The 51,649-nt window shown below is 39.6% G+C and overlaps 1 protein-coding gene across 1 annotated transcript; it reads right to left on the reverse strand.

Moving 5' to 3' along the window:
* Positions 1-7,448: 7,448 nt before the first annotated feature.
* RAB12 (RAB12, member RAS oncogene family) lies at positions 7,449-33,559 on the reverse strand. The gene is made up of 6 exons (XM_074878512.1): positions 33,301-33,559; positions 19,839-19,899; positions 11,911-12,049; positions 11,271-11,360; positions 10,189-10,293; positions 7,449-9,674 (listed from the first exon to the last, which is right to left on the reverse strand). Exons 1-6 carry the CDS (start codon positions 33,542-33,544, stop codon positions 9,561-9,563), a joined length of 753 nt encoding a protein of 250 aa, XP_074734613.1. The 5' UTR covers positions 33,545-33,559; the 3' UTR covers positions 7,449-9,560.
* Between the last annotated feature and the right edge of the window lie 18,090 nt (positions 33,560-51,649).

Consider the following 51,649-nt stretch of genomic DNA (forward strand, 5'->3'; position numbering starts at 1 on the left):
TTTATTGCATTTTAGTTAAGTCTACTAAAATTTCAGTTAGACCAACAATAAATTCTTGGCTTTGCCTATAAGATATGTCTCCATTTTTGCCTATAACAAGATTTTGAGAATAACAAACTGGTTTCACTTAAGATTTATTTTGTGGCCATTGTGAGTAATCCTTGTCTGGATGCACAGCGTTCACAAGAACCCACAAAAGCGAGTTATTTTGGTACAGATTTGTATCCAGAATACCAGTGGTGCAAGCTAAACATAACCAAGTTTAAACTTTGAAATGTGTCAACATGGAGATTTTCACTGTTTTTAAACTGTTTTCAATTTGCTCTTAAGCTGACAGAAATAGTGCAACTTGCCTGTGCTTTCCTTTTGCACGTCTAGTGCAAAAACCACCCATCTTGTCAGTTCTCCCACATTCCACTGAAGAGAGTTCTCTAAGGGACATCAGACTGACATCGATATGGGGTAGTTGGTAGATACTGTAATCAGAGAAGAGAAGACATGTAGAAAAATGATATTGGGGATCTAAGGATATCTGTGATATCCAGCCCATCATAGACTGCATGAAAAGGGAGATCCACTGGATTTATAAAAGCCATTCAACGACATCCCTCATTGAAAGCTCTTAGAGATACTAAGATGCCATGGGATAAAAGAAAAAGTCATCTTCTGGATAAATTACTGATTAAATGATAAAAAACTATTGTGAAAACCTACACTGAAACCACATTTTTGAATGCATTACTGGCCTTCTTGAAAAAAGATGGTAACAGAAAAAATGTACAGAGGAGGGCTGTAAGGATATTTAAAGGTATGAAATGACTTCAGTAACAGGAACAATTGAAGATATTAGGACTTGTCAAGGCTGCAAAGGATAGGACTGATAGAAACATTTGATAAAGGATCTTAAAATTATGGGAAGCCCAGAAAAGGTAAAAAGGAAACAATTGTTCAACTGTTTCTTCTGTAAGACAATGCTGGAGTATGAAATGAATTAGCAGACAACAGGTTCAAAATAAAGGGAAGCACTCTTTCCCATAGTGTATTGTTATGCTGTAGAATTTACTACCACCGTATACTGAAGATATCAATAATCCACATGGCTCTAAAAAAATGTAAGCAATCAGACCAATTCTTGGAACAAAAATCCACTGTGCTATTAAGATTCATCAGCTCAGGGACAGCAGAAGTTTACCATCAAGATTTCCTACCCAGCAGGGGAAAAACTCTATTTTCTTTTAATCCTTGTCTATTGTAGGATAGCAGTGGGGAAAAAGCCTCTATTTTATGTTTGCCTATAATCATGGGGGATTAAGTTAACGAGGCCTGAGCAGCCCCTTCCACTTCTCTGTTCTTGAAAATCAAAACTGCATGGGAGCAAAGCAAGCCATGCCCTTATGCAGAGGTCATCACTGGCTGCATATGGATGTTTCGGTCTCCTCTTTCTCTCAGTGGTTATCAGAGCTCTTTGGATTTTGTCTTCCTCCTGACATGCCACTAGAAACCCCAAGGGCAGCTGCAGTATCCTCCAAGGAGAAGTGACTATAATCAGAAGCCTGTAGAATAAGTAAGCAATTCCATAATTTGTCATTTTGGTTGCCCTGCTGCCTTCCCTCCCGCTTTTCACGCAAGCTTGGACAATTCCATACAGCCTGTGTTTACACAGCTCCTGTGAATGGGCATCACTGTCCCTAAGAAAGAAAACTGACTGCTTTATTCACTACTAACCAGCTTTTAGAGACCACGATTTTATGCCAGCTAGGGAAGGTGGCTGTAGGATTGTGTATACTAACACACTGAGGTACACATGGTAGATTTTATAACCCTTAAATGCAACATGAGAGGGCTTTAGAGAACATGATAAGGAACTCTGGGTTAGAGGAAAACAACAATTTTAATCTAAAAAAGCATCTTAATTCCCTCAACAAAAATCATAGCCAACACCAAACAGGATTCTTTCTTTCTAAGAGACCAACATCATCTTCAGGAAATAAAAATTTAAAATTATAAATAAAATAAAACCTAAATGTTTCATAACTATCTGTTAGGATCTACAGAAAGGATTCTTTTGCAAGGGCTGGCACTTATCCAGACTGACAAAAATCCTGTTTTAATAGCACTGACCCTGTAATACTCTGTGATAGAACAGCATTGAATAATAATGTATAGAATTGGACCTCTGAAGTACTTAGAATTAAAATGAAAATCTGACCTTTACAATTTTAATGAAGAATACCCTTAATCAGAGACAGTTTATGTATATTTTGGCCAGAGTTAGAAGGAAAAATAATTACACTCAAGACCACCTAAATCAAATAATGGTACAAAAAACAGATTATAGGGGCAATTCTAAGAATAAAAAAAGATATTATGAGTCCTCACAACAACACAAGTAATAAATCACGCTGAGGTTTTTTTACATTTTGGTTAATTTATTAGGAAATTAAGAAGGCCCATCTGGATACTTAATGATTTTTGAATAAGTCATCGAAGGGGGTCCTCAAGAAGTACAACTAAACAAATTGCATCTATCATACAAACAACTGGAAGTTAGCTAAAAATACCCCTTCTGTCAGAAAAGATACTTAAGCAAACACAACTTTGCATACAGAAAGATAAATGTCTATTTTTAATCTCTCAATACTTCCTTCCTTGCATCAACACACTTGTGCATTTCTTTGACTATATTTTCAGTGCCCACAGCTATACACCGCTATTATACTTTAAGCTGCTGCTTTGAAAAAGCAGGAGTTTTGACAAAAGAGACGCTTACTCAGTAGGCAGCAGAGAGAAGCAATCGCTAATCCAACAGGGCAGGTCACGGACTCCTTCAGTGGCGGAGCTTCAGGGACCCCTAATGGACATCTCCCACCAGTGCGCCTGCCCTTGCAGGAAATCCAAGCCATGCCATAAAAACTTGTCATACTCAAACCTACTCGTTTCAAGCTTAATATGAACTCTGGCACTTCGGCTTTTCATTATTAAGTTGGAACATATTTATAGCTCGCAGTCAAGGCGACTGTACCTACTAGGATGCCACCTTCGTATTTTGACCATTTGAAATGTTCTAAGGCAGAAGGAAGAGAAACGTGAACAGACCCTGTTTAATGCAGCCATTCTGACAACTAGTTAGGGCAAAGCTAATTCAACTTTTTAAAAACTAGAGACAACTATTTGTACGTCTTTCAACAAGAAAAAAATTATGTTAAGGACTAACATCTCAAACTGACCCAGTTAAATTATTTTAAAAGGAAGATTTGTCATCAGCACAATCAAGAGCTTGTACAAACAACAGTAGTAATTCAAAGACACAGTCCAAATATTTCTGCCTTTTCTTCCCAAAGTGAGACTATACCTGCCATTAGTACAGCAATGAGCTGTTTTCATTACAGGGAAAGGATTCTTTGGTTCAGCAAAACTACTACCCTTTCCACTGAATGAAAAACTGCCAGCACAAGAAGGGAGAATGAATTCATGCTGGTTGGTGCAGTTTCTTTTTGTCTTTCATAAACTGCAGAGATGAACTCATGTGAATGAACTCCCAATACGGGAAAGTGACCAAGCTGGAAACAGGCTGCATTCCCCATTCCCCCTCTAGAAAAGGTTTTTGTTCATGTTTTTTCTTTACTAGATTGGCTGCTCTGTTCCCCTTTTCCTACGTACCTTGCTTTTCTTCCCACCTCAGAAATTTACCTGCTATAAATTTTCCTATCTCAGTGAGATTTTGACACACAAAAAGGTAAAGGCATGGAACGCAAGGATCAGAGAGCTGATGCTAGCACTGACAGCTAGCAGAAAAGCCCCATTTAGACAAACGATAGCACTAGTCTGTATTGGCTTCTGAGGCTAACTGGATTAACTAGAAATCCTTGCCCATGTCAGAAAGACCTACCAAATTCCTAATCCTGCTTAAATCTAGCATTCTAAGTAATAATCACTTTATAATATCACTTTCACAAATAATAATGATAAAAAGGCAAACCAGTTAAGGCAAATCCTTCGCTGCCAGAAGTTCCTGCCCCTTCAGTGTGGTGACATAAATAACAGATTAAATTAAATTAATATCTGGTTGACAGAATCCCTTGGAAGGCAGTCCTGAAGGGTAAAGGAGTCCAGGAAGCCTGGACATTCATCAAGGAGTAAATCTAAAAGGCACAGGAGCAGGCTGTCCGCATGTGCCAAAACATGAGCTGGGTGGGAAGAAGACCAGCCTGGCTGAACAGAGAGCTTTGGCTGAAACTCAAGAAAAACAGGAGTTTATCACCTTTGGAAGAAGGGGCAGACAACTCAGGAGGACTACAAGGATGTTGTGAGGTTATACAGGGAGAAAATTAGAAGAGCCAAAGCCCAACTAGATCTTAGCTTGGCTACTGCTGTAAAAGACAATAAAAAACATTTCTATAAATACATAAGCAACAAAAGGAGGGCTAAGGAGAACCTCCAACCTTTATTGAATGGAGTGGGGGAAACATACTGACAAAGAATGAGGAAAAGTCTGAGATACTTAATGTCTTTGCCTCAGTCTTTAATAGTATGAGCGGATGTTCTCAGGGTACCCAGCCCCTTGAGCTGGAAGACGAGGATGGGGAGCAGAATGTAGCCCCCATATTCCAAGGGGAAATGGTTAGTGACCTGGTACACCACTTAGACATACACAAGTCCATGAGGCCGGATGGGATTCACTCAAGGGTACTGAGGGAGCTGGCAGAAGTGCTCACCAAGACACTTCCCATCATTTATCAGCAGTCCTGCCTAAACGGGGAGGTCCCAGTCGACTGGAGCAAACCAGACATCCATCTACAAGAAGGGCTGGAAGGAGGATCCAGGGAACTACAGGCCTGTGAGCCTGACCTTGGTGCTGGGCAAGGTTATGGAGCAGATCATCTTGAGAGCCATCATGCAGTACCTACAGCACAACCAGGTGATCAGGCCCAGTCAGCATGAATTTATGAAAGGCAGGTCCTGCTTGACAAACCTGATCTCCTTCTATGACAAGGTAACCCACTTAATGGATGAGGGAAAGGCTGTGGGTATTGTCTACCTAGGCTTTAGTAAAGTCTTTGACACTCTTTCCCACAGCATTCCCCTGGAGAAACTGCCTGCTCATGGCTTGTACAGGTGCACTCTTCACTGGGTAAAAAAGTGTCTGGATGGCCAGGCCCAGAGAGCTGTGAATGGAGCTAAATCCAGCTGGCAGCTGGTCACAAGTGGTGTTCCCCAGGGCTCAGTGTTGGGGCCAGTTCTGTTTAATCTTTCTCAATGATCTGGACAAGGGGATCGAGTGCACCCTCAGTAAATTTGCAGACAACACCAAGTTAGGCAGGAGTGTTGACCTGCTTGAGGGTAGGAAGGCTCTACAGAGGGATCTGGACAGGCTGGATCAATGGGCCGAGGCCAGTTGTGTGAGGTTCAGTAATGCTGAGTGCCGGGTCCTACCCTTGGGTCGCAACAACCCCGTGCGTGCAACGCTTGGGGAAGAACAGCTGGAAAGCTGCCCAGTGGAAGGACCTGGGGGTGTTGGTCGACAGCCGGATGAATATGATCCAGCAGTGCGCCCAGGTGGCCAAGAAGGTCAAAAGCATCCTGGCTTATATCAGAAATAGCGTGGCCAGCAGGACTGGGGGAGTGATCGTCCCCTGTACTTGGCACTGGTGAGGCTGCACCTTGAAGACTGTGTTCAGTTTTGGGCCCCTCACTACAAAAAAGACATTGAGGTGCTGGAGTGTGTCCAGAGAAGGGCAATGAAGCTGGTGAAGGGTCTAGAGCACAAGTCCTATGAGGAGCAGCTGAGGGAACTGGGGTTGTTTAGCCTGGAGGAAAGGAGGCTGAGGGGAGACCTTATCACTCTCTACAACCGCCTGAAAGGGGGTTGTGTCAAGGTGGGTGTTGGGTCTCTTTACCCAAGTAACCAGGGATAGGACAAGAGAGAATGGGCTCAAGTTGTTCCAGAGGAGGTTTAGATTAGGTATTAGGAAAAATTTCTTCACCAAAAGGGTTGTCAAGCACTGGGACAGGCTGCCCAGGGGTGCAGTTGAGCCATCATTTTGTGAGGTGTTTGAAAGACATGCAGATGTGGTGCTTAGGGACATGGTTTAGTGGTGGACTTGCCAGCATTAGGTTAATGGTTGAACTCAATGATCTTGAAGGTCTTTTCCAACCTAAACAATTCTATGATTCTATAAATGAAGAAATGCTGAAGTCTCCAGCAAGGGCACAAACACACAGCCCTCAATCTGCTTTAGCAAGTCACCATATCCTGGCTTTTAACTTCCAGTCCTTTTTTCCACCTTCTTCTCATCCTCCTTCATCAGAAGTACCAAACATTGACATTCATAGCATATCTCTGCTCTGAAGGAGCAGAACATCTGGTCAAAAAAAGATGTGACTATCACTATTCCTTTAGCGCACACAGCACAACAATGCATAATTCAAGATGTCCTGGTAAACCAGTGGTTTCCAGCTTTTTCCATATCATGACTCACTATTACAGAAGAGAAGTTTCCATTCTTCCTACTGCCCTTCTGTTCACATATGAAGAAATGATCTGTTAACTCAACCCACTGGTTGAATGTCCCTTATAGGCAGATCTAAAACTTTATGGATACAATCAGATATTGTATCAGTCTTTTAAGAGATACTAACTTTGGTTTTGGTACAAGACGCAGTGCTAACTGGACATACCACTGAAATTGTGTGATTTCAGGAATTTACTGGATTAAATCCTAATGACACTGAAATCAGTGGCAAATCACCATTCAGTGGCCACAATCTATTTACCATTATTTCATGAAAGTCAGGAAACCACCACTACTTTGGAGCAGATGTTACTATCCTATTTCTGACACTCCTGTGATTTCTGCTTGCCATGTTTACTTATCAAAAGGCACTCCTGTGTATTTTCTTCAGCATGAAGAAACTGCCAGGGACTAGAGGACCTCAGCAGCATCTGATGAGTTTAGTGGTAAAGCATGTTGGGCTTTGAAGGAAACAATCCTCACACCCCTCCTGAAGAGTGGGAATGGGCTACCCTTAACCAGGGCTCCTGAAGAAAAAACAAACACAAGTTAGAACAGACTTAAAGCAGCAGCTGGTGCTCATCTGCCCTTTTTTTCATCCTTTGATCTCTCAGTGGTTGTGCAGACCATTCACGCAGTCCATGGTTAGATGTCAACAAGGGTTGGGCTGACTGCTGAACTTCCATATGAGGCAACGGACCAGTAAGAAAAATTTTTCCCCACCCATCTTTCTGTGCTTTTCTGCAAATGCCTGCTACATAGAACAAGGATATAAATGAACTTTTTTGACTCTCATAAAAGTTGCAGAGGTAAAATCAGAAGACAAAACCCTCTTCAGTCTCACAGTATAATGGATACAAAGCAAACAGGTTTCCTGAACTTTTTATGATTTCCAATGAATAATCAAATACATTCAAGCACTCTTACATAAATATGTCTTTTTCAAACGCAGTAATTTTTAATTTTTGGTACAAGAGATTGGGATCCCAATCTACCTATATACAAACAGCACAGAATTACAAAAAGAAAGTTCATCTAAGTCAAATTTCTTAATTTTTATTAAATTCAAAAACTGCAGGAAAAAAATCACAAGTTTCTAAGTACAAATAAAAACAAATCAGCTAAAATAAAATGGTTGTCAAGTTAAAACTCATTTTCCATAATTTTCCCTTCCTTGCTATTGCCCACAGTACCATCAGAAATCCTACAAGTGCTTTAGAAATTGATTTTGTCTTACCAATGATAGTAAACTGTAAGTTTACTACTTAAAAAAACAAACCGTTTAGGCACAAGGTGGCAGAAGACATAAGCACAAATATCAACCATGCTTCCTTAATTTGTCAGTTGAAATTCAGGTGTGCTAAAGACCTGCATGGTATTATATTCAGAATGTCAGAGCTTACTCAGTGAAATAAGGGCTGTTCCTTTTTTTTTTTTTTTTTAATGTTAACAGTTTTTGGTGTCTTTTTTCATTCCAGAAAACAGAGACAAGCTGTTTAAGTCAGTGGTATACCTTACTGGCCAGCGCCAGTGTTCTGGCTAGAAGAGTGGCAAAAGTGACAAAATGGGTTTCAGCACCAGAGAATGAGAAGCAGAGAAGCTGTATTGGGAAAAAGACTGGTTCATACTTGTGTTGCCAGTATAATTAATAGTTTGGCGACCACCTGCTAAGACAGCATGACAAGCAGTCACATGCTACTCGAGATATCAGCCGGGCTAGGTCATCAGCTGCTCTCCCAACAGAGCAGTGATCAAGGTGAACAACTAACATCTGCTGCTCTTCTAACTACACCTAAAGCAACTGTCAAACTGAAAATTACATCATAAGAAAATTAAAACAAGTAGTGTTCCATATTCCAGATTCTACCTTTGACCCATCATTTGATACTTGCCATTCTAATAACAGGTGCAGTTCCACTGTCATTCATAAATACAAAATTTTATTTGCACTTCATTAGTTTAGAAAGACCACAATGTTTTTCAATACCACAACATTCAGGACACACCAAGTTATTCAAATATGTAACTACCGATTTACCACAGCTAAACTAAACAGTGCATTTTAATAAAAGATATACCAAAGATATAATTCACAAATTCATTATCAGACAAAAACCTAACACAGTATTTGCTTGATGGGAGTAACTTCCACCATTAGGAAAGAAAATAATTTTACTTTAGGTTCCCTTCCCCCCAACCCTACAGATGTCCAGACAAATACACATATATATTCCTTAACATAGGAAAATGTATCATCTTAATTTTTTTTTTTTTTAAAGAATTTGTCTAGGACAGCAGCGTTGCTTTTTATAGTTTTTTTTAGAGCTTGAATATATCTCCATTCTTTTATTGAAACTTAAATGATTCTTGCAACCAAGTTTATGCTTACGCAGAAAATTATATATGCTATTTCAGAGTGCAATCTTAGATCTGCACCAGATGTGATGTCTTGGTACACAAAGAAAGGGTGCAGCATTAAACAAAATAAATAAAAGACTGCCAAAAATTAAACTTAGCTTTTCAATAAATCCAGTCAGCAGAGGATGCTACAGCCAAAAATGTTTTCACTACATTTAAAGGAAACATAATGCTGATTATGGAAGCTTTGTACATAAAGTCCTCTGTTTTTAAAAAATTTGTCTTTAAAATAGTTAGCAAAGCACCATATACTTATCTTCATACCAGAAGAGCTTCTGCCTGCCTGTTTATAATAACAAAGAACTATTACAACATTTATGCCAAGAATAGGTATAGATTTAATTTCTCCTCCTCCTCGACTGGAAGGGTGGTAAACCCCCACCAACTGTACAGTATTTATAACACTGGGGCAATGAATGAAACATCATTGTGAGGGAGAGGGATAATAATTAAATGTTATAGCTGAATCCTACACAGGATTGCATATTTGCATATTTACAAGTTAGTGTGTAGCTCTGACTTGAATAGCAAAGTGCAACAAGAAATTGCCAAATGATTGTAGTGCAGAGTAGTACAGATACTTTTTTTTACCCTCCCGCTCCTATTTTTCACTCTGTATGGAGTAACAAGTCAACAGCAACGGACATGTGGCCTTGGAGGAGGCAGTTCTGGTGGGATTTCTGGCTCTGGTTGCAGGGACAGGATACTGTTGGACAACTCATTTCTTATAACATCCAGTGGCATCTTAAAGAAAAGAAAAATCACCTGTAAACAGTCATCTGCATAGAACTCAGCACAAAGAGCTTGTTTCAAGAGTTCACTGTCAGCCAAAGCCTCAATTTAAGGACCTCTGGTTCTTATTAGCAAATTACATTCAAGTAAGTTGTGCTAAGAATTTCCTTCAGAAAAAAGTTACAAGACATTGTTGAAATAAAGCCACTTCCTAAACCAATTACAACAAATCACAACAGAACTGCCCACAAATGAAAGCAGGCAAATGTACAGTCAGCTGCTGATATACAGTGAAGTTATAGGAAAAAGTGTAGCAAAATGAGATGTTTACCAAACTCAACAGCACTATTTATTAACTGAAGTGTTCAGCAGAGTCCGTGAACTACATCATGCCCACTATATATTAACCAAAATTTCACCTGACTCTGTGCACTCGCCCTCTAAGTCCTCTCAACAAGTTCCTGCAGTCATTACTTAAACATTGACCATTTATGTGGTCAGAGGAACTACGACCTGAATATTTTACCTTTTTCAGAATGTCATCAACAAGTTTTAGAAATATTTCATCCACATTGAAATTATCCTTGGCACTTGCTTCACAGAACCGCATCCCAGTTATTTGCTGTGCAAACTGATGGAAGAGAAAATAACTACATGAAGATATGTACAAACAGCCAGCAAATATACACTCCTTATAAAACCTTTAAAAAAACCCCCACAACTTTCCCTAAATCTGTGATTGAAATCTCATCCAATTAGTAATCCTGTATGTCCAAGGTACAGCAAATATTGCCACATATAGCTAATTTTCACTTAAAATTGGTTTACTGGAAAAGTGTGCTGCATTTTTCCAGACTTAAATTTGATAAATTCATGTATTCAGTTGATGTGGATTGCTACAGATTGCCAAAAAGAACTTTACTTAAGAGTTAATCTCAACCTTATTATTAAAATGCAGAAAAGGGAAGTACAGGTGCAAGAATCAGCCTTGGCACTCTAACAGAAAATGCTTTGCTTCCAAGCACATGATGGATAGCTGAAGGAAAATGTTTGTGTATGTCTATAATGATAGTGTCCTGATCAAGATGGTGCTGTGAGTGTCATGCTAAAACATGTTCTCTTGTCAGGTTCCTTACCACTTTTGGAGTTGGAAGAGAACAAAAGACACATGAAAACAAAGGTGAGTCAAGTAATCAAGCAGGGCTGTTGCCTGTCCTAAAATACTACTGAAAAGCAAATGTCTGGAAGAAGGCTCACAAAGATGTCCTGAGTAAAGATATCTCCATTTGTGATTCAAGTCTTCATTATATGCTCTTTCAGAGGCCAAAAAGGAGCATCCCCTTCACTACAGTGCAGTGTAAGCCAACTTGTAGTTTACTCTTTCTTTACATCAAAGACATACTGCTCCAGCAGGAACGCATATAACTGCACATTCCATAAAAGTAATTTATCAAAATCAAAATATGGATTTTGACAGAACACCACCACTCTCAATATGCTCCTTAGGGTCTAACAGTCCGAACAAGAGTAGCCACAGACCATCAGCAGCAACGCCACAGCAGTTTTGCTTCTAACAGTAACTGAGAATTTGGTTAGACCTGGTCTTACCTTTTCTCCCTGCTGTCGAGTAATCTCTCGATCAACTTCACAGTCCAGTTTATTTCCAACTAATAGAAGCTCTGCATCTTCTGAAGCATACTGCAATTAAAACATTTTTAATTAACTTAACCTAGAAACATAAGATTTTGTAACGCAAACACAATACTAAAAGAGGGCAAATTCTCCACTAAATAACAAGCCACACCTACACAGTTTATATATAAACATTCTTCCCAAACATTATTTAAAAAATTTCAACTTCAATTTTTAAATTCCATTTTTAAAACAGGACTTGAGAACTAGCTGTTCTAGTACATCTAAGAATGCACACAATGACCTTATTTGACAGACAGGAAATAAAGCCTTTTTTTCCCACCAGTGCACAGATAAATAAGTAATGTTACAGATTTCCACTGACACTTTTAACTGGGACAATTCTAGTTCAAGGAAGCATGAATGGACAACCATTTTGCAACAAAAACATATTAATGTTAAATCCTGGCTACAATAATCCAGGGAAAATTAGTTGGCATTAGTTTAATAATCCTATATCAATGCTGGTTAAAAGTCTTACAGAGTACCTTTGAGGAAAAAAAAAATTGCTTTTTAAAAAACCCAAACATGTAAAAAGAAAGTATGTAAGGCCTACCTTATCAATCATTTTCATCCATTTTGGTAAATCATCAAATGTTTCCTTCTTGGTGATATCATACACCAAAATAATTCCCTTGGCACTTCTGTAATAAGCTGAGGTAATGCTGTTGAATCTCTCCTGACCTGCTGTGTCCCTAAGAAGCAGCAGCAAACATTGGCACAAATATTTCACCAATTTGCAAAGTACAGAATAACTTCGGTTACATTTTAATACAAACACCCCCATGCTCATTAGACACTCTATATTCACCATTTCCTTCTATATGTGTGAATTTCAGGCCAAAGAAATGGAGCAGTACTTTCAATCAAAAAGTTTTTGTACCAGGACTACTTATTCCATACTAACTTCACCAAGAAAGGCCACCAAACAGTTCTACATGTGTCTAAGAATGAAGCTGTCCAATGAAAACATACCAGCAGATGAAGCTGGTTTTGTGTTTTTGGGGTTTGGTGGTTTTCTGGTGGGTTTTTTTAATAGCCCTGAAAAAATAAAGAAATGGATACATGCTTAGCAAACATAGCCAGACACCCAACTATAAATGAGCAATGCACTGATCATTATGATTCGAGCTTTCAGAGCCTTTTTTGGATCAACCACAGCAATTCAGCCATGGTTCTAAAACTACTGCAGAAGCTGCTGGCAGAAGTGAAAGAAAAGAGTGAGCAACCACTATGTGGTACAGCTTTTGAAAGTAGATACCTGGCTTTCATGCTTACATCTAGTATTCTGAGGTGTTTAAATAACATTTCCACTCTCACCTTCAGCACTGCAGGTATTTCAGACCGGGTGCATTTACACTGGAGACTATTTTCCAGGAATGACACCATGTCATCCATACTGGCTACGGTTTATATTCCCAAGTAGATGAGACACAAGAGTTATTTTTTCTTGAACCATGAAAAGCTGTGAACTGCTTTTAATCATACCATCAAGCCTGCTTATGGAAGATTTTTGGCAGTTATACTAAAAAAATAGCTGGTGCATACCCTAAGTCTTAAAATGTGACTGTTATCACAACTGGAAAGTTATACACTCCAAAGTGATCAAGCATTTGCTGCTTGAGTTCAGCCTCCAGAGTCAATGGATAATTTTGAAATTGTTAGACCAAGTCAAAAGATGGACCAAAATTTAGAGTGGATGGGGGAAAATGTGTGTATGTGTGCTGGGACTCAAAAGTTTAAAAGAAACTCTCTTCAAACAGTCACATTTTAGACAAAAGGAGGAAGAGGATGAATTTGGGAATGAGATTAACAATGGAGACCTGAAACACTTGTTGCCAAAGAAAAAAAAAAAGGTCATGTTCACAAAATGCCACATCAATTGTCCTGAAGAATAAACTACCACAAACCTATCCTGCTCTTCACAAAATCTTTAAGAATTTCAACTAAGCAGGTTTAAAAATGAAGTACTTAACTTTCTCCTGAAATTGCCACAAGTGTACTTGATAGCAACAAATCTTTGCTAGTGATTTCACAAAGTAAAGCAGTGTCTACTAGAAAAAGATTTAAAACCTCTGCTTCACAGCCTGTGGAAAAATATTGACTAATACTTCACTGCAAGCCAATGGCAGTGCAATATGGGGCAGAAAAAAACATATTCCTATCACATCCGTTTTTATTTTATTTTTATTTAAATCCCATTCTCTATTCAGAACTTCAGAATTACATTCATACAAACCTGTGGGACCCTACAGAAGGTAAAAACCAGTAACCTGTTTCAGTAAGGTCAAGATCTAGTAGTATTTCAGACCAGTTTTAGATGGCTGATTGGTTGTTTTCTTATCACTAATGAGGCATTTTTACTAAAGCAATACAAGTTCTGGCAGCTGAAATTACATATATAAGTATTAACTCTACTTTCTCTTCCATTACTTCTTTGCTTTATTGTTTGAAAGGTCCTTTGGATGTTCACTCCATGAAAAATTTAAAAAATCTAGTATGAACCGTTGATTTTCCACATATGGATAACATTGCTTTAGTGGTTATGAATAGATTTCTCAGAATTATGACCTTGTAGAGTAGCCCCTGCCATCTGTTGCTAATCTAGCCTACTGATGAAGCATATTAAGGATAGGATCCCTTTAGTCCCAGCATTCTGAGCAGACATAACTAGATGGCAGGTGGAAGGGCATACCTGATGTGGAAGAATGCATCAATTCTAGCTTTGGCCAGAAAAAGTTGGGTTTGGTTTTTTTTTTTTTGCTGGCCAGTCTTCCCCCTCTTCTCTGTGGCCCTATCAGAACACAGAAATAAAGGGGCTATTTCAGAGTCCCCTGGCTGTGCCTTCAGATCAGTACTAAGGACCTGTAGCAACTCTTACCACAGAAGGGCTACCAGATCACTCGGTTCATACGTTAGAAAAACAGAGGGGAAATAAACACACCCATGTTCAACTACCCTCCCTGAAGACAGTCATCAACACACTGGATAAGCCTAGGGGTAGGCAATGGAGCCAACTACACAACATTACACTCTGCCACTCCAGCGATCTTCAACTCCGTATTTCCCGGAGCCTGCTGAGTGCTGTATCTCCAAATCTACCTGGTACTATTGGCCTCTCCTCACCCCACAACACCCTCAGGCTCTTTAAAAGTACAGCATTCCCAGGCTGCTGCTCCTCTGGCTGCTGTACCCTCAGGTCCTGCACTCCCCTTTGTGTACATCGTTCATACAAATATCACACAACTTGTAGTCTGGCTTGCTGGCTACTTGAGCACAACACATGCCTTGGCCAGTTTAAAACACCCATGGACAGCCTGGCTGCCCACTACATATGTTAAATGGCCAGACGGCCACTGACTGTCACCTGCCAGTCACGCTAATTACAGTAGATTATGGCTGACTTTCTTTGCCTTGCTTTAAATCACTGACTTCCCCACACTTCACACAACCAATGCCTCTACTGCTGCAGCAAGTTTAAACGAAACCAATCAACAGGTTTCTGATTGTAAGCATGATATTCCTTTGAGAAGTGGAAGAAAATAACCTGAATTTGCAGTCTCTAACATTACATTAACATTGCACTAGCCTTCAAACAGTAAGGTGAAAACTGGAAAACTATTTCTGCAATTAGCAAGTTTAGAATGCAACCCCAAGCTACCTAAATAAGCTGCAGTCTGAGAAGACTATCAAGTTGATCTTTCACATGAAAAAATCTCATCTTCTACCACGTGTTATCTTATCTTTTATGAAAATGTGCAGTAAATTCTTGCAATATTGAGGAAAAAAAGACAACCCCCAATGCAGAGCTAATATTAAAAGCATATCCAAACTTAAAATGCCTTCCTTTCATGTGCGGTCCTGAAGCAATTAAGTTTGTTATACTATTTTCATCGATGTATTACACTCCTGCAGCTGGAGTATTTTTGTAAGGGTAGGTATTGAAGCACTGGTGGAAAGCTGGAAGAAGAGATGAGCATTATTTAACTGGGTTAACAGTACGCAACTTCATGAATTTTCTAAGTAATGCTAAGTGCTGCTAGTTCTTTATTTGCTCTCATCAGAATCAACATAATAGAGTAAGTCAGTTCAATTTAATTCAAACTCCAGAAGTCCAAATAATAAATTACTATAACCTGATCAGTGATTTGGCATCACTGAAAATAATACAACAGATTACACCTTTTTCAATGCTAAAAGCAGTTTTCTTTTACCGATTTTTTTCAAGAAATTGTTCTAATGGAAAAACACTGATATTTCTAAATTGTAATCAGAAACATACAGCATATGACTCCTTGATCATCTATATTCTGTAATAAAATCCCACTGCTTGACTGTTTTTCTGCTTCCAAAACAGAAACTAGACATCACTCCAAAAATACAAACATTACACCAAACAAAAGCAAATAAAAAAACCACACAAAGCCCATTTTCCAGTGTTGACTTGTCATATTCTATTTCAGACCACATAAAATACAATACAAATACAGTTGATCTTAATTAAAATAGGTTTGGATAATTTTTATTTTACATAAATGCTCTCTGTGTCTATCAAACAGTTGCTTGAAACAAACATGGACAGACTCAAAACTGTCTTTGGCTCTGAAGTTAAATTAATTTTTTGAGTGATGGTGCAAAGTGGCAATAGAAAGGAAAATACTTATAAACACAGATAAACATTTAACACTAACATTTTCACATGCTCTGTGCTTTTATGGAACCTACAGGCAATATTTTTTAAAAATGTTTTTAAGTTATTTTAGAGGTTAAATCTACTTGTCAAGTTGAGCTTTTTCCTCCCATAAAACATAAATATGTTTAAGATCTTTTATTATATGAAATAATTTATTTCAGTGGTACTGAAGAGAAGGAACTACATTCTGTTATATTCCAGGACAGGTGATCTTTTCCTCAGACCACTCCTCAATCCAGAGATTCTCCAAGACAACAACTGTCCATTAAAAAGCACTGAGCTGGCACAATGTGAACTTTTTATGAGAATGCACCAGTTTAAACAACCTTCAGTAGCAAATCGAGACTGTTTTCTTGCCAGGTCACTTAGCATTAAACCTGTAGATATACCAGAAAGCCCCTCTGGCTCCCCAGCAGGAAACTGGGCACAGTGGCAGGGCACCACAGCTTCCAGCAACCAGGCCCTTTCAGAGGGGAAAGGCAGAAGTGACTGCTGCTTGTGTCAGCTGAGTGCCCAGATGACTCAGGTAAGAAAGCACAGTCAGACACCCTACTGTCCTGCTGAGCCACTCCCGGCACACCTATGCTTCAAAGCATGAAAGTGGGGTTCCTATTATTTGGCCTAGTTTTCATGCTTTGAAAAAGCACTGATTCACAGATGCTTGGATTCACTTGGACACTTAGTTATCCAGTAGTTCTGGTTACTTTACCCAACGGCCTGAGCTGCACGTATGCATTCCTTCTCACAGAACATATGAGCTTGTTTCAGCCAAGAACTGCAACGCAGAAGCAGATTTACTGTATCTACTACTTCTGGCAGCCCAAGGGGCACTACTACTTTTCCAGGTGGCACAGAAAAGATGGACACTACTCTGTGTCCTCAGTGCTGCTCTACCATTTCATAATCTAAGGAGCAGGAGGTTGTTTCCTGACTGAAAGTCTGGGAAATAGAGGAAGAGGTACTGTGAGGTAGCAGGGACCAGATAGGAACAGGTAACCTAGAGGCAAGAGCAGATGCCTCTGTGATCCTTAATGCACAGCATCCCATTGTGAAAGGAATACGGGAGGACAAGGCCAATTTGTATGCTACTCTACTAACAGCAGCAGGTGTGGAAGCTGCTTTCAAAAGGACATCTTGCACACCTAATTGCTTGATATATTCAAGATAGTATTGCTGGTTTTTGACAAATTCAAGTGGTAGAGCTCTGTGGAGAACACTCTGCTGACAGAGTGGTCAGTGGAAAGACAGGTCAAGTGACCATAAAAATACCAAAGTTAAACTTTTTTTTTTAAACTGTTCTTGTTTGATTTTTGAAGTAGAATCATCAAATGACCAAAAAAAAAAATCAAACTTTGATACTTTGAAACATAACCTTAGTAATTTTACGAAAACAGAGAAGCATAAACTTTAAAAATTATCTGTTCACCAAATAGAACATTTTTTGGTAGTAAAGTTACTGTTATCATTGTACATAAGACTACCAGGAAGTATGAGGCAACCTTAATTTTGTCTCTCTGTACGTATGGAAGGAGCTGACTCAGGATCAGACATGCAACTTAAGTCTGTATTTCTAAACTTCCAAGTGTTTGACTTGGTAAATTGCTTTCCTCTTTTAATCTAACAATTGAATGTACAATAAGGAGCTGAGGGAACTGGGGTTGTTTAGCCTGGAGAACAGGAGGCTCGCGAGAGACTTTATCACTCTCTACAACCACCTGAAAAGAGGTTGTGGCAAGGCGGGTGTCGGTCTCTTTTTCCCAAGTAGCAATTGATAGGATGAGAGGAAATGGCCTCAAGTTGCGCCAGGGGAGGTTTAGATTGTGTATTAGGAAAAATTTCTTCACTGAAAGCGTTATCGAGCATTGGAACAGGCTGCCCAGGGAAGTGGTGGAGTCACCATCCCTGAAGGTATTTAAAAAGGCATGGACGCTTAGAGACATGGTTTAGTGGTGGACTTGGCAGTGTTAGGTTAACGGTTGGACTCAGTGATCTTAAAGGTCTTTTCCAACCTAAATGATTCTGTGATTCTGTGAAATAAGAGTTTATAAATAGGCCCAACAACGTACACAACATAAATCAGGATAAATCAGCAAAAGGAGTGCTTATCTAATTGCTTTTCCAAAAAATTAGAAGTATGCCAAGAAAGTTTTAAGGATAAAAACGGCATTTTAACAGCCACTGTTGGAGAGAAAGTGACACTTTGGAAAAGGCTGTTGTGTTCATGGATTTTATCATATTATTTTAAAATATTATCTCTTTACATTGTGTTTTCTCCACCATTTTAGCAGGGCTTCACATAGGAGTAATGGTCACGTTTTAGCAACCTACCAATTTTTAGTTTTAAAAGTTTCCTATATTCTACTAGCATATTCTCAATATGTGGAAAATAATGGTTTAAACATTTCTTTTCCAACAAAACATCTCTCCTATGAAGTATTTATTCAACGTGAAGAAATTGTTTGATAAGCTTAGCATACTTCATAGCAAGAATTCATATCAGGCATACAAGTAGCATCTCCATATCAGAAGTTTGTGTTACCTCTGTCAGCTCCAGCAGACCCTGGCTAACAACTGCTGGCTCAACTGCCAGCCTTGTGGTCATAGGTTTCCAAACAGGGACAGATGACGGATGAAGACATGCCACTAACATTCAAGTGTTAGGTGACCGATGATACCAAAGATGAAGCAGCAGTTAACTCAGAGGGAAGCAAGACAGACACATGGTGTGACAAACAGAGTTGATGGTGACCTGCCAAGAGGAGTTAGTAAGCTGAATCCACTGCATCCATGTAGTTAAGAATGAGAAACCACCAGAATATCCCAAAAGTGTAACAAAGAGTATATTTAGAGCTATTTTTCTCCCTTATGGATTGTTAGCAGCTTTAACAGTTTAACTACAATGCCAATTATGCATCACGCACTGTTAATAAACCAAAGCTAAGCTTCTACATAGTGGTATATAAGATTAATGTATATAACATAGCTGGTTTATTCTCTCATTACAATGTTTACATATTGTACTACTCTGCAAAACAAAGGAGCTCTTAAGCTCAATAATTTCTAAACAATAAAATTTGCATTAATCATTGACATGGAGAATCATTATCAGGAAACATGTAACCTACTACAGAAAGAAAAAGCTTAGCTCAGACTTTGAGCTTTCTGTAGTAGGACACTGGTACCAGTTAAGGTATTGAGTCTTATTTGTATGGGATCGGTTTATTTCTCAGTGCTGCTTAGAGTGGATAAAATTTACTTAGTCTTGAATGCACTTCACTTCAAAGTTATTTAATATAGCATCAAAGAAACAGCACTGCCTATACCAAGTATTCAGAAAAACAGTTTAGAAAATACTTCACGGTTGTTTTATAATTGCTGTTACATTGAAAGTCAGTTTTAAACAGTCCAGAAAATAAAAAATCAGAATATACTTTCTCTAGTGTCTATTTAATACAGTCACCTTTTGTTATTTCTAGAACTCCTATTCTATTTCTTCTGTAGGTGATATAATTCTTCTAGGAAAAGGGACTTGAGACCTCTGTGATACAGTAACATTTCAGTAATTACATTCATGTCCTATTTCTAACTTTATCTCTCCTTCTCCTCCTTTACCCTCACAAAAATCTAAGAGCTATTTGGTTTTGCTTAAGTCTTGTGGGAATGGAGGAGAGGAGGAATAGGGTAAGAGCTAAACCAGCTTATAACAGTTAATAGTATTAGACAAGCATATTAATTCATGCTAGAACATAAAAATTAAAACATACTGCTGGTTGCACGTTTGTGTTACTTACCAGATTTGTAATCTAATTTTCTTTCCTCTTAGCTCTACTGTTTTGATTTTAAAATCAACACCTATAAATAAAATACAGTAAACAGAAAAGGAGGAATAAGAAGCAAAAGTAATGAGGGTGTAATTATTATTGATTTTTTTTTTTTTTAATATATAAACTTGTAACAGTCTGAACAAGCAGAAGGGTTTGCATCACTATGGGTCACCTCAGGAACATCACGGGCATTTGACAACCGCTATATAGCCTGTGAGCTATCCAATTTGGCAGCATCACAACATAAACCTTCCGCTTCGTGCAACACTTCCAGCAGCAGGTAAACCCAACGTAACAGTAAAACAACAGGCACAGTATGTTTGTTTCTCCCCTATTCACCTTGACTGTCAAGGACAAGCCTGCTCTACTTCCAGCTGGCACAAATGCCCTAGAGGCATGGAGCAAAACCAATCCCTCCACATCAGTTTTGCCCTTTGTGAAGTGGGAACAATACACATCTCATTTCCAGGCTGGATGCTTAGCATCTGCAAACCATTTTAGTAGAAGTGCTGGAATTGTGGTTGGTTTATGAAGAAGTTTGTCAGCACTGTCATTTTTAATTCCTGCAAATATATATTAGCAAACTGTTTAGATTTAGAGAAAGTATTTGACTTCTGAAATTTCTTTTATACCTGTACAGTACTTTTATCCATCATCTCAAAACTCCAGCCTCATTTTGAATGCATGTTAAATATCAAAGATAAAACCATGAAGACCTTGATATACAGAAAGATTTTACTTCTATTAAAAAAAAAAATTAATGCTAGCAATTAACACGTAAGACATACTATGGTCAAACAATATCTAAACACAAAAGATTACCACCTCGACTACAAGAATATTTCAGGGTATAAATGTCCTAGAATATCATAGCATTTGTAGATTGTGAACCTGCTCGTTTTAGTGTACATTTGTATGAAGATTTTTGCTTCAGTTCTTCCTTCTGAACACCATCCCTCCTAACAGTGCTAAATCAAAAAACAGGAAATAAAAAGACAAGAGAACATGGTTCAGACTGGTACACTTAAATTCACACAGAAGTGTAAAAGCATCGTGTGTTGGAAGCACTTTCACTATTTCACATACAATTGTATACCAAGGATAGGGATGAAAACGAAGAGGAGAAAAAGATTTTTATTTTCTCTAACAAAAACTACACATTTTCCTAATGTCTACCCTTAGTAAAAGCCGAGCGTCCCTGCTGATATTGTTAAGAGTCAAGACTGGATTTTAACTTTGACAGAAAGGACTGAACTTGGTCCTTATGCAAAGCTTTTCAACTCCTGAAAATTTAGGTAGGGGGGAAAAAAAAAAGTGCATTTTACATCCTGAAGGCCAGTTATATGTTGTTGACTTGGCATTTATTTCAAAGTGCTTTCAAGGACCATTATGTCTGTGAAGTTGTTTGTATGAGACAATAAAATGGACTAAGTTTTAAAAAACTAGATACACTTTACTAACTGAAATGCTAAGGATACACTCAATTCTATTTTTAGTTTGCAAAGCAGGTTGCCACTGTTCATCTAGACTAAATAAATGGAAGGATCACTGATCTTCATTCTCCTAAATAAAAACCCCTTCAAACAGCTTGCAGTTGCACATTACGTAGTGATAGAAGTATTGGCTATCACCACAACATTTGTCCTCCTTCTCCATGTCCTTAAAACTGTCTAGCATGCTTATTCACCAATTGTTGGAGAGCTATTCAGGACATACAATGCTTGTACTTCACTTACCAAAATGTATCCCATTCAATCCCCTGCAGGGTTCTTGGGCAATACAGGAGCTGAAGCATTGAACTGATTTGTACTCTACAATCTACAATTTTAATGGCAATTTTCAAGTATTCATATGCAAATTGAGAAAAAATATTAGAATGATGAAAATTTCAGAGCATTTATTAACCCTAACTTTAAGAAATATTTTTCTACACTTCTGAAAAACCATCTGTGTTAGCGTAAAAGCAGAAGAAAGCAAAATGGTCCAGCTATGCTCTACTATCCAAAATGTGGGAAATAAGAATTCTTGTAATTACTGATTTGTTATTAATGAGATTTTTCTTTTTTAAGGAAACACACATCTGTTTCTACTGTTAAAAGCCTTTTCTCTATATAAATGCATTTAAGCTATAAAATGCAATTGTCTTAATGGTCACAGCTTTGTCTACAAGAAGGCAACTTTAGTTGCTAAGGAGATAAATCAGTATTAACTGAAATTGCTTCAAACTTCTCCCTTCCTCAAGTAAGTCTGAATATAATTGCCCACATGTCAACTCCAATTCCCAATCCTTCCATTATCTCATACATGTCATACTACATGATTTGTCATTCATCTGAGAACTCAGGTTAAAAAAAGCCAAAACTTCTTTTTCTCTGCCACAGAAACATAAATAGGAAAAAGAATCTATGATGTTCGTACAGGTGGGTATACTTAGGCTAACAATTGTAGAGGAGCTTCATCTGAGCACAGAGAGAATACAGCTCTGCTGTGTAAAGAAAAAGTCCTACTGTCACACAAAAAATGAAGTCTAAACCATTTCTGATCCAAAATTGTGTATTAAAAACCATCACAGGAATTTCATGTAAGTTGCACCAACTCCATCAACAAAACATTTTTATTTTTACTGAAGTACACTTCTGTACAGAATACACTTCTGTCTTACATAAACAAAGGAACAAAATGGTTTTGCTGTATTTTTTAAAAGGAAAAGTAAATAACGAACTATGGAGAGAAAATCCAACTGTTCTAAAGTAAATTTTCAACGCAGGACTTCCTGGGACTAGTAGGCACAACATATGAATGAAATGGAAAAAAGCCTACATATTAAAGAGATGATTTCAAAATAAATGTCAACAGCATTCTTATTTGAAAGGCAGATCTTTCTATTAATCATCTTAAAATCATACCATGAAACATTTCCCTACTGTTAAATTTCACAATGAACAATGCAAACCAGTTTTGGAAAAGCAGATTCTTCCACAGAATCATTTGATTCATTTAACACTTAAGGCAGACAGTTTGCCAGAACTAAGCAAAGGTTGCTCAACTGCTTTTTATAATTAGCAATGCTCTGCAAGCATCAACACAATATCAAAAACTTCATGTCTGCCAATACTGAAGGAAAAAATCTGGTAACTTTCCTTTTGCACATGAAGAAACAAATTCCTAAGCCTGTCAGGTTTCATTACCATGTTTCACCATAGACCTGCCAAAGGTAGTGCTTTGAGTTTACATACAAATCAGTAATTTAATTAAAGCACTACCACAATAATTTGTTTTCCACTTCAATTTCAAATATCATCTTGAGTTAAGAAAAAGTTCAATGAAACAAATCATTTAGCTTGATTAACACCAATGAAAATGCCTAAATGAAAAGTTTTGCTGTCCATACAATTACTCCAGCTAATAACAAGAGGAAAACTGTTAATATTCTCTGAAAGTCAATCAAGAAACTCATACTTTCCACTACTACAGATAACAAATACTTATTAGACACACATGACATCGATAGACAACTGGCACCTTTCCATTCATGTATGCTAAGCCAGTCTTACATGTTCTTTGTATTTGCAGTTGTAGAACAGAAGATTTGGACCGACTGCTGAAAACTCCCATTCTTCAGCGGAATAACTTAAAACAGTTCTTTTAAGCATCTCTATTCAGTACAGGAGAGAGAAGGTATTAAGTCTGCTCTTAGAAAACGGTGGGTTTTTTTCAAGAAGTGCTTTGCAATACCACAGAGTTGATGCCAGCAATATTTGATAAATTCTTTAAAATCCTTGCTTCAATAAACAATTTACAGTTGCTCTAAGATATGTTGTTTCTCAGTCTTGTTAAAGCTAATTCTAACACCTGTTAAGTACAGGCAAATTGTCAGATTTCTTCCAAGTTTCACACTGTTTGTAATGATACTGGTAGTCCTTGCACAGTTACTACTCCCTTAAGCCAGATCCCAACACACAACTAACACCCAAGTTTAGTAAACTTGTGAATTTTCTCTGTGTTCAATTCCGCCAGAGGCTGCTCCAGTCTCGAAGCTATATAGCTGCCCAGTGGTGTTCTTGAACACATGCACTGACAGACAGGACTTACCAGCCCTGGCATAACACTACTAACACAGCTACACTAACATGTTCCCCACCATGCACCTCCAGTTACAGCAGGTATCGCCTAAAATGACGTCAACAACAGCTAACACAAGCCACTTAAGCACCCTGTGTCCTTAATTATGCAAATAAAACCAAGGGCACAGTTTTATACATACTTCAAGAGGAATCAATAATTACTGTTGACAACCACATTAAATCTGAACAATGCATCTTATAAAAAGAAAGGATTTTAAAAAGGTGTCTTTAGCTGCTACAACACCCGAAAACTATTGCTGGTTTGCATGCTACCTAGTTAGCATTTTAAGTGTCTGCTGGCTAATTTATCGTCAACGAATAACCAAATGTACACATGCCATGGCATCATCAAGTGTATGTGCTTGTGATCACAGTGAAGCATGCCCTTTGCCAGGTCACAGGGATGTGAGGGGAACCAAAAGGCTTATCAGTCTCCCCTCCCATTAAAATGTCAGCCTCCTCTCCATACGTCAGGCTTCCATGGACCACAGGCAATCAATGCATTCAGTTTTTCTAAAATTACACTCACACCATGAGTAAACACAGACCACCATCTCTCATTTTATGAATTAAAGGTGTGCATTTTAGATATCAGGTTTGGACCCCCAGGTTTTTTCCTGGAAAGGCTTTTTTCATGAATCTAAACACAAATCACATACACATATAAGAACTAATGAAAAAGCCACAAAAAAACCCAGATCTCAGTTTCTGGTTTAGGTTTCTGATTTGGTATCTATTAAGCTTTTCAATGTATACTGATTCAGCTTGCCCTACCACTTAAAACTGTGAATGAGCTGCTGCCCTTTCCCCACAAGCGAGATGTATGTCAAATAAGGCATTAAGGATGTGGTATGTTTAAGGTAAGATTATTAGTTAAGGATTTTCAAAATTTTATACAAAGCACACTGTTTTTGTTAATAGCACATGAACTTTAGACTAAAAATATGCTTCCTGCGAATGAGAACATCTATTGCAACATGCACTCAACTGAAACTATGCTTTTTCCAGGGAAAACAAAGGGCTAGTAGAAGTGTTTTTTAAAAGCCTGTTAAACACACAGCTAAGCAAACTGTACTCCTCTCAAAAATAAACAGCCTTAAAAGAAAGAGAACAGACACTCAAAATAGAAGTGCATTAATGACGTTCTAGATAAGGACAAGTTGGTGAGGATGACATATCTCGTCACTGAACCAAACTTGTGACTGAAATCCAATAAAAATGAAGCCTAGCCCAGAACAGGCTAATATATAATTTCTTGCCCCAAACAGGAACTAAAGGTTATCTACTACAGCACAAGCTGAAACACACACAATTGGGTCTAGCCTCTCTCTTTAAAGCTGAAAGAATTTGTTTAGAAATAAAACAAATAGTGAAGAAACTTCTTACTATGCATTTTGCATTTATGTTTTCGATATTAATTTTTTTGCCTAAGTGGCAGAAAAAAGAAATCTACTTTCCTTAATGCACACAGAGTGACCTCTCGGAGACCAAGATTTCCTGATAATAAAGTTAAAGGAGGAACTGGGAAAACAGATGCAAATAGAGCACAAAAAAACCCCTCCAACTAAAATCAATTCTAATAGATTAAATCTTCAGAGGCCTAATAGTGATTTGCATCAAAGCAATTCAATCAGTGAAAAATAATCAGACCACATTTAAAGAAACACAATTAGTTTAAAAATTCAAAGGTTATATACTAATTAACCATTAGAACAGACATATTCAAAGACTACAACAGTTTATTTGATTTGGGCATCTGACAGCATTATACAGACAATTTTCTTACTTCTGCTACAACTGATGACTGAGGTCACATGCTTCTTGAGGTAAGAGCCATCTCTGTTAGTCCTGGTCTGTAACTAAATACCATACAATACTTACACCTATCCAGAAACTACTGAAGTCAATGAAAAGATGCTCAATAGCTTTGATACTGATTTCTACCATCTTGCTCAGAGGGCAAAGCAAACAAAAGGGCAGAGAGGGGAAGGTTACAAAAACTGTTTCAAGAAAACAAAAATCAAACCAAAACACTGTATCTTATTTTAACTGAAGCTGTAGGACATGCAGTTAATTTTAAAACATACTAAAGCGGAAATACCTCTGTCAAAAATGTAAATTATAAATTTAAAGATTTTAAAAAGAGACTTGGAAGCAGTAAGTGTTAGTCAGATGAGAGCCAGTTTGGAGACTACTTCAGAGGCAGGTAAAATACTCTGTCCATAAAACTTCAGCGTGTAATTCTAGAATGATTAACATGCAGACATTTGAGACTGCTTGCCTAAAATAAAAGTGTACCCGTATCTCAACTGGCGACTGAGCTACACACCAGAATTAAACAGATACACCACCAGCAAAAAAATAATTTGGTAATGTACATGCGGTGACTAAATTTTGAAGATGTCATTATAATGAGTTTTTAGGAAACTGTCAGTAATTTTTGAATGTCCAATATACAGCTTCTACACAATTCTGATGCTTCATACTTCCAAACTCAATGAGCACGGAGGAGGTTATCATTTCTTTACATTCTTGTGGACACTAAAATTATAAAACCTTTCACAAAATGTAGGCTTTTCACACAATTTACTGTACTAAGTTCAAAGCATGCACCAAAGTTTTCATAAACATGACTGAGGTAGAAGGGGAGCTTGGAAGGAATAAGACTCTCTGCCTTCTTGAACAAGACTTATTTTCAAAACTTCTGATTACAGAACAGGAAAACATAGTGAGCTACAGGTCTACATCTATCTGATCTGAAAGGAAAATTGAATGTGAAGTTAAACTTCATTAATGAGCAGCACTATCCAGATTTTAAAAAGGCAGAATCTATTTCAAAATGCGACTGAACTTAGCATTTTGGTTTGGGTATCAAGTTTCCCACTCCTTGGGATATCTGAATAAATAAGTTGTAGAAGTGTTGCTATATGCTGTTAAATAGTTGCAATCTAAACAACTGGGAATACTAATCCTCTTTCTTGTTTAAGGACAGCCTAGTGAAGACAGTTTACAAACACTTCAGGATTTTTGTGATGAAAGGGACTCTAAAAAGTTTGTCTTTTCCATTTTATGGTTTAACTAAAAGCACAAAGCAAGTGCATGTGCTATTTTCATTAAATGAACATTTAAGCTCACAACTTCAAGAAAGAAATAAGAAAGTCCATAACTGAGAATCATGTAGCCCTAGTTTTTTTTTTTTTTTCCTTTGCTACTGACGCGCTCAGCTGTTCACAGCAGGGACTGAGTTTGACAGCTGCATTCCACTCTTCTTGCAAACTAAACTCCACATCTGACACCATTCAAGTGGCCTCTTCATTCTGCCTGTTGTTTTACTTGTGTATTCTCATATATGTACTGACTAGGGACTACAAGGTACTCTGACCGTTCTGTAGTGTTGATATAACCCAGCACCTGAATATTTGTATCAGATGAAGTTAACATCTAGGTTACAAATTAAAAAAAGTCAATTTCAAATTTGCTCTTCTTCCTAACCTCTTGTTAATTAAAAATCCCCTACGTCCCCAAAAACCTATTCCTGAACCCTGATAAGTGGTATCATCTACCTACTACATTTTCCTATTTTAGAATATAGTTTTGTTACCTTATGAGGATCCAAACAATTCTGCATAGAAAACAATTGCCGACTACACCAAATGCTGTAAAATACACTTGAGGCAAACAATGACTTGCCAGGTGCTTTCAGTTGCTGTAGTCTTTAGTATCAACTACAAGTGACAACACTACTCCTAAATGTAAAAGGCAGCTTCCAGGGAACATAGGCTTCTGTTACAAGTTGCATTTCCTAAACTTATGGTTACAGAACTGAAGACAAAGCAGACTCATACGTACTCCCTTATTATCTTAAGGTTTTGTGTAAGACAAAATTGTTTCCTGTGCGAGTTTCCAGCCTTCTGCTCTCCTCTATTTGTAGTTTGTCAAGTAATCGCAGCACACTATTAATAAGATATTTGTATGTTTTATTTACTCTATTCTGCACTAGCCAAAAAGCCAATTTATAAGAACAGGTATGTATTAACACCCCGGACATGCAAAGATAAGAGTCAATTCTCACAGAAATACTTATCACTGATCAGAACTGTCTTTATTTTTTTGGACAACAGCAAAAATTTCTCAGCCTGAGTACAGAGCTGACTTTGTGTACACAGCAAGGACATCTTACTGCTACTTTGTCGTGATGTGGTAGAGACATGTGTTTCTACGCTTTCTCCCCTCTGCCCACTCCAACTAAGTTTTCAGTGCCATCTTATGGAAGAGGAAAAAAAAAAAATCTTTGAAGAAAAGTTAAAATGAATTACACTTGTCAGAAAGAGCCCACAGGCACATACAAGTGTAGCAAAAAAAAAAAAAGTTCTTCTAGTTGATGCAGGATGTTTTTCTGAAAATTTTATGTAGATTGTTTTAATTTCAGATTACATCAAATTACTAAACTTGTTTTTAAAACATAATGTCTATTACGATTTACTGAAAAATTATTTTTCAAGTGGTTGGTAAGCCACATACCATGTTTATAGTGCTTGTAAGAATAAATACTGACTAGGTAACTAAAAAACTGAGGGGTGACTTAAAGGGTAGTTCTGAAAAATAACCAACTGATACTTTTAAAATGAATAGGCTGACACTTTTAGTGAATATGTTATATGACAAGCTTATGGGAATGAAACAACGTTTATGTTGTTAGTCCACACTTTTTAAAGATAAAGAGAATGAAGAAACGGTTTGAATTGTGACAGAAACCCCAAACATATTTATACATATATATAATTGTATATATCTATATATCGTATTGATGTGTATCTATATTAGAACCAGAAGCTGCCATACTTAAGATTGCTCTGATAAAAGATAAACATAAAGCTTTCCCCATCATTACTGTTTATTTGATGGACATTAGGCATTTTGCATGCACATGGGTATTTTAAAAAGAATTGATATGGAAAAGACTGTTTGGAAGAAAAAGCCACTGAGCTCTAAATCTAATAAGTTCCCAATTTACATGCCATTTCACACTAACATCAAGGTAAGGTTAAACAAGGTCAAAGAGCATTTTTGTCAAGTTGAAGGCGTCTCAGATCACAATGCATTTGCTTGCCACTGATCTGGATCCCGCAGGCTACACTACTCCAAAACAGAACACAGGTCACAACATTCCCATCCTGATGCACAACAAACCTTCCCATTACAAAGTTAACAGAGTAGCTCTACCTATGATTTTGCTTGTAAAACAGGACCTAAGGAAGCTTTAGTGTTTACTACAAGCAGTACTGCAGTTTCCTGCGAATAGCTGCTAAAAGGAGACAGCAATGCCCAAGGCACTCAAACTGCTCTGATATTATCAAGGGCAAGGCCTCTTTCCTGGAATGCTTTCAGACCTTGTGTACAAGAGCTGAAGGATAAGACTAGGCCTCAGAAATTTTACATGATAAGCCAGCAAGTAAAAGAAAATCGAGGAGCTCAACTTAATTTGAGGGAACAGGAGAGGCAGGCGCTTGAGAGGTGAGTCAGTGCAAGAGCCCCAAGTTTGGGTGAGCAGGAACCTCAGGTTCAGAGATTAAAACCTGGAGAGAAGCACAATGCCTGCGGCAAAATTAGATGGACCAGAAATACTGCTGAGCACAGGAATTGTGTACATCTGTCATGGAAGAACAGCAGAGACACTGGGAATGAGCTACGATTTGGTGGATGAAGGTAGGACAGATAACCATGAGACTGAGCAGTAGTTTGACAGATGCTGGGAAGAGAACAAAGGCCTCCGACTATTACATAAAGGGACTCTAATGAAAAAGAGGGTGAGTTAGCACCATTTTTAAAAATTAGTATATTACTTATAACATCACCACTATGGCGATCTGAATTAAGATGTATTTCTTTTGGGATAAGAACTACCTGGGGTGGGGTAAGGAGAGGAAGAAGCAGCAAAGGCAAGCACTCTTCCTTCACCATCCACCTCTGAATCTTCTCACAAATGTGGCAATGAGTATTTATCCACTATCTCGGGAAAGACGATCCCTTTTCGTGCTGAATTTGGCATACTTGTTTTTAATTGTCATGAGTCTGAAAAACCTTCAAGCTATAGTTTTGGATTCTGCTCCTGTGCAAATAATGCAGGTGCATGGGGGTCAGGTAACAAATCATAAACAGAGATCAGATTTTATTTTCAAAGAAAGATTGTATATTTATGTTTGTTGATAAAACTAATATGATGCCGATATCACCCCCACACAAGCATTATTCCATTACAGAAAAGAAGTTACCTTAACTACTCTGGATTTAACACTGGCATGAAGAGAGTAATTTTACATCATTTCAGATACAGAGGAACATTTCTAAAACCAATTTATTTGCCCAAACAATAAGTTATAATCTAATAGTAAGAACAAACATTCAGACCTAGCACATAAAATTGGAAACAGCAACATCTATTTCTCATCTGACAACCACATGCAAAAATCAGTAAATATTTGAGCATATTGAGTATCCTCAGTACTATGTAAATAGCAGATTAAGTAGACACAATATTCTATGCAACTAATTTAATGCCCAAAATAAATACATCAAAAGAATTTTAGATCAACAGCACATCATGTGCCATTACGAATAATGTGCTGAAATCTGCCAAGCTATTTTTGAACACTTTCAAAGAACTTCAGTATTTGAGATGAGACTGAAGACATGTTGATGTGTTTTTATTATAGAACTTACTTTACCAATCTGGCAATGTAGTCATCTTAAATTAGCATTAAAATACTGTATCTTTCTTATTCAAATCCACACCTCCCCTTTTCAGCAGAAACACTCCACTTTTCCATGACACAGCATTATTATCCTAAACAGCACTTAGGGACAGGAGACAGCCAAAGTTTTTGAATATTTGCAATTCTTCCACTGTCAGAGAAGACCTCCGAGTGGCCTGTACACTTTGATACAAAAGGTTAAGGTGTTAAATGTTGTTCTGTTTGGCCTATACTTCCGCAGGTTTAGTATAAAACCATAAAAGTAAGGTTGAGGCCATTAATATCAAGGTGAGGGCGTAAATATGTATTCTAGCATTCCATTTAAAATACAGCTTTGCTAACATAAGGTAGATACAGCAAATTTTAGTTACTTGTTTGCTTACATAGCCTTTTCAAATTTAATCTCAAGGTATATTCAGTTTATATAACTCCTCTGAAACTGGATCAGTCACAGGGTTTTCAACTACATTTCAAAACACATTCTCCACTTGTAATTCTTGAAAATCACTGCAGTAAGTGGTGACAAATAAAGAGCTTTATGATTTCAACTGTGTATCAAAGTCTGATCCTCAGGTCATGTTGGAGTGTGGGTTATTTTCAATCTACATGAAATGTAAATAGCAGAGGTTACTTTTTCTTACTCTATAGCGCAAAAAAGCAGGGTGCAGGCTGACTGTGAAAAGCTCTTTCATTTAGCAGTCAAAGGATCTGGGGGAATCTCAACAGCTCTCAAGTTTAGTCAGAGGACCTTGAAAGAATGCCATTACTGTCAAGTCTTTCTACATGTATTTTGGCACAAGTTGATTTCCCTATGCTGCTTTATGTTGGCACACTTTGTACATCAAACATTACGTAATCTTCTGTCTAGCAGCATAGCACCATTTATTTCCTGTTTCTTTTCTAAAATAGGAAGCTTCCCTGCTTCAATCACTGTCTCAGTTATCTAGCAAATCAGGTTTGCTCACAAGGCACCAGCCTGGAAGTCTGGACTGGGGTCTAGAGTACTTCCTCTCACTTCTCAAGATTCGCATGAGGAAACTAACCCTAGTTACAGAGAGCAGCCCAGCCTTGAAGGAACCCTTAAATGTAGGTCAACCCAAAAAAGGTAGAAGTTCAAAACAGTATATAGAATTTATAAATAAAACAATCCACTACTAATTCTACTTCCTCAGCTGCACCATATATTTAATTAAATCTGTCAGTCTACAGAAGCCATCATCAGCATTTCTTCTTTACAACACGTCACTTGAGGATTAATGCCTCTGATACGCTACCGCTGTCTTTCTAACTTCTACGAGGTTAAGTTACCAACTTCAAAACAAAAACATACCAACACTAACAGTGCTAATCTGTACTACCAGATTGGGATGTTTAGAGAACCTAGGAAAGAATGAAACAACTGATAAGACACACATTAAAACTAAAGAGTATCTGTGTATTATTTTGTCAGAGGAAGATAGTTTTGGATAGTAATAATTTGGCTTCTAAAAGGCAATACAATCACTTTCCATCAGATGCTATGTTTCCTCACATTTCAAGATACAATTAAGCTAAGCACACACATTTTCCAATGACACAGACCTAACAACCGCCTTGCTGCACTACTCAGGAGTTCAACTCCAAGGGTAGGTCTCCAATAACAATGCAGACTAACTAGCTTGTTTTCCTCCCTTTGCACATTTCTGTATTAAAAGACAGCAGGCACTAAATTACCTCCAAGACTTGAACAGATGACTAAACCATGAATAAGACAGCATACTACAGAACTAGGAGGTCGCTCTCCAGTTAGTAGTGTGAGGAGCAAAACACACAGCATGCTCAAGAAGTACTACTCTTCAAGAAACAAAACATTAACTTTCTCAGATCTAACACCATTGGGGGTTTCTTGATGAAGGCGTAACAGCAATCTGGAGTTAATTAGACTATGGTCTGGAGGAGTATTTTAAGCCCCATCGACTATGCTGAATACACACTGTGCAACTTTTCAACTCCTGAAATACTTCTGTTTCCCTACACGCGACACCTAAGACTTGAGCACAGTAACCCGTTTTACCAACCACCCCTCATTTTTGTTACCCTGTGTTTTTTGTTGGTCGTTAGTAAGGCTGGAACAAGATACCCAACAGCTTCTCAAAACTTGCAAAGATGGTTAGGACCTCCACGATCTTTCCATCAAGAGCCGGGAAGTCTGGCACCAAAGGCTCTCTCGCCATAAACCCCGTGGACTTCCCGCTGTGAAGCGGCCCACGGTCGAGGAACCCACCCGAGGTGACGCCAGGCGGGAGGCTGGGCGGGAAGGGGACGGCGACCATCACGCACCCCGACGGGGACGACGGCTCGGAGGCGCCTGAGGGGAAAGCCTCGGGCCGGCATGTTGGGAGGGGGCCCGCGCTTGGGGAAAGGCGGGAGGGAGGTCAGGGAAGGCGGCCGTCACGCCGAGCTCCGCGTTTCTAGGGCCGGGCCCCGCAGTAGGGTCCGGGGCGAGGCCCCCCCCTTCCCCCGGGACAGGACGGGACGGGACGGGGCGCGGCGCGGCCCGGCGGTCTCCCTTACCCACGGTGGACTTGCAGGCCTCGCAGAAGGTGTCGTCGGTGAAGCGCTCCATGAGGCTCGTCTTGCCCACCCCCCGCGACCCGATGATGATCACCTGCAGCTTGAAGTCGGCCGGGCGCGGCGGCTGCTTCCTGCGGCGGGACTGCCCCCCGGAGAGCGCCGGCGACCCCCCCGCCGAGCCCGACCCGAGGTCCAGCCCGCCGCCCCCCACCCTGCGCTGCGGCAGCCCCGAGCCCGGCTCCATCAGCGACGCATGCGGCGCCGCGCTGGCGCCGCGCTCCCTCCCCGCCCCCGCCGAGCCCCGCGCTCCCGCCCTCGCCGCCACCGGCGCCGACGACTGCGAGGCAGGGGGAGGAGGGGGCCGCGAGGACGAGACACGGCCGCCGCCCGGCCCTGCGCCCGGCCCGGCCCGAGGGGAACGGGAACGGAACAGCAACAGGAACGGGAACTGCGACGCCGCCGCCGCCGGGAGCGGCGCGCCCAACCCGCGCCAGGCCGCGCAGCGCCCCCTACAGCGCCGGAGCCGCGGGCCCGCGCCGCAGTGCCGGGGGCGGGGAACGGCCTCCCGGCCCGCCCCCTGCCCGCCTCTGCCCCGCCCTCCGGCCCCCCGCCCTTCCCCCGGGCTTGGGCCGGCCGCGGGGGCCGGCCGCCGCCCGCCCGCCGGTGGGGACCCCGAAAGCGGGGTGGGGAGTGCGGCCCCGCGCCTCGGAGCCCGGAGTCCGCCGGGAGCGGGGCTGGCCCCGCGTCGCCTCAGCCCGTTGAGGTGATCCGTGGCGGCCTCCGGCCTCGCGCAGTCAGGCCCGGCCTCGAAGGCCGGAGCGAGCTGGCCCTGCCGCCACCGGGGGGTCTCCCCTAAATTCACCGTCAAGTACTGAAGCAGACCATAGCCCCGGGTGGAGCTCCCGCGTACGGCCGCACACGCGGTTCTGGTGGCGGCTGGGGGTGGGTTTCGCTACCAAACCCGAACCTAATGCCCGTGCATCAGGGGGACGTGCTTGCTCCCGGGCACGGACCTTTTCGTAACAACCGCCTATGCTACCTCAGTTGGTCAAATTCCAAGGAAAGGGAAAAATGGCATTAGAGGAAATAGTGTCGTAAATCATGTGAAGGAAAATGCTCAGGGTGAGCGTTGCTCACTGTAATTTTTGAGGAAATTTCTACCTCGCCAAGCACTGAGGATCTAGAGTTCACAGAATCCGGGTTTTTCAGCAACGACTGGCGGCAAAGACGTGGGCCTGCCTTCCAGAGGTAGGAAGGGTTCACTGTTTTAGCTGAGGTCTACAGGTAGATCCGGTGTTCCTCTGAACATCAGATGTAAGGGCAGGCAAAGCTAGTGTATATTTGAGAAAATTTGGTCCCATTTTCTAGATTCTCACTACCATTTGTAAACTCAGGAAATTCCACAAGGGACTATCAAGTTGGGCTTTACATTTAGGAAACCGTTGCTGTACAGGAATGGTTTTGTCAAGAGTTAATTTTCTTGAAGAATTAGGAGACTGTAAGGCTATGTTTTCAAGAAAAAAAAACAGAACTAGTGTAACATTTTTCTTAATTGTCACTAATTTTCATCACCAGGAATATCGGCAGTTTTTCAAACAGTAGAATGTTCTAAACCTTAAAAAAAAAAGCTTAACAAATCAATCGCAACGCTGTGCATTACTCTCACCCCGCACTCTTCTTATTGATTATCTGTAATGCTACAATTAGGTATTTGAAGGGGCAATCCATCACAGAGAGTGAAATAATCTAGCAAGTAGAGCATCATAACAAGATAACCTTTTTATTGTGAGTTGTTTTTTTTCCCCTTAGGTCCTTCCTCTAGAATGACAATGTTCTCCAAAATCAGGCACTTGCTGTGACCCACCTGTAACTCTGATAGATCCTCAAGATTGCTCAGCTCTTCCTAACTTGTGCAGACCACCAGGTACGGTGTCTGTCTCCCCACATGCATTATCAGTCATTAGAGTAGCTCTGATTCCACATACTATTTTATGTGCTACCAACTCACATTCAAAGAAGGTAATTTAAATGAATCTAGGTTGACCGCTCTATTTCTGTACCTGCACATAGATATTCAGCAACATCAATATTCATTTTTCAGTCTCTTGTTGAATGAACTGAACTGTGAGTACCAGGCTTCGGTTGCTCTGCCTTGAGTGGTTTTTATCTTTTGTGCAGCAGGAGAGCTTTTTCCTTAGTCAACAGCTGCAGAGAACCCACATACATGAAGCGAATTCCTTTGTGCCTCCAGCCTGTAACCTGTATTCTAGTTTGGTTTTATTCCTCTCTGGCTATTTGTTGGGGTCATCTCAGCAAGCATGCATAGATTATTCACATTGGCTAGTTTGTGGTATCCAAACTTTTCCTTTAGCATCTGTCTTCAGCTTTCCCACACTGACATGCATAGTTAACTACTTTCTATCATAGAATCATACAATCACAGAATATCTCAAGTTGGAGGGGACCCATAAGGATCAAGTTCAACTCCCTGCTCCTTACAGGACTACGTAAAATTAAATCATATGACTAAGAACATTGCCCAGATACTTGCTTCTGGAACTCTGACAGGCTTGGTGGTGTGACCACTTCCCTGGGGAGCCTGTTCCAATGACCGACCACCCTCTCAGTGAAGAATCTTCTCCTAATCGCCAAACTAAATTTCCCCTGACACCGCTTCATTCCATTTCCTCGTGTCCTATCATTGGTCACCAGAGAGAGGAGATCAGCACCTTCCTCTCCGCTGCCCCCCTTGAGGAAGTTGTAGACTGTGATGAGGTCACCCCTCAAGCTGAACAAACCAAATGATCTCAGAGGCTCATCAGGTCTTGCCCTTGAGGCCTTCCACTGTCTGGGTCATCCTCCTCTGGACACACTTCAATAGTTTGGTGTCCTTATATTGAGGTGCCCAAAACTGCACACAGCACTTGAGGTGGAGCTGCACCAGTGCAGTGTAGAGTGGGGCAATCACCTCCCTTAACCAGCAAGCTATGCTGTGCCTGATGCATCCCAGGACATGGTTGACCATTTTAGCTGCCAGGGCATGCTGTTGACTCATATTCAACTTACCATCAACCCAAACCAATAGACCCAAAGCCTTGCTGTCAGTGCAAACCAACCAGTAGAGCAACTGGTCCTTGTTTGTCAAGACCAAACTACAAGTCTCAGGCAGAGTAAGAAGCATCTGGACAACCTGAAGTACTGCAGAAATGAGTTTTGAAATGAGTTTTCAACTCTTTTACTCCAAACAGAACAAGTATTCTTATTGCAGCTTCCCCCCCCCCCCCCCCCCCCCCCCCCTAGCTGGGCTTAGATTTTCTTTAGAAAACAGACAATACTACCAGTAGTTGCTGATGGAAAGTTTTTCAAATAGACTTTCAAAATGGTGTTCTGAATTTTGCTGCTTTATATCAAACAACATAATTCATTGCTCGGAATGTAATTCCTTTTGCAAGGAACCGGATATGCCACGGTATTAGTTTGTTGGTATTACTTGCCGTCTCTGGGTGACCTGATTAGCATTTTAATCTCTCTGGCTGTGAAAGTTGGGAGGGACATCTAGATTTCTTACTCTCCTACCCGCTCCAGAAAGTGATTATTAGAGGAAGAGTCATTATCAAAAGCATGGAAAATGGGTTCTTTGACATGGTGAGCTGGAAAGAGATGATATTTATGAACTGGAAATGACATTTAGGAACTGTGACATAAAAAAATTATTCTGAATTAATAAAAAATACCATTTTAATTAGTTGCATTCATCTCAGATGAGTTTGTTTAATTTTTTTTTAAGTTTTAAAAAAACTTCAGGGATGGAAGGGGCTGGGTTCTGAGCTGCACAGTTATAACATGGATCAGTTTGACTGAGGGCATGATTTTTTAAACCAAAATACTGTTACCATTCATAATGTGAATACTCTTTTACTGTTATAAAAAGATTTATGTTGGTATGGTACATATATTTTCCCTAAATGGGAGCCTGTATGTATGATGTATTAAATGTATGTGCATCAGTAGAATCATACCTACATGGGAGGGATGTACTGATATTACTATACAAAAAAAGTTCTAGTGAAGCTGTACAACTTTTATGGAAACTCTGGCCTACACGTCAACTCATTTATGTACACAAATGAAATAACAGCATGGAAAAAAACCCAATCAAAAACTAGCTGGAAAAGCAGAGAAAGAGATGGGATTTTGATTTCCTTGTAACTGTTTGGTGAAAAATAATCAATATGCCTGTAGGTAATATAGTCTGAGTTGCAGTGTTTTCATTACAAATTGAATTGGTATTGGCCAGCAGAAAAAAGCTTGGGGCAAAGCTCACAGGATCGGTATAGCAGCATGGTTGAAACAGAACAAGAGCTTCTGACCTCTTAAAAAGCAAATAAATAGAAGAAAAAAAAAAGCCTCCAATACTCTCATTTTCTTAATAAACAGAGGTATGGAAGAAAGGGCTGTTTTAATACATTTTCAAGGTGTGTTCTTAGGATCAATTGTAGTTAATATTCCCATCCCTCCTCTACATCCCAGACGCTCAGTGAGGCTAGTGCATGTGTTTATGTTTAGAAATGCGAAAGGAGGCTTGCTTCAATGTGATGGGCTGTTTGGAGATGTCACTTTGTGTCTGTACAGTTTATTTCCACTGTACAGCCTTTAGTATATGTCCCCTATATGTCGTCTGTCATGCCCTCGGCCTAAACTCTTTTTATTTTCATGCAGTTTCTTTTGCTGTCTGCTATATCTTGTACTCTTCTAGGTTTGATTGAGGTTGAATTTATTTCAGGAGAAATATTAAAAAAAAAATACATGAAGTATACTTCTGGAGAGAGAGGGGAGAGCAGTGTGGATTAGCTAGATCAGTCTCAAAGGCTGTCAAACCCAGTTTAACCTTAAAGGATATTGATGGAATATTGACAGACAGGTCATCGTTCCAGTGGAAAGAACTCTTGCTACTCAATTGAGTACAGGAGTATAATTTAAATGTCTCTTTAATCAATCTTTCTCACAGTCTGTTCTGCAATACTTATAACATCTGAACTGTGTTACTATTATAATTATTTTCTCTTTTCAGTACATATCTAAAGGAATAGCATTATGCCCATATTACAGATTGGAAAAAGAGGCCCTGGTAATTTTGGCTGTGTAGTGTCTTACACTGATTTGAAAAATATTGGATGGTTATTTTATGTGTTAAGTCTTGAGGATTTCCTTCATAAACTGGTTGTAATTTGCTGTTTTTGAAAGGGTGGCAAAATAATTTTTAAGACAATGGCAGGCAAACTGAATTCAAGATAGGGACCGCGAGCTTACATGTGGACGCTGCCAGAACATAGTCTAAAAGCAGGATTTCAAGGCTTGTGCTATAGTAAATTGAAATGGTTATAGCACCTCAGAAGAGTAATCCAAGAAATAGTAGTCTTGAGCTATTCTGCAAGAAATGCTAAGCACAGAGGTATAGCTAACATCTCTCTTCCCCACAGAGTTCAAAGTTTTATACAGCTTCTTCAAGGTGCGTGGCAGAATGCAGATTCTCCCTCTTGGATTAATATCCTAAGACAATCTCTTCTCAAACATAAATGATCTCAGTGGCTTCTGTTAACTTCATTTCTCCTTTTTCTACTCTATAAATCTGTGAAGATATTAATGCTCTGGATCTGTAAGAAACTTTTTTCTTTGGTAGAAATAAACTATTATCTTTTTCCCCCTGTTTTCAGAAACTTCGTCAACTCTGAATATTTTTCCCTCTTTTTTTCAGGGTGATCAACTGCAATTCCTCTGTGAATTTTAGATATACTTTCTAAATTATTTTCGTTATGACAATAAACCCCTTTTTAATATGTCTGTTCCTCTCCAGACTTGAGTGTTGTGTTCACTGTGCGAGTGAACTGAAAGAACCTTTTTCCTAGGCCATCAGAACCCATTCTGGGATTTGAAAGGATAGCAGTTTTGAGTTATATCACACCTGGTTTAGTTCCTTAATGTATTTTTTCCCTGAAAATTCAATATTAGTATTATTACATCCATATTGTTCTCATTTTTGACAAATTCCATACACGCATGGGATATTTATCATCCAATATCAACATGTCAGATTGAATATGATTAAATCAAAGAAGAAAACAAACAAAAATTTAAAAAAATCCTACTGTAAACAGCTCTGCAGATTCTTTATCGTGCTATTGATTTTAAGCAGGTCTTCTCATAGATTTCAGTGGGGAGTTTGGTTAAAAATCAATAGTATGAGATGACATTCTGATTGTACCTTAAAATTTGTACAAAGACAATAAAAGGATTTTTGGCTGGTACCATTAGTGTGAGAGTTAATGGGCTGTATTCTGGTCACTGTCACTTCTGAGTAAGTTGTCCTTTGACAGATCATGCACATCATGCACATAGCGAACAGGCAGTATGCATGTAATCCATACCTTCATGCAGGAGTGAACAGCTGGGATCAGGATTGATTTCTACATATGCAGGGAGCCTTGGGAGAACTGGAAGGAAATAAGCAGGACACAGTGTAGATAAGGGATAGGGGAAACAGACACTCACTTAGCTCTCATTTTTTAACAGATTTGGAGATGCAGAACACCTAATACCCTTTAGCTATTGCTGTTGATTTTTGTGCTCTGCCACAGGAACTCTGGTCTGTTCTGTGAAGGCAAGAAGATCCCCGTCCCCAAGGAAAGGGTGTCTTAGAATTATATTTTGCTGAATTCCTTGGTTCTCAGAAAATTATCATTACAAAGGAGTAATGTCTTTCTCTTCACTGATTTCAGTGAAATGGCTTCATAGCTATGCAGTGGCTTCAGATTTGGCCTTAGTTCTGTAGTCATGCCTTACATTCAGCTTTCCAGTTCTGTATCTGTTTTAAATATAACAGGAGATTCATTGTAAAAGCAGATGGCAGTTTTGAAAGCTTCAGTACATGTATAAGAAATATAAAACTCACTCTGTCCGTCCGTCCATCCTTCTATCCAGGTAAGGCTGGTTTACTCCAGAGGAATGTAGTGAGGGAGAACAGAGAAGTCCACGCATGGGCAGAAAGTGGCTTGGATGGCTGCTGCAGCTTCTGGTTACTAGTGCTCAAAGCAATCTCCACTCTTCTCTTGGTCCACTCATGTCATGGCCTTTTGTGATACCCAGAAATGGAAACAGAGACTGTATTCACTGACTTTTCTATGAAATCAAACTGGATTTCGACTGGTGCATACTTTTTTTTTTTTTTGAGGGGGGTATTGAAGTTTCCAATAAAGTTCAGGAGAACACTTAAAAATGTACAGAGTGGTTTTGCTGATGCATGCATAGTTACCTCTGTCTTGCTTCTAGCAATGCTTCAAATAGACTTAGATATATTTGCTATTGAAGTGAGAAACTCAGTAGAGAGCAAAAAAGAAATCCTGCAGATAAATGGATCTACAAACAAATTCTTAGAATAAAACTAAGGCTACCAATACAATAATCTCTGACTACTGTAATATGATAAAACATGAAACATACCTTCAAGATATGCAATCTTGTGGAGCTCAGGTTGTTATAAGTGGAACTGACCAAGTTTCCTCCTTATTTTTAACTCTATGCTTTTCCTAGCAATTCCAGAGAACTGTTTGTTGGGTAGCTTTCAAATTTTTGATTCATTTAAACAGAAATAAACTCTGAGGTTTGATAATCAATATTGCTAATTATTATGATTAACTTGGAGGCCTTGAATTTAAAATTGAAGGGTCACAATTAGATGAAGGCATTAAAGTACTTCACTCACTATAAAGAATAGCAGAATTTTTGTAAAGTGTGGAGTCTTTATATGGGTTGGCTCCATTGTAACCAATGGCTTTTTAAAATACAAGAGTTTGTCTTCTTTCCTGTATTTGTCTGTGAAATACTAAAAGGATAAATTCCCTCCAGATGAAGATCTAGATCTCAGAGCAAGTTAGAAAGTGAATGTTTTCTCTCCCATGCAAACACATGTGCACACCCATGCTTGCACAGGCACAAACATACACATATGAAAACTAATACTTGCTTTTAGTTCATGAAATGTTTATTTCAAGAATTTGGAACTGTTAAGAACTTGAACTGTTTATGCATTTCAAGACCACTAGGTGCTGCCTATTCACTGCAGCAAATCTTCAGTCTCTTACAGTGAGTGAGGAGATAGATGAATTATTCATAGTATCAAACTGAATTTGAGACCTTTTGCTTCCTAATGTAATCTGAACAACTGAGAATCAAACTGAAAATGTGGTAGAGGACTTGTGTTGTGTAATTAGGAGAAGCATTTCCTCAGCCACTTAGTTTTGAGCCCTCAATTACTGACATGGTGAATAAAAGGTATCAAGAAAATCCTGCAAAAAGCCTTTCCAATGTTTTAAGAAAGGGAAACACAAAAAGCCCTCTCATATTCTGGTCTGCCTAGCATAGGAGGGATTTGCTGTCAGGCGATTACTGAAAATTGAAAAATGTAATTAAGGCTCACTTAAAAGTTTCTAATCTCATTTTATCTCTGATGCTCCTTATCATCTTAAATGTGACATCTATTGTTTTTTAAATAACACGTGAAGAGCTGTGTTCTAACAGTTAACACTTAATCCTTCCTAATATATTTCATTACCTGCTAATTCTGCACATGCAACTGCAGATTAAGGACAGACAGGAATAGAAGAAGAAAAGTTTTTCTGCATGGTTATGATAGAAAGAAATAATGCAAATCTCTAGCTTTAAACAAGCCTATCCATGATGGGTGTAAATACACATAAGAGTGAAATGCCAACAGCAATCAAAACATGTGAGTCACCGATCCACAGACAAATGGAAGCTCATGGCTGCATGAAATGGCTTGGAAACCTTTGCATTTTTGCTGTGCTTAACAACCCTGTATTCCTATCTTCTAGAAGGTGGACTGGTTTGAAAATAAATATGGGACAAGAAATAGAAGTAAAGGACATGGATAGTGTGTCTATATTAGCATATTATGATACATGAAACACTGAAATAAAATGTGCGGTATGCAGAAAGCAGGGTTATCGCTGCTACGTGTGTTTGATACCACTGTTCTCTTTCCTAATGGAGAAGAGATGGATTTAATTCTTCCTTTGACTCAAATAGACCGTCTTTTTCAGTAAAAAGAATAACAGATGTGAAACTAATATTGAAAGGCAGACCAAGCATTATCAAAAGTTTTTGCAAAGATTTAGTTAAAAAATTGCAAGAGAACAATTTTTCTCTTCATGTCAGTAAAATGACCCTAAGAATGAAGCTGTACCTACATTGTTTTCAAGGTCTGGAAAAAAATAGTAATGCTTCAGTAAACATAAAATATAGTAAATTAGTAACCTAGATGGAGAGATTGATCACTTCTGTAAAACATCTGTCTTTTAATAGCTCATATAAAAATTGTCTTAAGGGAATACATAGTCATGTGATAGAATGCCCAAGGGAGCAGGCTAATGGTAAGAGCATGGGTCGGAGTCTGAAGCAAAGTTTAGAAACCATAAAACTCTCCATGTTCAGCTTTTGGTTTCCCCTCTCTTTAACCGCAAGGTGCAAATTATGTATCCCAGAATGATGTTATGATCCAGAAGTTGTAACATGAATCAAAATACAATGTTACATTTATCAGCGGGGGAAATCTCAAATCCATTTAAGCTAAAGGGAGGTTATTTTTTTCACCTTTAATTTCAGTATAGTGAGGCCTCATCCATCAGTACTTTGGCTGTTCTTTCCCGTTAAGCGCTGGCTGGGAAGTGCAGTCTGCACCAGGTGTGTGGAACAGGCACGACATTCCCATCCATGTTTCTAAACCCCTTGTTTTTCACAGCCACTGCTAGGTTTGAGGCCATACAGTCACAGTGTTCTCTGCTGCAGATGTTCTCTCCTTTTACAGAGCAAGAGACTTGTCATCAACTATTCATAGTGGCAGCGCTGTGTGACGTTTCTACAAACGTGGTCAAAAGAAAAATGGTATGTACTGAAGGTGGGAACAGTCAAGCTCATCTGCTCCATGTCACTACTTTATTGTAGTGCACATTCTGTTTCCCAGCAGTAAAAATGAGTGTGACTTGGGGAACACTTATTGTTTGCATCATTCCCTTCTCCAGGACATCTGTCAGAAAAACAGCTTTAAATCATGTCTGGGGTACTGGGGAGGTACTGGTGGCAGAGCCTGCCCCAATGAGCAGCGACCAGCTGTGTAGTGTCAAAGCTTTAAATTCCAAATTCCTGAAAACCCATCAGCTATTTAATAGTTAGACATGGCAAGCTTGACCAAAGGACCTGCTTAGTGAATGTTACTGTTCAGAGATTAGTGTGTAAATGCCGGGCTTGTGTCTGATGACACAGTTGCCCAAGTTAGGAGGTGTAGACCTTTATCTGTAGTGAAGCTGCCTTCTTTATGACAGTGATGACAAGATCACTGCAACAAACATCTCATTTTCTGTATAGAACAGAACATTTACCTAAGGATGGTAGAAAGGTGAATAGCATCTTCTAAAATGAAATATATTTATATCAATAACTCATGTGCTGTTAAAGTTCTTGAAATGATATTAAATAACACTCATTTTCAAATTATCTTGGAAACCCGAAGAGTGTGGATTTCCAGCATTGTTCTAGGGAAAGTGAAGGAAACTCAAGAATCTACCTATTTGCTTAAATCCCATACAAAGTAAAAACACAATTAATTTTGTTAAAAATAAAATTATAAACTTAAACTGTCAATCAACATAATTTTGTGGAAGGTAGATCTTTCTTTCCAAACAAACTTGTCATGTTTTTTATATAATGAACTGTGTATCTGATGAAACAAGGCAGTTGTATTGATAAAGTAGTGTTGGATATCTCCAGTGTGTTTGATATAGTACTTCACATTCTGAATAAAAGATGTGATCCATGTGGGACAACCAGTGTGCACAGGATATAGATTTAAAATTGGATTACTGAGAGGCCTTGAAATGCAACTGATACCAGGCTGACAGAGCTGGGTGTCTCCAGCAAGTTCCAAAGGGGTTATTAAAGTACTTCAATGCTCTTTTTAAAATCAGTTGTGTAGATGATGATTCAGATTCTTCGCCTGGATGGTTTAAAGATGACATAACGATTGACCAGGAAGTGGATAATGAATACAAGTTGATTTACAGAGAGGACTTAGTTACTTAATTAAATGCAATTACCCAGTCCAAAGAACTGTGTTTCAGAAGAGCCACATCTGTAACTAGGAGTCATTACAGGGCTCAACAAAATCTGAGACAACACCGAGTAGGTCTCCACAGGGCTACTTTGTCTTGGCATGTGGTTTTGGTTATGCTGTCCTTCATGTTCAAATTAACTCTTTAGAGGCCACCACAGGTATGTCTGTATTGCATTGTGTAGGCTTGCCTACTTTTCTGTCTTGGTAGATGAGTGACTCGAAGAAGAGTTGAAAGTTCACTGTAGGTGATAATCTCAAAATCAAACGTCAATGCTACATTTTAGGAAGAAGAAGTGAAGGGAAGTGTGGAAGTGACTTTGCCAGTACACATATCAATAGTAACAGCATTACCAGAATACTGTCTTCATTTTTCATAGCTATGCTATGAACAGAATGCGGAGATATGTTTGAAAGATACAAATGGGTACACAGCAATGTCATGATGAGGTCTGTAGATATCTCTGCTTGGATTATCAGCTTCTAACTTTTAGAGACTTTGAAAGAAAGCAGAATGCCTTTCCACCAGTAGTCCATGTTCATAGCTTCACTTGTGTGGACTATTCATTACTTGGTTAGAAAAAGTATTCATTGTTCTGAGAATCACATCTGTCTGCTCTCCAGTTTGTGTCCCAAAGCAGAGTTTCTCTCTTTAGGGAGTTGGACTAGATGATCATTGTAGGTCCCTTGCAGCTGAAACATTCTATTCTATTCTATTCTATTCTATTCTATTCTATTCTATTCTATTCTATTCTATTCTATTCTATTCTATTCTATTCTATTCTATTCTATTCTATTCTATTCTATTCTATTCTATTCTATTCTATTCTATTCTTCAGGGTTCACCCCATCATTGGTCCTCTTCCTTGTGCTTTCACTTCCCCATTTGATTCTTTAACGGTCCTTATCTTGTGACCTTTTTTTATGAAAGCCTATTGCCCACCTACAACAAATATCAGACAATATGAGCAAAGGAGATTAACTAAATAAGTTGTGCAGAGGCAATTGCATAATACTGTGTTATTTAAAATTTAAACCTGAATTTTTTAGCTGTTAATCATTATATACTGTTCTAAAGACCCTCTATAATTACCTTTTCATTTTCACTGACAGCAGAGGGTGGACCAGTAATGATCTTTGGCTACACAGTGCTTTTTTCCTTTCAATGAAAGGACAATAGATAATTACAGCTTATTAATGGACAGGAGAACAGTTATATACATACAGGAAAAAATGTTTGGGTTTCATTCAAAGTTGCAGAGGGAAAACTTTCAATGCGTAGAGGCATTCTGTTTCATGGAAAGACTTGATTTTTGTTTTCCCCCTAAGCACTGGTTCTTTAGAGGCTCAGTAGTATTTTGCACACTGCATTATTTTGTTATGTAGCACTGCGTGAGGATTTGCATCTTATGGAAGGGGAAATGTACCCAAATTCAAAGCAATTTCTGAATTGTCTTACTGATTCCAGTTCAGGTGGGTCTATTTTTTTCAGTTAACTACAGATTTGAAAACAGGAATTTTAAGTGCGATGTAAAATGCCCCTGCCACTGGAAAACTCTTGCAATCGGCAGGCATCCTAAATGACATTTCAATATGTGCTTTTGCTATTTTTAAATATCAATTTTTTATATAACTCCAGTAACAAGAGGTATTATTTGAATTTAAATGGTTTCCAGAATATTTAATAAGTCTTGTGGCTGCAAAAAACCTTTGTATATCACATTAATAAAGCTAGACCACCTGCCTCCTGCCTTGATCAATACATCAGTTGTTAGGGAAGGGGTAAGACTGTGCTGTAAATTGTAGCTATTAGTTTGCACTTCAAACCCTTTCAATTCAGTTTTTTAAAAAAGCAAAGAAAAATATGTCCTCTTTCCCAGTCCCTAACAAATATTGCTATGACTCAGAAGTGCAGTTTAAGATTCGGTTATTTCCATTTCAAAAGGAGCTTTGAGAAGAGCGGATACATGGAAGATGCAAAACCACCAGAGTCTTTGTGGACCACAATTTCTGAACTGCAATAGACTTCTTTAGAATTTGTTGCTAATAAGATGTACCACAAGATGGCTCTCTAACAACAAAAGTAGTCACAAAATCCAGATATGTTTCTAAAAATAGCTGTTGAGCTCTGACTGGGAGCAAGTTCACTGGCACAGACCTGTGTGCGGTGCTGTTGGAGCTGAGAAGAAACAGTTTAACTACCTGGACAGTACCACGTGCATCACTTTTTTTTTTCCCTTGCATGGTATTATTTGCTTACAGGAAGCAACTAGAATATAATTGCACTTGCTTAAAGGTTCGACAGCAAATAGCCATGCCCACCTGTGACAAGGTAACACTGTATTTGTTATGTGGCTGCTGAGTGTGATGGCACAAGACCTCAATGGCATTTTTAGCTGAAGAATAGTTTCAAAATAATTTATGCTCAATTTTGAGTGAAAAAGTGAAGCATTTGTTCTTATTTTGTACTATTTTGTTCTCTACTATCCTACTGAAAGGAAGATAAGCATGTCCCAAACTTCCATTTATTTACAGAAATTATGTACATAGCTATTATTTGACCAATGTACAGATTTGCTTGTTGGAAACAAAGATTTACATGTGTGCAAAAGTGTGGCAAGAGAACATGCATGTGGAAAATACATACCCAATAAAAGTATCAACCGCAGCCTGTGTGTGGTAATAGTCTTAAATGGGTACAGTCTTAAATGGGTGGATTCTGCTGCACCATTAACCTCCATGGGCTGCAGGGGCACAGCCTGTCCCACCATGGTCTGCACCAGGAGCTGTAGGGGAATCTCTGCTCTGGCACCTGGAGCACCTCCTCCCCCTCCTTCTTCACTGACCTTGGTGTCTGCAGAGTTGTTCCTCTCATGTATTTTCACTCCTCTTTCTGGCTGCAGTTTTCTTTTTCCCCTTCTTAAATACGTTATCCCAGAGGTGCTACCACCATCACTGATGGGCTCAGCCTTGGCCAGCAGTGGGTCTGTCTTGGAGCCGGCTGGCATTGACACTATTGAATGTAGGAGAAGCTTCTAGCAGCTTCTCACAGAAGCCACCCCTGTAGTCCCCCCGATACCAAAACCTTGCCACACAAATCCAATAGAGTAGCAGAGGCTAAAACAACTTCAGTTCTTTTAAAGGCAGTGTCTGTTTTTGGAGAGCCATTGGGTAGGTCTACGCAGTCTGAGCACATGACATTTCATGTCCTGGACACCTAGAAGTCAAAGAGACTAGTCTAACTTGACTAGTCTAGTCGTGTTGAACTTCCCTCAGAACTTAAGTGAAAATTTAACAATGAGAGGGTCAGCCTCTAAGACTGAGTATGCTATTTTTGCTGAGCAGACCAGGACATGCAGAACCAAGAGGAGTCAGAAACTGTCCTTAGCTGCTCCTCATCTGTTAGTCATGGCTGATAGCTGCAATTTAATAATTGCCTGCGTGAGCACTTCTGTTCTGTTCTGAGAGGACAAGATTCAGATTAGTTTAAATTCACCTGTCTGAATTTTCCCCTAGATGGAGCAGAAGAGCCCTTGTAGTTAGTTACCATCTCTCAGTTAAGAGTTATACACTATCCAATTCATAGCAAGGGAAAAATAACAGATTAGTTTGAACTATCTTCAGCAGCTTGTTAAGATAACATGTCCTGAAATGAAGTGCTCCCATAGTCAAGCGTAGCAGATATGTAAGGCTAGAATCTCTTTTTTCTTCCCTCTCAGCTGCTAGCTGCTGCCTCAGACCCAGTACCTGACTGTGGAAAGGCTTAGGGAGTACTAATAAATCAAAGGCAGGCACAGATTTAATGTGTTTGTGGGTTTGCTGTGACTGAACTTGGGATAGAGAGCTTAGTCACAACCCATTGTTATTATGGTTCTGATAGAGACCACTTCACAGAGGCTTGTGGTGCTAGTAATGAAATATAAGAGGATTACTGTTTTGGACAGAGATTTATATCTAGTCTTCCCAGCTCTAATAAGAAATGGTCCTAAGCTGCATAAAATGGTATCTAGACTTTCCTAAAGTTTAGCGGTGTTCTGAATGGGGACTTTGGTTCAGGGAAAGTATTTATAAACTTACAGATCCTGAAGTGTCTGCTCTCTGAGACTCCCTAGCCCTCTCTACAGGTCCCTGTGGAGCAGTCCAGCAAAATAACTGTGATAAAAGTTCTGCCTTGCAGTTCCTCAGCCCTAACTCTGTCCAAGTTTCTCATAAAGGGCTCTTGTTGCTGATCTGATTTCTTTTGTTACTGCCCTTCAGGTAAAACATCTTTCACAGGGGTGATCTAAGGTTACAGACAATGCTAGTGGAGTTCTCCCTATTTGTTATAATGTGACGATTATTTGATTGCCCATGTGAAATCATGGGGTAGACTGTGTCTGTTGACTGACACCAAGTGAGATGATGTATTAGACACCAAAATGTCTGGATTAAACTGGAAGTCATGGCTGATTCCTTCCCTGTTACTCTTATAACACCCTGATCACTCTCTTAATTGGAAGGGTAATCTCCAACTACAATCTGTTGCAAAACTTAATCTGATGTGAATGTCCCATTTTAGGCAGTAATGGAACAAAAAGGATGCCTAGATCTGTGGAATGGACCAGGCAGATTATATCCATTTTTACAGAATCACAGAGTGGTGGAGGTTAGAGGGGACTATCTGGTCCAACCCCCCTGCTCAAGCAGGGCCACCTAGTTGCCCAGGACCATGTCCAGTCAGGCTTTGAATAGCTCCACAGATGAAGACTCCACAACATCTCTGGGGAACCTGCTCCAGTATTTGACCACCTCCACAGTAAGTGTTTTCTTGTGTTCGGATGGAATTTCACAGGTTTTAATTTGTGTACTTTGCCTCTTGTCCTGTCACTGGGCACCACTGACAGGAAGCTGGCTCTGTCTTCTTCACTCCTTCCCATAAGTTATTTATATAAATTGATAAGGTCCCTCTGAGCCTTCTCTTTTTCAGGCTGAGCAGTCCCAGCTCTCTCAGCCTTTCCTTATATGAGTGATGCTTCAGTCCCTTCATCATCTTAATGTCCCTTAGCTGGACTTGCTCCAGTAAGTCTGTATCTGTCCTGTACTGGGGAGCCTAGAAGTGGACTCAGCACTCCAGGTGTGGTCTCACCAGTGCTGAATACATAGAAGGGATCACCTCACCCGCTGATTACGCTTCTCTTAATGCAGCCCAGGATACTCTTGGGCTTTTTTGCCACAGGGGTGCATTGCTGGCTCATGGTCAGCTTGTTATCCACCAGGAACCCAAGGTCTTTCTTGGCAAAGCTGCTTTCCAGTGGGTTGCCCCCAGTGTGTGCTGGCACCTGGGATTATTCCTTCTTATATGTGGGACTCTGCATTTCTGCTTGTTGAACTTCCTGAGATTCCTCTCTGCCCAGTTCTCTTGTCAAAGTCCCTCAACAGTGGCACAACCATCTGTGAACTTGCTGAGGATGCACTCTGTCCCATTGTCAAGGTCATTAATGAAGAAGTTGAACAGTATTGAGCCTTGTGACTTGTGCTACTAGTGACTTGCCTCCAACTGGACTTTGGGCCACAGATCACAACCCTCTGGACCTGGTCATTCAGCTAGCTTTTAATCCAGCTCACTGCCACTTTTCTAGCCTGTATTTTGTCAGCTTGTCTATGATGCTGTTACGGGAGTTGATGTCAAAGGCTTTAATAAAGTCAAGGTAAACAGTGTCCACTGCTCTCCCCTTGTCCACCAAATTAGTCATGTCATTGTAGAAGGCTATCAGGTTGGTCAACCATGTTCTCCCCTTTGTAAACATTTGGTGACTACTCCCCATCACCTTCTTGTCCTTCATGTATTTGGAAATGCTTTCCAGGAATATTTTCTCCATAACCTTCTCAAAGACTGAAGTGAGGCTGACTGACCTGTAGTTCCCTGGACTTTTGTTCTTGCCTTCTTGAAGACAGAAGCGATATTTGCTCTCCTCCAGTCTTCAGGAACCTCTCCCAGTTACTATGACCATTCAAAGATAATCAAGATTGTCCTTGCAATATCACCCAGCTCTCTCATCACTCATGAGTGCAGCCTGTCAGGCCCCATGCAATTATGTATGCCCAGTTTGTTTAAGTGCTCCCTAAACTGTTCCTCCTCCACCAGGGTAAGTCTTCCTTGTCCCAGACCTTCCCTCTGGACTCAGTGCCTGGGCTTCCTGAAGGACATTTTTACTGGTAAAGACTGAGGCAAAGAAGGCATTGAGTGCCTCAGCCTTCTCCGTATCATTTTTCACCTGTTCCCTTGCTGCATTCAGCAGCGAGCTCATGTTTTCCATGGTCTTTCTTTTGCTGTTTATGAATTTGTAGAATCCTTTCTTGTTGTCCTTCACATCCCTTGCCAGACTCAACTCCAAGTCAGCCGTGGCTTTTCTAACCCTATCTCTGCATGATTAGACAGACTATACTCCTCCTGGGATGCCTACCTCTGCTTCCACCCTTTGTACGCTTATCTGTCATAGCCACGTACCTGCTGAAAATACTTCAGCAAACATGGAGAAGAGCACTAAGATTCTTCATTCTCCACCAGCTCTTTGCAAGACAGACTGTGCTGAGTTTTTCAGCTTCTCCTTTCCTTTGCACCTAGGGACTTACCATGGTTTTCACACCTAGACACTGTCAGCAGCTTCAGCCCCAGAGGATGCAGCATCACCAGTGCGTCTGTGGGAAACATTGGGGAATTGGACTCTATTCTTACTTACCTGGTTCAGAACCGAATGAAGTGGTACAGTGATGAAAACACTACTGATCCAGAAATGCCAGTCTTCCCAGCAGCACCAGGAAGAGTGCTGTCAGAGTGTGAATAAAACCAAGAAATTGGTGTGTCTAGTAAGGATAAGATGAAAGAAAATGTACACTTGCTTCTGCAGAAAACTCAACAGACACTTTGCAACCAGCTGGGTCTTCTACCCAATGCGCAGAACAAGTTGCACAAGGGCTCCCAGGGCCCAGTGTCGCTGCAGTGTGAACAGGAGGTAGCACAGTGGCTGCAGCAGCATCTTGTGATCTGGAGCAGACTTGTTGCACTGGGCATTGCCTTTGAGATGTTACAGCCCTCTCCCGTGTTTATCTTTGATAAATCCTAACATGGACTTTTTATCTACTGCTATATATTTACATGAACAATGGATTTTTTAATATGTAAAGGATAAG

Source organism: Strix uralensis, chromosome 1 (genome assembly GCF_047716275.1).
Source record: "Strix uralensis isolate ZFMK-TIS-50842 chromosome 1, bStrUra1, whole genome shotgun sequence".
Taxonomy (NCBI): domain Eukaryota; kingdom Metazoa; phylum Chordata; class Aves; order Strigiformes; family Strigidae; genus Strix; species Strix uralensis.

What these genes read in the sequence shown, in the direction of transcription:
- RAB12 (XM_074878512.1), bottom strand. Translation starts at nt 33,544, where the DNA reads ATGGAGCCGGGCTCGGGGCTGCCGCAGCGCAGGGTGGGGGGCGGCGGG. An exon ending in GGCCTGCAAGTCCACCGTGG is followed by an intron (nt 19,900 to 33,300) that starts GTAAGGGAGACC and finishes TTTTATTTATAG; the next exon opens with GTGTTGATTTTAAAATCAAA. An exon ending in TTGATGACATTCTGAAAAAG is followed by an intron (nt 9,675 to 10,188) that starts GTAAAATATTCA and finishes CTTTTCTTTAAG; the next exon opens with ATGCCACTGGATGTTATAAG.